Source organism: Pecten maximus, chromosome 12, assembly GCF_902652985.1.
Source record: "Pecten maximus chromosome 12, xPecMax1.1, whole genome shotgun sequence".
In the NCBI taxonomy this organism is placed as follows: Eukaryota; Metazoa; Mollusca; class Bivalvia; order Pectinida; family Pectinidae; genus Pecten; species Pecten maximus.
Window position 1 is genome coordinate 5,443,105 of NC_047026.1, and position 72,089 is coordinate 5,515,193.

Here is a 72,089-nt window from a genome sequence, read left to right on the forward strand (position 1 = left end):
AGCTGAGAACAAAAGGACGTAAACAAAGTTGTTGGAACAATATAAAACATAAAAATTTACTGGCATTCATTAGAATAAATATTGTAAATGTAATTAAATCATCTAAAAAAAATTGATCAGAATAAATATGGTACATGTCAGTAAATCATCGAGTGCCATTTATCAGAACAAATATGGTACATGTACATAAAAATTATCACAAAATCTAGTTGCATTTATCAGAATAAATATGGTACATGTCATTAAATCATCGAGTGACATTATCAGAATAAATATGGTACACATCACTAAATCATGTGACATTTATCAGAATAAATATGGTACATGTCATCAAATCTAGTGACATTTATCAGAATAAATACGGTACATGTCATAAAAATCACAATATTTGTTGTCAATTAAGTATTAATCATCATAGTAGCACCTGGTGATGATATAACTTCCGTATCACAGAACACGTATCCATTATCTTAATGATGGGTTCCCATGTATCTTAGACACAATAGTTAAGATGGAATGACTTCATCAAAGGCCGAAGTGATTGAAGGAAAATACTCATTATTCAATTCAGAGATGATCATTTCATCTTTTATTACCTGGCCCGCTTGTATAAAGAAATCTCAACTTGAGATTTTCTTAAGTTGAGATTTCCTTAACTGAGATTTCCACAAATATGGCTTGTATAAAAATTCCTCAAGTAACTCAAGGAAATCCTCAGCTGAGTAAAGCGGTCCACTTCACTTGACATTCCTCCAAGACTCACTCTGGGTAAAAACACACGATTTCTCCTTCTTTGTCGTCTTCTGTCTTCTGAGTCTCAGTCGACCTAAATTTGCCATATTTGAGGTTGCTCTGTAGCTACCTCAAATATTTGAGGAAAATCTCAAATTTATTTGAGGAAAACTGCATATTTTACTTTTGAACAAGTGAATTTGAGGAAAATCTCAGGATTTGAGGAAAAACTCAAAAGGAGGTGGTGCATAGGAGGGCTAAATCGGCCCACAGCGATTTTTTTCCCGGAAACATATTTTTGTCATAAGCATAATATCTCCGATTATGTGGGAGGAATTAATTTCCAATCCTCAACGTATATATTCTTTTTTTGGTGATTTCATTATTTCCCCATCATACTGTATAAGAAGCTAATGTTTTGACCACAAATTATTATAGAACACATTTTTATTTCCTATTTGTGAAACAAATTCACCCCATTTGTTTAAGGTTTAATTTTGTATATTAATCATCACGCTCCGTGACACTAAAATTAAATTTCAGCCTAATTTGATGTCTTCTTTGTGAAAATCATTGTTTTTAACTTTTCATTTAAAGTCTAATACCACAAAGTTATTGATTGAGTGCTATCAAAATTTCCGGTTAGAAATAATCTATGGATATTCATAAACATTTAATGAAACAAATTTATTTGGTGAATTACTGGATATGCCAAGATTTTATTATGTTAAATGCATACACCCTCAATTTTGGACAACATATCAAAGTACCGAAAGTACTGAAAAATAGAGGCAAATGCTAAAAATCCAACAAAAATAACAATGCAATCAGACTTTACTGCTTGTGTCAGGCAGGGTGCTCCTTTTTAACCCTTTGTTTTTTAATACAATTTACTTCATGACCTTTCTTTGTATGCAAAAATCTTTTGTTATCCAGTAATTTTTGATGATTTTTTTTGGTTGTGTATTAAGATTAATATGCAAACATGTTTTTTAAAAGCAAAATTTGATAGTACTCCAACGATTATTACATTTTATCTACTTTACAAATAAAAAAAAATTTCAAGAAGGTAAATCTTTAACTGATAATATTGTTAAAAAACCTGTAATTACACTTTCTATTATACAAATTCATACTAAACACACATTTTTATAAAATATAACATCACATGAGACTATCAATGCAATATGAAATTTATCAAGTACTTTTGTACGAGAAATATATTGAATTTAAAAGGGAGGGTACACATTTTTTTACAGAAATCATGTTAGGTGGCGCTGCGTATACAGCATTTGCCAATTATCGTTTTAGTGTCTAAAATGACACGTATTTGGTAAAAGTCTATCATAATATCATACATAAAATAAGATTCGGCCGTGGGCCACCATGCACCACCTCCTTTGAGGTAAGTTGAGGTTTAGGAAGGGTTTTGCAAGCCATTTTGAGGAATCTCAAGTAATTTGAGGAAATCAGCAGATTTGAGGAAATCTCAACACTTAGAAAAGTTTTATACAAGCGAGGCCTGGTACCTTTTATTTCGGAGAATCATTACTCGTTTATCACCACGTTTCCTTCAGTAATATACATAACAGGATTTCATGTGATCATTTAGACCCAGATGATCGGCTTTCAATATCTCGGGAAGATTATTTTTTGCGGGAAGAAATTTAATCCAAGGAAAAGTCTTCATTTTATCGCTTATACTGCATATTACTTAACAAACTTGGTATTCATGTAAACCTCATAACTAAGGCAATCTGGGAAAAATAGAAATTATCAAATATTTTCACAGGGAATGAAAACTGAGTGAAAATAGACAGGAACCCATCTTAAAGTTCTTACAGGTACAACAAATTGATCAAGGGCCTGTTCCTTTATGCGGACAAACCAGTTTGTCAGTTTTTAAATGTAATATTTCAAACATATATCTTGACGGACCTGCAAATGTTAATGCAGGCCTTGGGAGTCTTTTTCAAGGCTTGTCTGAAAACAATATAAAATCTCCAGGTCCGTCTTTATTTCATAAACGAACAACACTGGTCCAAGTGGTCTAACCGTTTGGACCGCAAACACGAAAATGGCCCTGATTAACATATTAATACACACAAATATGTAGCTGCCGTCATTTTGATTAATTTCAATACTTTGAGGTAGCCCAGACTTGAGTACCAGTATTAAAACTAGGATAGTATCATTTTTTCCAGTTTTAAATCTTCTGATTGCACCAAATATTTATGTCTCGCTAAAAATTCTTGCCTATTCAGTTCATCATTCTATTACACAACTTTCTCGGAGTTTCTGCAAAGTCACATGATCTAATCCCAGCATGCTCTGTAACACAATGTCGGTGTGTTGTCCTAGAGTGGGTGGAGCGGTGGCCTGGGGATGTGTAAACTGGCTGTACCGCACAGCAGGACCTGTGCAAGAAAGACAAACTTTGACTATCACAATTATTATATACTACAACACAATATCAGACTCAGTTTTACCATCAAAAAGGGACTGGTCAGTTTTATTTGACCCTACCTGTAATTTATACCTGACCTTACCTGTGAAATTCTACCTGAACTCGCCTGTCAATTTTTTTTTTATCTTACCTATTAGTTTTACAATATCTGTCAGTTCTGCTTGACCATATCTATATTTTTCATAATCTTACCTTTGAAATTTTAGCTGAATTTACCTGTAAGTTTTACGAGACCCTATCTGTAAATTTTACCTGATGTTACTTTTCAAATTGACCTTATACTTGCTAGTGCCAATGTGATCTTACCTGTGACATTATACCTGAATTTACCTGTGTAAAGTTTTTACTAGATCATATCTGTAAATCTTACCTGAATTTACCTGTAAGTTTCATTGGATCATATCTGTAAATTTTACCTGAATTTACTTTTCAAATTGACCTTAAACTTGCTAGTGCCAATATGGTCTTACCTGTGACATTTTACCTGCATTTACCTGTAAGTTTCATTAGATTATATCAGTAAATTTTACCTGAATTTACCTTAAGTTTTACGAGATATTATCTGTAAATTTTACCTGAATTTCCTTTCAAATTGACCTTATACTTGTTAGTGCCAATATGGTCTTACCGGGAAGTTGTATCTGACCAGCTATAGGATGTTCCAGTGTCTGGACCATCTGGTTGTGGAGAACCTATCAGATCAATGATGTACAGATTTAACCATTAATATATAACATTCTTACACAGGTACTGTTGAAATTCTAGTTTATATAATATTGTCCTGTTACCATTATAACAACATAAAATAACAAACATGCCTCTCTGTTTACAAGCAATGAGTTAAATATAAGACCCCAGGCCCAGATTCATGGCCTTCATCGGCTGTCAAACTTTTCTCAATGGAGTCATGGAACAAAGAGAAATAACTCTTCTAGACAAAGTTGATCCCTAGAAACATGCTGACCCCCATGGAAACAAAGGGAAATAACTCTTGTAGAAAAAATTGACCCCTAGCCTCTAATACACAAGTAGGACAAAGTTGACCCCTAGCCTTTAATACACATGTAGGACAAAGTTGACATCTAGCCTCTAATACACATGTAGGACAAAGTTGACCCCTAGCCTCTAATACACATGTAGGACAAAGTTGACATCTAGCCTCTATTACACAAGTAGGACAAAGTTGACACCTAGCCTTTAATACACATGTAGGACAAAGTTGACCCCTAGCCTCTAATACATATTTAGGACAAAGTTGACCCCAAGCCTCTAATACACATGAAGGACAAAGTTGACCCCTAGCCTCTAATACACATGTAGGACAAAGTTGACCTCTAGCCTCTAATACACATGTAGACAAAAGTTGACCCTAGCCTCTAATACATATGTAGGACAAAGTTGACCCCTAGCCTCTAATACACATGTAGGACAAAGTTGACCTCTAGCCTTTAATATACACATGTAGGACAAAGTTGACCCCTAGCCTCTAATACACATGTAGGACAAAGTTGACCCCTAGCCTTTAATACACATGTAGGACAAAGTTGACCCCTAGCCTCTAATACACATTTAGGACAAAGTTGACCCCTAGTCCCTAATACATATGTAGGACAAAGTTGACCCCTAGTCTCTAATACACATGAGGGATAAAGTTGACCCCTAGCCTCTAATACACATGAGGGATAAAGTTGACCCCTAGCCTCTAATACACATTTAGGACAAAGTTGACCTCTAGCCTTTAATACATATGTAGGACAAAGTTGACCCTAGCATCTAATACAGATGTAGGACAAAGTTGACCCCTAGCCTCTAATACACATTTAGGACAAAGTTGACCCCTAGCCTCTGATACACATTTAGGACAAAGTTGACCTCTAACCTCTAATACACATGTATAACAATAAATACCTGTGGATCGGAGAAGACTTTCTCCATATTGTTGATCGGCCCATATGGTAAACCTGACCCTTCAAACACAGCCAGCCAGTCTTCTGTGGTTTTACTCAGGAATCTAGTTGCCATAAATGAAAAAACAACATAGAAACATAGTTTATTACAGCCACTGTATCATTCCATTTTCCCTGTACTTCATCTTGCCGACCCTTACCAACCCTGATAACCCTTGCCATCTCTTACCAACACTTGCAAACCCTAACCAACCCTAGCTAAACCTTGCTATCTCTTGTCAACCATTGCAACCCTTGCCAGCCTTGGAGGGAATTTCTCAAATGTAAATCATAAGTAAAACATCTTTCTTTAAATCTTTTTTGAAATACAAATATTCCAGAAAAAAAAACAGCTTTGAATTACCTATATCCTATTTTTCATGTAATAATCTGCAATAGTAGATTTGAAACATAAATCTGTCTTTGATACAGATTGGGCAGTGGCAAATGGCAGCTCAAGTATATTGTTTAAAATGTTGATTTTTATATTACATATGAGACTCACTTGTCTGATAAGATTCCCAGCAGCTCATCTCTGTTCTCCACACGTTTCTGGTTACTGATGAATTTAGGGTCGTTGGACAAATGGTCTAGATCCAACATCTGGAAATAGGTCAAGTAAATTCTTCTACCAGGTTATGAAACTTGACCTTTTTATCAAATGAAAGTGACTTACAGAATTCAAATGAAAAAGGACAAGTTTAAGTTTCTATAAAAATCAGAGTACGATAATTTGCACATCTATGTAATTTGTGCAGGTATTTTTTGTGGCTGAAAAATTAACATGTAATACAAAGTAACAAGGGGTGGGCTTATTTCTGACCATGGTCCTCTCTCAGGTAATATACAATAATAAAGCTGGGCTTGTTTCTGATCATGGTCTTCTCTCAGGTAATATACAGTAATAAGGTCAGGCTTATTTCCGACCATGGTCTTCTCTCAGGTAATATACAGTAACAAGGATGGGCTTATTTCCGACCATGGTCCTCTCTCAGTTAATATACAGTAATAACTAACCAATAAGGCTGGGCTTATTTCTGATCATGGTCCTCTCTCAGTTAATATACAGTAACAAGGATGGGCTTATTTCTGACCATGGTCCTCTCTCAGGTAATATACAGTAACAAGGATGGCTTATTTCCGACCATGGTCCTCTCTCAGGTAATATACAGTAACAAGGATGGGCTTATTTCCGACCATGGTCCTCTCTCAGTTAATATACAGTAATAACTAACCAATAAGGCAGGGCTTATTTCTGATCATCGTTTTCTCTCAGGTAATATACAGTAATAAGGCTTGGCTTATTTCTGATCATGGTCCTCTCTCAGGTAATATACAGTAACAATGATGGGCTTATTTCCGACTATGGTCCTCTCTCAGGTAATATACAGTAACAAGGATGGGCTTATTTCCGACCATGGTCCTCTCTCAGGTAATATACAGTAACAAGGATGGGCTTATTTCCGACCATGGTCCTCTCTCAGGTAATACACAGTAATAAGGATGGGCTTATTTCCGACCATGGTCCCCTCTCAGGTAATATACAGTAATAAGAATTGGGCTTATTTCTGACCATGGTCCTCTCTCAGGTAATACACAGTAATAAGGGGATCTCTCTCAGCTTATTTCTGACCATGGTCCTCTCTCAGGTAATACACAGTAACTAGCTGTGGGATTATTTCTGATCATGGTCCTCTCTCAGGTAATATACAGTAATAAGGCTGGGCTTATTTCCGACCATGGTCCTCTCTCAGGTAATATACAGTAACAAGGATGGGCTTATTTCCGACCATGGTCCTCTCTCAGGTAATATACAGTAACAAGGATGGGCTTATTTCCGACCATGGTCCTCTCTCAGTTAATATACAGTAATAACTAACCAATAAGGCAGGGCTTATTTCTGATCATCGTTTTCTCTCAGGTAATATACAGTAATAAGGCTTGGCTTATTTCTGATCATGGTCCTCTCTCAGGTAATATACAGTAACAATGATGGGCTTATTTCCGACCATGGTCCTCTCTCAGGTAATATACAGTAACAAGGATGGGCTTATTTCCGACCATGGTCCTCTCTCAGGTAATATACAGTAACAAGGATGGGCTTATTTCCGACCATGGTCCTCTCTCAGGTAATACACAGTAATAAGGATGGGCTTATTTCCGACCATGGTCCCCTCTCAGGTAATATACAGTAATAAGAATTGGGCTTATTTCTGACCATGGTCCTCTCTCAGGTAATACACAGTAATAAGGGGATCTCTCTCAGCTTATTTCTGACCATGGTCCTCTCTCAGGTAATACACAGTAACTAGCTGTGGGATTATTTCTGATCATGGTCCTCTCTCAGGTAATATACAGTAATAAGGCTGGGCTTATTTCCGACCATGGTCCTCTCTCAGGTAATATACAGTAACAAGGATGGGCTTATTTCCGACCATGGTCCTCTCTCAGGTAATACACAGTAATAAGGATGGGCTTATTTCCGACCATGGTCCCCTCTCAGGTAATATACAGTAATAAGAATTGGGCTTATTTCTGACCATGGTCCTCTCTCAGGTAATACACAGTAATAAGGGGATCTCTCTCAGCTTATTTCTGACCATGGTCCTCTCTCAGGTAATACACAGTAACTAGCTGTGGGATTATTTCTGATCATGGTCCTCTCTCAGGTAATATACAGTAATAAGGCTGGGCTTATTTCCGACCATGGTCCTCTCTCAGGTAATATACAGTAATAAGGCTGGGCTTATTTCCGATCATGGTCCCCTCTCAGGTAATATACAGTAATAAGAATTGGGCTTATTTCTGACCATGGTCCTCTCTCAGGTAATACACAGTAATAAGGGGATCTCTCTCAGCTTATTTCTGACCATGGTCGTCTCTCAGGTAATATACAGTAATAAGGCTGGGCTTATTTCCGACCATGGTCCTCTCTCAGGTTATATACAGTAACAAGGATGGGCTTATTTCCGACCATGGTCCTCTTTCAGGTAATACACAGTAATAAGGATGACGTTATTTCCGACCATGGTCCCCTCTCAGGTAATATACAGTAATAAGAATCGGGCTTATTTCTGACCATGGTCCTCTCTCAGGTAATACACAGTAATAAAGGGATCTCTCTCAGCTTATTCCCGACCATGGTCCTCTCTCAGGTAATATACAGTAATAAGACTGGGCTTATTTCTGACCATGGTCCTATTGTTGAGAATACTTTATACATTACCTGACAGAGTGACGTAAACTGTTGGTTATTACAGCCTCCGACCATGATGTAGCTGTCTTTTGTCTGGAAGGCCTGTTGATAATGATACTGACAGTTAAATTTCCTATAAAAACAATTAACGCAAACCTGACCTATCAATATGTCAACTATAGAAATCCTAGAAATTTGCCATGTCTTTTAGCATGTGATGCTCCAGCATTCCTAGATATACTTGTTTTAGTGATAAAAATAAGAGATGAAATTAAATCAGGACATAGAATGCATATGTGATATTTGGTGTCTTAATGGATAAAAACAGGTAGGAACGACAGATTTCGTATCTCCAACTGATACAAGGGAGAACCAGTGTGGATCGATGAACAGATGAGAGTAAAATCAGAGGTACACTAGAATAATCACACACCTGAACAGGTGTAACAATAAACAGTCTGACCACACCTGGACAGGTGTTACAATAAACAGTTTAACCACACCTGGTACGGGACAATACTCTGATGTGCTGTGCCATATCGTTGTGCCTCTTGTCCAGCATTAAGGTAGTTGGAGCCCAGATTTACCAGGGATGCCACCTGCGGAGGTAAAAATAGGTCAGACAAGGTCACTGACTTAAAAGTGTGTTATTTCTTAATCAAATATAGGGTTTTTACGGTACATATTATTAAAGACTGACCACATGACTTTTCTTGCTAAACAGAATATGTATTAACCTGTAATAATCCCTGCACCCCTGTTTATTGAAATTAAAAAGAAATGCGAACAAATGCAGTTTTGATGCTCTTTAGTAAACCACTCTCCTGCTTGAATTGAGAGAAAATGTGTCAACCCCTGGGCTTATTGCAGGATAAATATGACATATGCAGTTAAATTTTGAAGTAGGCTTTAAACAATATCTACTGAGGTCAAACATCAGAGTTGTGGGTCAAACAAAAATAAAAAATATCCCAGACCTTACAATTCAGGAGATTAAGGCCGAATTTAAAAAAAAAAAGTATGTTTCAGGTTTCATCTCAGAAAAAATAGGGTACATAAGGTAGGGATTTCTTTTTTTATTATTATTTATTATATTTTTTACTAAAGTTATACAGAAGAGACATTCTGACATGAACAGTACTTCTTAGATAAATTTTAGGTCAGCACCAAAAACTTCGGGCAAGTAGAGAAACCTGAAACACAACATTTTGGCCTTAATGATCTAACATTTGGTTTATTTCGTTTAACGTCCTATTAACAGCAAGGGTCATTTAAAGACCTGTCTGGTTTTGGAGGTTACTGCCCCGAGTGTAGGAGAAAAGCCCCCCCCCCCCCCCCCCCGGAATTAGCCCCTAGGACAAAAGCCCCTCCGGACGAAAGCCCCCCCCGGACAGAAGCCCCTTCTTTATAAATTTAGCTGGTATACTTTATATAAATCTGTATTTTTGAAAAACAGAAACTATATATATATATTGTTGTTTTTATGTTTGTAGCATTATATGTCTGTGGTTAAACATCATAATTTATTTTTTCAAACTTTATATTATTAAGTAAGCTAAAAATTTCAGGAAAACTCTCCATGATGAACAAATTGTTACTGATTACACCTAATTTTTGACTTCCTTATATACTGCAAATATTGATAATCAAAGAAATGCCTACAAAAGCAATAAACATTTGATCCCTATTTGCAGTGTCTCAAATTATAATATAATAAGTACCTAACCAAACATGTTGCTCTGCGTTGTAATAAGAAAAGTTTAATTTTAGGAATGATTAAAATCAAAGAAACAATGAAGCCATTAATGATATATTTCTTTCCAGGAGAATACAACATCAATGAAAAACCTACAAAACACCTGTGTAACATCTCACTGATGACATATGTATATGTAGCAATTAAAAATCATAAAAAATAACTATCATTTTTTTTTATGAAGGGGCTTTTGCCGAAGCCAGGGATGACATATGTATATGTAGCAATTAAAAATCAATAAAAAAAATAAATATCATTTTTTTCTTTTGAAGGGGCTTTTGTCCACTTTTTGATTAGTGTGAATGAAGGGGCTTTTGTCCTAGGGGCTAATGTCTGGGGGGGGGCTTTTGTCCGTACATCAACTGCCCCACATAGGTTTCGAACTCGCAACCCAGAGGTGAAGGGCTAGTGATAAAGTGTCGGGACACCTTAAAAAAAAAGCTATTGTGACAATCTATGAACAAAGACAATGTAAGATTCTTTGGGGGTCAAAAGAACGTGACAAAGGTCAAATCACACAGCATTATCTACATCATAGTTATTGAACAAATAGCTCCTGTTAATCACTCACCTGTGTCGATACAAGGTCACAGTCGATGTGTTGACCTTGACCTGTACGTTGTCGCTGGAGGATGGCAGCCATGATGGCCCCGTGAGCATACAGCCCAGTAGATAGATCCGTCATAGCAACGCCAACTTTACATGGCTCTCCGTCCTGTCAAAGATGAGGCTGATATAATGGAAACTGATCATTTCTTATGAATATATTGGTCACTGCTGGGACTGTCACAGAAATCACTGTTTGATTAAAGACTATTTATGGTTTGCTATGATATTTATCACAATATATAGAGACATAAATAGCAACACATTATCCTATTTTTAACAATTCATTATTGTAATTCAGGAAACTTCTTCTATAGCTAAAGAAAATTAGATGAAATAATGTTTTAGCTGCTGTTTTTGAAATCACGGGAAAATCACAAAAAAAACCCTAAAATCAATTTAAAAATTTCGATTTTTTGGGAATTTTTATATGCATATAAGCGGGGGTTAGTGTGTTAGTTGATGCAAATACACTGGATTAAAATACAAAGATAAAGAAGAAAAGAATTGGGACCTGATAATATTATGCAAATAAGCGGTTTATTCAAATAAGCGATATGCAAATAAGTGGGCTCCTCTGTACTTTTATTTATTTTTTAGGCGACATAGCTAAACTTTTCAAAGAATGTGGCATTAAGGAATGACGTGCCCATCCATTCCAGATTTCTGAACTGAATTTCTATGTAAACAAATACAACTGTACTGGGAAACTTAGTCTAAAATGATCGTTACTCTTGGTCCTGTGATGTGAAGCAATCCGCCAAGTCCGGCCGCTATGATGTCATATCCTGCTCGCTGCTGATACGGCCCTGTCTGACCATACCCTGTAAAACAACCATAGCTAAGTATAGCTGACTTGATCACATCTATTTCACTCTAAGGCTATTTTTCTAAACATGTATTTATCTGCAAATAAGCCTGAAATCACAAAGAAGCCATTTTATTAAATTTTCAAGAACCACCAATCTTAAAATATTACCGTAGAAACTAGTCGTGTAATCTGTGCAGATTTTTTGTACTGAAATAAAGTTTGAAGTTGGGGGTGTGCAAATTATACAGGTAGAGATGTTTTCAATTTTTTTTTAAAGAAAATTCCCACTTGAAGATTAATAAACATACACACAGCAATTTATTCTTGTTAAATATGTCAGGTAATGAAGTGATGTATAGCTACCTACTATATGTGTTGATACTTGAGTTAATTAGAGTAAGCTAAAAGTGATTCATAAATAATCTTTAATTATAGTATTGGAGGGAGCTTATTTGAAGATGAATTCAGTATTTATCCACTGATAAATACTGAATTCATCCTCAAATAATGCTTGGTCTTTGAAGACCGGATTTACTACTCTACAACCGTCTAATCAGAAACCTGTCTAATCTGAATTGTGTATTTATCAGTGTGCTTGGTCTTTGACGACTGGATTTACTACTCTACAACTTTCTAATCTGACCCCTGTCTAATCTGAATCCTTTATATACTGGCTTTGATATTAATCCCAGAATTCCATCACTTATGATAAAGTATATCAACTCTAGTTGTCTTATAAAAAACCCTGGGAACCAGCATCTCCAGCAATAAGGCCAGTCGGGTGGCGTTGTGGTAACATATTTGCCCTACACCTAGACAGGCAGGTTCAATTCTCCAAATTTGATTACCACAAAAATGCTTTTTCATTGTCTTGTAATTGGCCCACACCATGGCCGGAGGTTACACATTTCAAGGGAACATGTTGGCCCAATGGGCTTATTACAGGATATTATAGTCATTAATCATATGATAATTGAAAAAGTCCTAAAAATGTATTCCATGAATGTGATTGGCATTAAGGATGGTATAATTCGGACATGACACAAATTCCCAATAAACAGTCCAAATATGTGTTTTACAAGTTTTCATAATACATATGGATGACGGATTGGGTGCCAAGTCCCTATGGTTCACTTGCACAGTTTATTCTAAAAGAATTTCGGGAGTAAATATGACTTTTGGACATCAGGCAGCACAGGATTTTGAGGCTTCATCAGTGCATATGTATGTTTTATACAGATATATATTTATAGACAGAACCTATTAAATGTAATAATGCAATGTCAAAACCCTGTGCGTAAATATGACTTTTGGACAGGGGTAGCACAGGAGTTTGAGGCTTCATCAAGACTTACATTCTTTTGTATGTAATTTCATACATATTCATATATATAGACAGAACTTATTAGGTGTATTGATGCAATGTCAAAACCCTGTGTGCAGAGTAAAAGTGTTGCAAATGAGAAACTGTGTTTTTTTATCAGAATAGTTGGGAGACTTACCCGATATAGAACAGTAGATAAGGCTGGGATTGGTGGCGGCCAGCTGACTGTATCCAAGACCCATTTTCTCCAGCTTTCCAGGAATGTAGTTCTCTACCATCACATCACACTGACTCACAAGCTAAACCAGAACAACAGCCAATCAAACTAAAACAAGCATGCTGGGTATTGCTAAAGCAATACTAGGTACTGCAAAGTGAAATACTGTACATGTATACTGGCCCCTGCTAAAAATAGTAAGTGACTTTGACCTTGACTTTGACCCAAAAACTTTTAACTTCAAACATGATCTAAAGCCACTCATACTGAAGTTACGTACCAATTTTCACTAATATACCTTGAAGCATGGCCGAGTAAAGTGCACAAAACTGAGTGGGCGTCGGACGGGCGGGGAGGAAACCTGTAGTCCCCTTGGTTTCACTGGTAGGGAACTAATATTTATTTTACCAGTACATGGCATCTGGATATCCTCCAGATATTACTACAGATCATCAGAAAAATACCAGAAAACTCTCTGAGACCAGGGTTCATAAATGTTACATACTGTAAATGTATACATTTTAGCAGTAATCTCGTTTTAGCGGTTTCGTGCTGGAAGTACATGTTTTCCGCTATTAAAATTATGATTGTGCTTATTGTAGTTTATCTACATTGGTTTCTATGGCAACCATTGTTTGAGTGCTTATTCATCATTCTATTTTAATTTGGTTTTGCGTTAAAATTGGAGTGTAACAAATTACGCATGTTTACGGTACCTTCTGGACAATTTCTTGACCATTCTTTTTCTTAAGGTCAACAGCAATACTCTGAAGGAAGAGAAAAACATGTTATAATGGTATAAACTGCTCCACAGCTTGGTACAACTTATAATCTACGACAAACTGAATGTGTCAAAACAAAATTATTTCAAATATGATAGAGCTTATGGATTATGGTGAAGATTTTATATATGAATATGCAACAAATGTTTTTTCTATGAATACCTAAAGAGAAAATAAAAAAAATTAACAAGCAAATGACCTTTCAATGCCTGATTTAACAGAAAAAACGGTGGAACTCCAGGGCTCAAAGTGGCGCCCATTTTAGTGGCCATGGCGCCTTAAATCTCCATTGGCGACCATTTATTGACCTAATGGCTATAAAGTGCCTGTATGGCCACTAAAAAGATTGTGTAAATTTGCCATTTGGTTAATATTTCAAAGGTTGCAGTCAATGCTGAAATGACGTTCACAATAAGATATAAAGAATTAAAAGATTTTTTTTTTAACAACTAGGCCAGGCCACTAACTTTTCCAATTGGAGCCTAGATTTTATGACTTTTGCCAAATAGGCCATTTGGTAGAAATATCAACTTTGAGCCCTGAACTCCCTACTTTAAAACAACAAAGAGCACAGCATAAATAATCACCTTTTTGTTCCTGTTGACAGACAAGAAATAGGCACTCTCTGACCCACAAAATGGTGGCCCCCAGGTCCTGGTATCATCTCCGACCCCTAAAAACATGTGAAGGTCATTCATCAATTACCGAAAAAATGTTAGTGAATGGAAAGGTAATAGTCATAAAATAAGTACAGTATTTATGATATATGTTTGATAGTACATGTATGTCATCAGTATATTTACATGCATATCAATTTTTGGTATCATGAAAAGCAATGATCCAAGGTTTGTTTATTGAGTGGTCGGGTGGCACAGTGGTAAAACACTTGGTGGCGGAGGTTCGATTCCCCGATCGGATGTGAAAAGGTATGGGGTCACCTGCCTGACCATGATGGTTTTCCCCAGGCACACCGGTTTCCTCCCACAATAAGACCCCTTGCGCGCTTCCGTCCGGGCCAACAAACGTGATTAATATAAGTTAATATAACTTGTTACGCAAATGTTGTAAAATAAATAAAGTTTACACCCGAGGTGTGTGGTTCAATACTCCCTACCCGTGTCGGCTTGTGTTTCTTTGGGGAGGCTGAGAAACGGGCCGGTCTGTGCTGTCATGATTTTGTCCTTGTGCAAGACACTTTACCTTAATATTCTGGATGGCATGCGACGGGCCTCTTGTATACTGAGTGAGATAGCTACGAACTACTACAAGGAGACCCACCTCAAAATGACCTTGGCTGTTTACTGGGAGATAAACCCAGCAAACAAACAAACAAATCATGAAAAACACCAATCACATAGTAGAAAGCTTTCAATTATTAACAAATACCATTAAACAACCCCTTAGAGCGAAAAATGAAAAAAAGTTTGTATTCTTGAATTCAGAGAGATACTTACCGGGCCTTTCTACTTTGATGACATCAGCCCCTAAATCAGCCAGAATCATTGTACAGTAGGGCCCTGCTAGTACCCTGAAACAGAGCAACTGTAGCATTGATCATTCGAATCGCAGCATATTTCTATTCATATGTTGGAATACAATTAGTCTTGTACCGTAAATTGAAAAGTCTGAAAAATCACATCTTGTATTTAGTCTCAGATCTCTCCATTAGGATCTGATTCACCATGCATCCTTGGACCCAGGTGAAAATCACACCATCGCTAATTGGATCCAGGTGAAAATAGCACTATCGCTAATTGGATCCAGGTGAAAATAGCACTATCGCTAATTGGATCCAGGTGAAAATCCCACTATCGCTAATTGGATCCAGGTGAAAATCCCACTATTGCTTAGCGACCCTGGGCCTAAAGGATGCTGAGTGACAATTCTAACAGAACATTTGAAGACGTGGTATGAGAGTAAATTCATAAAACAAGAGGCCCATGGGGCCTGTATCGCTCACCTGGTTGGATTTGACCAAATGTCAAAATAATGTTCATGTTCAATTTGTTCATACACATACTCTCTAAGGGACTGAAAGACCCTATGGATTATTTTTACAACCTAATTGTGTTTGAAGAAACTAAGTCCCTTAGGTTGGGAAAGACCCTTGGGCCTCTTAGACTCTGCCCCTCAGGCCCCTGAGCGTTCAGAGTAAAATTTATACAAACTCTGTTCCCCTCCCCCCAAAGATGTTCCTGACCAAATATGGTTCTAATTCATTCATAACTTTATGACTTGTAGCGATTTAAAGACTAATCTCTATTTCCCCTATTTGGCCCCGCCCCTCAGGCCCCTGGGGGTTCAGAGTAAAAATTTATACAAACTCTGTTCCCCTTTCTCCCAAGAATGTTCCTGACCAAATTTGGTTCTAATTCATTAATAACTTTATGACTAGTCGCGATTTAAAGGATTAACCCTATTTCCCCTATTGGGCCCCACCCCTAAGGCCCCTGGGGACCAGACCAACCGTTTATACAAAATTGGTTTCCATTCACCCAAGGATGTTTCAGACCAAATATGGATCAAATCCCTTTATTCCTACAGAAGAAGAAGGATTTCAAAGAATTTGCTATATTTCCCCTATTGGGCCCCTCCCCTAAGGCCCCTGGGAGGCCAGACCCACCGTTTATACAAAATTGGTTCCCCTTCACCCAAGGATGTTTCAGACCAAACATGGATCAAATCCCTTTATTCTTGCAGAAGAAGAAGGATTTTAAAGAATATGCTATATTCCCCTATTGGGCCCCACCCCTAAGGCCCCTGGGGGGCCAGACCCACCGTTTGTACAAAATTGGTTCCCCTTCACCCAAGGATGCTTCAAACCAAATATGAATCAAATCCCTTCATTTCTGAAGAAGAAGAAGGATTTTAAAGAATTTGCTATATTTCCGCTATCGGGCCCCGCCCCTAAGGCCCCTGGGGGGGCCAGACCCACTGTTTATACAAAATTGGTTCCCCTTCACCCGAGGATGTTTCAGACCAAATATGAATCAAATCCCTTCATTTCTACAGAAGAAGAAGGATTTTAAAGAATTTGCTATATTTCCCCTATTGGGCCCCGCCCCTAAGGCCCCTGGGGGGGCCAGACCCACCGTTTAAAAAAAATTGGTTCCCATTCACCCAAGGATGCTTCAGACCAAATATGAATCAAATCCCTTCATTTCTACAGAAGAAGAAGGATTTTAAAGAATATGCTATATTCCTCTATTGGGCCCCACCCCTAAGGCCCCTGGGGGGGCCAGACCCACCGTTTATACAAAATTGGTTCCCCTTCACCCAAGGATGCTTCAAACCAAATATGAATCAAATCCCTTCATTTCTAAAGAAGAAGAAGGATTTTAAAGAATTTGCTATATTTCCCCTATTTGGCCCTGCCCCTAAGGCCCCTGGGGGGCCAGACCCACTGTTTATACAAAATTGGTTCCCCTTCACCCAAGGATGTTTCAGACCAAATATGAATCAAATCCCTTCATTTCTACAGAAGAAGAAGGATTTAAAAAAAAATTGCTATATTTCCCCTATTGGGCCCCGCCCCTAAGGCCCCTGGGGGGCCAGACCCACCGTTTATACAAAATTGGTTCCCCTTCACCCAAGGATGCTTCAGACCAAATTTGGTCAAAATCCACTGAGCAGTTTAGGACTAGTAGCGATTTAAAGGAAAAGTTGACGGACGGACGACGGACGCTGCGCCATGCCATGCCTTCGGGCCAGGTGAGTTAAAAATGGGAGGTGATAAAATAAGTTGACAGAATAATCGAATCTTTCGCGACAGGGGGATCTTTGTTGAGTGTTTGGCAGCTTAAGAATCTTACCCCAAGTGTTGAGACCCCCCCCCCCCCCCCCGTCTCATTCCCAAGGGAGTGAATGATTATTTTTCTCTTGGCCCCTGTTTTCGAATAATTCGAACAGGTTCTTCAAATTGATTTAAGTTTGTTCGAACTAATTAAGGGTTTTCCATACTTTCGTATGTATCTAATATTGCTGATACATCAATGCAAGAGAGCATGCTGACATGGATATTCCTGTGCAGGGTAAGAGAATAGATATAGCATAGGCAACAGAAGTAGGTTATACAGATATTTCTAACCCTAACAATGCTGTAGATACATATAATAATGGTTTATGGTGGAGAGAACTTAATACCAATCATACCAAATCCCTGTGATTTTACACAGCATCCAATTATTATTTACAACAAAAAATACTGATCTTTTTATAGAACAGGAAATATACTCACCTAGCAATCAAAAAGTAATAGATCAAGAACTACGGTATAGTATCAGTAAATATATTCTGGGGGCAGATCAACCTCGCACCCCAGGGGCAGTTTCGTAACACCTTATTTACCCCGTAATTAGTAATCCATCGAGTTTCGAAATGAGACATGGGTTGCGACGATGGGGAGCAGATGTGCAGGTGTCATACCAAGGCAGAGACATATATATCTCTGACCAAGGTCACGAGTACCCCCCTTTAGACATTTCTGGATCTGCCTGTGTTCACAATAGTAAGAAGTTGATCAGCAATGTTGACAATTTTGTTACAATACCTAGGAACTTTTTTCTACCTTGAAAGGTCGAGAACTCGGATTCCATCCAGAGGCCCAACGCTAGAGTTTTGTTTTTTGACAGTATCTGAAACAGTAATTTAAATGTATTTTATGCTTACATCCTTAGTAGCACTGTTTCTTACTCAATTTTACATCTATATTTCTGCATACTGATCTCTTTATTTTGGGTATTATCAAACTTTAATGGGCAATGGTACAAGATAATGTTAGCAGTATTATTTAGTGAACTTTAAAGAAGTTACTAATTTTCCATTGCAATGATCAGATCCTGGATGAGCCTGGTTGATATATGCCTCTTAGTGTTAAATTGCATGGGAGTTATGTATGATCTGGTCAACGTTGGGAGCTGTGTATGATCTGGTTATTGTTGGGAGTTGTGTATGACCTGGTTATTGTTGGGAGTTGTGCATGATTTGGTTATTGTTTGGAGTTGTGTATGACCTGGTTATTGTTTGGAGTTGTGTATGATCGGGTTATTATTGGGAGTTGTGTATGATCTGGTTTATTATTGTTGGGAAGTTGTGTATGATCTGGTCAACGTTGGGAGTTATGTATGATCGGGTTATTGTTGGGAGTTGTGTATGATCCGGTTATCATTGGGAGTTGTGTATGACCTGGTTATTGTTTGGAGTTGTGTATGATCTGGTTATTGTTGGGAGTTGTGTATGATCGGGTTATTGTTGGGAGTTGTGTATGATCGGGTTATTGTTGGGAGTTGTGTATGATCTGGTCATTGTTGGGAGTTGTGTATGATCTGGTTATTGTTGGGAGTTGTGTATGATCTGGTTATTGTTGGGAGTTGTGTATGATCGGGTTATTGTTGGGAGTTGTGTATGATTGGGTTATTGTTGGGAGTTATGTATGATCTGGTCAACGTTGGGAGCTGTGTATGATCTGGTTATTGTTGGGAGTTGTGTATCATCGGGTTATTGCTGGGAGTTGTATATGATCTGGTTATTGTTGGGAGTTGTGTATGATCTGGTTATTGTTGGGAGTTGTGTATGATCTGGTTATTGTTGGGAGTTGTGTATGACCTGGTTATTGTTGGGAGTTGTGCATGATCTGGTTATTGTTGGGAGTTGTGTATGATCTGGTTATTGTTGGGAGTTGTGTATGACCTGGTTATTGTTGGGAGTTGTGTATGACCTGGTTATTGTTGGGAGTTGTGTATGATCTGGTTATTGTTGGGAGTTGTGTATGATCTGGTTGAGTTGTGTATGACCTGGTTATTGTTGGGAGTTGTGTATGATCTAGTCAACGTTGGGAGTTGTGTATGACCTGGTTATGGTTGGGAGTTGTGTATGATCTGGTTATTGTTGGGAGTTGTGTATGATCTGGTTATTTTTGGGAGTTGTGTATGACCTGGTTATTGTTGGGAGTTGTGTATCATCGGGTTATTGTTGGGAGTTGTATATGATCTGGTTATTGTTGGGAGTTGTGTATGATCAGGTTATTGTTGGGAGTTGTGTATGATCGGTTATTGTTGGCAGTTGTGTATGATCGGTTATTGTTCAGTTGGGAGTTGTGTATGATCGGGTTATTGTTGGGAGTTGTGTATGATCGATTATTTTTGGGAGTTGTGTATGATCGGTTATTGTTGGGAGTTGTGTATGATCGGGTTATTGTCGGGAGTTTAAGCTGGTTAACCAGCTCCATATGTTATCAGATATTACATCTTTAGAATTATATGTTAGTTTGAATGAGAGAAAGAGGACTGTTTATAATTCAGTTGGAACAGTAACATATCAAGGCTACAGGCAGAGGTCAAGGCTATTGGCATAGATCAAGGTTAGAGGCAGGGGTCAAGGCTATTGGCATAGATCAATGTTAGAGGCAGGGGTCAAGGCTATCTCCATAGATCAAGGCTAGAGGCAGGGGTCAAGGCTATCGCCATAGATCAAGGCTAGAGGCAGGGGTCAAGGCTATTGCTATAGATCAAGGCTATAGATCAAGGCTGGGATTTTTATCATGGTCAAATTTTTTCAAACTCAGTGGAAAACAGTTTATTTGTTTCTGCCAAGAATAAAAGGCAAACTTTTTTATAGTCAAAACATTTCAGCAACAATTTCTTTTTCATATCTGTTATATCAAAGTTTAATAACTTTAATATTTTTACTTCCATTTGAACTTTTAAATTGTTTTTTTTTTATTTTTCCAATGGTATTGTGAATATTTCATTCCTTTTGAAAATAAAGTGTAAATATATTCGTGATTTCATCATCCCTTGCTATTTATATCAGTTTATAAAATTTTATCATTCATCCTGTACAGCAGTCCATCTTTTAATTGATAAGAAGGATACAGATCTAATGTGCTGTATGTCAACTACCAGCAAAATATCTTGATTTCCCACTAAGTAAAGGGAGATAATTAAGTATTTTTGGTGTGATCAATAAGTTTGATTAAATCAGAGACATTTATATGTCTCTGGTTAAATAAAGCAATACTAGCAGTTATATATGCAGATTGAAACAAAGCAACAATTTAATACATCACAATCACTTTTATTATGCTATTGTAAGAATACATTTCACCAGAGACCTAAATTATGAAGAAATTCACAAATTACACATGTGTAGCAGGCCAGGTTTTAATTGTAAATACTGTACATAGTTGTACGGTTGCCTTCTAGCTTCCGGCTAGGGGGAATTTCCCTTTAGCTCAGTCGGTAGAGCGGCGGACCAGTAAGCCGAGGGTCGCGGGTTCGATCCCGGCTGGCTGCACACTACTATTCCTTGAACTTTTACATTGGTGCCGCAGACCACTCCAAGTGAAAGCAAGAGGCTTCCTTGGAGAGAGAACCTGGGTTGGTGTGTTCGGGGGCGATATTAAAAACAATTGTCCTAGTATTAATTTTGGAATTTTGGATTCTTTCAATCTGTTTAAAGCATCAAATCAAACTTTTTTTTGTAATGAGAAAGGAGCAAACTTTTTTTTGCTTTAGATCTAATTTACAAACAAACTTTTTTTCCGTCAAAACTGCAATCAAACTATTTTTTCTAAAAAAAATCCCAGCCGCCCCCCCCCCCCCCCCCCCCCCCCCCCCTTTTTTTTTTTAAAGTATAAATTATAACTGATAGACTGGAAGATAATTTAAAGTCATCATACTGGACTGGACATTCACATTCATGGAGACACAACGATGTTTAAAGTAGGTCTAACGTTCTCTTGAAAGGATGGTTTTTCATTTGTTTGCATTGAATAACTGAACTGTTACATAGTCTGATAGTTGCACTATGTTATATTTTTCATCCCTGTCAAAGTGTCAACAGTACTGTTAGAAGGTTGGGGAAAACGTCAACTTCGCGCGCAAGTTGGTGGTTTTCCCCAACCTGATAGAGAGGTAAATCTGAGGAAACGTGCTGTAATCTTGCATCATCATCGCACGATTTGAAATTTAACGTGTCAGCTTGATAGAAATACCATTCACATCTGGGGACTGTGTCGTAAAACTGCACAGAGGTATTCGTTGTGTAAGTTTGTTGCAAAAGCAAACTCTGCAAAGTCTCTTTATTACAGCTGACATTGTCGAAACTTTCCGTAGCGTAAACAAATGAGAGTAGGCTCCCTTTACCTTATTTTATAATCTTCTGAACGTTTGTTTGGGATATGACGGTTTATAAGAGAAAAGCGTCTTCGATACCAAGACGACATTATATCGAAAACATGGAAGCCGCACAAGCACGTGTTCAGGATGCTGTCACTGCCCACAGCGAAGAGCTGGAGAAAGGACAAATCAGGGGTATTGAGGTGTGTATCATTGAGTTTATCTTTCCCATTATTGTAGTTCGTATGTTGGGAGAATGTGACGATAATATTGTTAAAGACTATTTTAGTACGTGACCTCTACTGTGCTGTTGTATGCCACACCGGCAACTCAATTTTGCATAACACACGGGCATAAGAATTCGTTATTGGCATTTTGGCAATGGCTGTTGGCCCAATCTCGTTCGATCAACATTTGGTAAAAAATGACACCACTCTGTGACCCTACAGCATGAGCACAAAGACCTGGCAGTCACCTGGGCAATTTGACACATCCATCCAAATATGAAATTAATGACCTTGACCCAATTTAAGGTTACAGGTCAGGGTCAGATGTGTCAATATCCCCAAACGACTTAAATAACGTTAACTTGAGAAAACAAAAGACCATGGGTCATGATATTAGGCCTTTATATTAATAGTGTGGCGAAGTTTTATGATTTTTGTTTCTGATGAATGACCTTGGCCTATTTTAAGGTCAGTGGTGTTTTAAAATCTTAAAATGAGTTCTGTCAGAGTAATAAGAGGCTCATAATTAACCACAATATTGGTACAGTAGCATACTGGGATCAAGGGATTTGAAACCAATATCATAAAAAATATACACTTTTTAATGTTTTTTTTTATGTTGGTCTTTGTATATGTTTGATAATGTATTTTCCCATGAGAATCAATGACAACAGGAATGCTCCATTTTATTGAGAATTAGCCGAAAGTAGACATGGACATAATTACTCCTTGATCAATTACTCAAGTTAATATCCTGTAATTGAATCATTTGCTTGTAATTGATTACTATCATTTATTACACAGAATTATGTTTGGATTACATGATTTTTATCTTTCAAATTTAGCATGATCTTCACTTGTAAACAGATAGTATATAACAGAGTTTTGAATGAAGAATGATTACTTTAGTTAGATGGACTTTTCATTGGTCATCAAGTTTTCAGCTGTATTTAATACTTTCAGGTGGAAATGTACAAATGTGACCTAAAGTGTGTGGAGAATAAGTCATACACTGTGGAGGACAAGGATCGCTGTTTGGAACGCTGCTCCTCCAGAATGATGCAGATACAGAAATATGTGAACTCAGAAATGGAGAATTACCAGGTACTAAAAAAATGTGAAGTAAAGAAATAATTATGAATGCAGGACTACTATACCAGGTACTGTGTTCATCCCACAATAAGCCTGTAACTCATAATAAACCTACCCAAAAATTCTTATAACAGGGCTTTTTCATGCTGGTTTGGGATGGGGTCTTTTATCTCATTTTAGGAAGAAAATTTGTGAATTTAGAAAGATTTTTTCATTTAATTTCTGTTAATTTTGGTAATTTGGCTTCCATATAAAATAATTTCATTTGGGAATGGGGCCCATTAATGACCCCAAAAAACCCAAGAAAATACCCTTGTAAAATTTATTTTATTATCCTGGAAAACGTACAACCCCTTCTTTTAATCCGTAATAAGGGATGTAAAATGAGAGGGATAAGTCACTGTCTATCTCCTGTTTAAAGTGCTTCTGTCAATTTCATACACCATGATGGATTTTGATTTTTGAAATGTTTGTATGTAATCAATTCAAATCAAGAATTACGTACACTATCATGTACATGTATCTGCATTGTTGATACAAACTGTTTGAACACCATCTGATTGATTGAATCTGAGGTATTTTAAGTACCTGTTCTAATGTTCCGTTTATGTGTGGTCCCACTAGGCTTAGGCCAAACAAAAAAATCTGTGTTTAGGGTTCCTAACCAACACTACATTTTTACTGCCTACCCGTACTCAAATTTTTTTTAACTGAATACTGTCGGGTCCAAATTAAAACTGTTAGAGCTACCCGTAATCCAGCAAGAATTCTACCCAAACCCAGGAATTCCCCATAAGGTGAATAAAAAATTCAATTGTATGGATGTTACCACTTTCAGTTAATAAAACCTGGGGTCCTAGTTTGGGATAGATGTTTTACAATTTAAGAATAGCCCAAAGGAGGAAATGTTTGGAAAAAACACATTAACATGGTTTAGCTCTCAATGGCACGATTAACGTCTGATTTGGCTAAAAATATGTTGTAATTGACTAATTCCAAATAATATACATTTTGTACCGCAAATAAAATCTGAAAAATTAAAATATATTAACTTTCCTTACTACCAACCCTACCAAATTCTCAACTTGTAACCCTAAACACGTATATATTTTTTTACATGCCTTATTATCAATTTCTGAATTTATTTAAACAACATCACTTCTAAAATGCCATTTTCAATTTTAGCATTTTCATGTAGATATACCAAACTTCAGATTTTGTTATTACTATTTCTCAGAATATAAAAACTTTTTTTTTGTTTTTTTTTTTGCATGCTTTTTTTTATGGATTATCAGAATTATTGCTGCGAAAGAAAACAAACAATTTTTTGTTGTTGTTTTCATGAAGTGCTGAGCTCAGACAGTCGCATATCTAATCACATAACAATTGCTTTCAAATTTTCTAGAACCGGTTACAGCGTTGTGCTATGGATTGTCAGGACAAAGCTCGGGACCAGATGACCTCCAAAAAGGGAGATGTGGACAAGATTCGGGGAGAAATGGAGACATGCATGATAAAGTGTGCCGACTCACATGTTGAATTAGCTGGAACCATGTTTAAACGCATGTCTAAGTCTATAGCAAGCAACAAGTACTCTTAATTAATCAATTAATTAATTAATTAATGTGTGGTAGTTAGGACAGATCAAATATGGAAGTGTAAAATAAGGTACATCATGTTTATAATCATGTTAATGTTATCATGGGAGAAATTATCAGTTGTCAGTATGGAAGAGAATGGGGCAAAATATTCTTGTGTGTGTGCTGGGGTTAATCTTGGATTTGAACCCATTTTGAAATTTAGGGGAAATGAAGGGCAGCAGTGTCTTGAATTATTCTTTAAACTTTAATATTTTTCAGTTATTCTTTGCTGTAATTCTTTCATATTTCATCAAAATTTGGGAGATTTCCCCTGTTTTGGAGAATTTTCCTGTTTTATGGGATTTTTCCTTGATGGAGAATTTGTTTTTATTAAAAAAAAATCAGTGGGGAATACTACCTAATTTCAGTAGTAAAATCAGTCTAGATTAACCTCTGGTGCGATTAAATAAGGAATATCATGTGTTCAACAGAAATTTCTTTTTAGACTGAATTAGTGGGATGTAGAATATGAAAGATACATACCTTGAAATGTTATGTTTATTCCCGAAAAAATGTGTAGCCACTAGATCTAAATGACTCGGAAATAAAGAAATTCTAATCCTGGCAGGTACTGCTACAAAAAGCTGGCTGATTATGTGTAACTGTGTGAATGTGGCTCTTAGTTGACAAACCTGGTGTCCTCTTGTTCTGTTGATATTTCACTGGAATATAGTCCTAATTCAGAATCATTTGATTATCTTTAAATTTTAAATGAAAGGAGGTATACATTGTATAAACATTCTCCTGACATCCCACCTTTTTTACAATATTGATGACATTTGGAGTTTAGTGTATACTTATAATGGCCGCGGACTAACCTCTGATAGCTCCAATACCCTGTTTTACTCGAACTATAAATGTATTCCCAAGCAGTTAGAGTTAGTGGGGGTTAGATGTACTGTACTAGCATTATCAACAGGTCATATTGGAAGTTAATTAGTACAAGGAAATTTGCATATTTAATCATATTTTATTTTTGGCACAAATCACCAAATGGTACAAAAATAATTATTTTCAATTCACTTAAATGAATCAAATATCAGTGAACAGTAGATGAATACTGTTGTTGTCCATGCAGTGGTCCTGTAAAATGAAGTTTTCAAAGTGTCTCATTCAAACGCGATGTTACCATATGTGATCCTAATAATGGGACACAAAATTACCATATCCCAAAATTACCAAATGATTTTGGACTATTTATATAGAATTACATATTGTATCAATGATGTAAATATATACGTATTTTGATGAAATATAAAATTACAATGTGTATTATATAAAATATTGTTTTGTTTCTTGTTTTCCATGTCACTTAATGACATTTTATCATAGATGTTACAATATATTTGAACAGGTTTTTAAGGGAGTCTTTAATTTTCATACTTCTGTGACCTATGACAGATGTATAATATTGTGGCATACCTTTTTAACCTATTGTCTTGTGATGGTGAGCTATTCATACTGCCTGTTGTCCATGGTCCGTTGTCCGTTTGAGAAAAAATATTATTTTCACTATTTCTTATAGAAGGATATTTTTCAAACTTCACATTTAGGTTGGCCTTGGTGGCCTACTGCCCATATGGGGAATGGCAGACATTCATCCATCGTGAATTTTTTCTGTTGAAGTTTGTGATCACTATTTTTCTCCAGTACTTGGGCGATATTTCTGAAACTCAATATATATAGGATCCCCTTGGTTTCTGTGCAACAAATCTGTAACTTCATCAATTTTTCTCATGGAGTTACCATAATTTCTACCCTTGGGGCTCTTACACCAAGATATTGACCTTTGATATTCCCGCACACCAAAGTGAGGGAGGAGATGCAGCATTTCGCCCATACGTAGCACATACGAGTGCGTTTGTTCACCTTTCGTCACACTAGCGATGTTTTTTAAACACGTATTAATCAAACACTATAATAGTTAAGTTTGAGAATACCTAAAGACAGTTGCATCTAGTTATTTCAGGTTACAAAGGTAAAAATCTTTGTCGGTGCTCGAAACGAGTTTGTGTTTCAGGGCCAAGGTCAGAGATATAAGGTCACTGCGACTACAGCAAATTCATCTTTAATCAGCCTTCTGAGAAAACTTCGTAGAATGGTTAGGTAGATTACCTTGGAAAGAGTTCATGTTTCAGGGTGCCAAGAACAAGGGCAAGGGTCACAATTACATTTATATATAGCTTTCTACAAAACCTCTTGGGGGGGGGGGGGGGGGGGGGGGGGGAGAGATTTCTTGCTGAATGGTCCGGCCACATTCCTAAATTCTTTGTCTAGTGATCCTAGTACATTTTGCACATATTGATTTTAGAATATGCCATGTAGCATTTAAATGGTATTGGCTAAATTGTATGTCAAAATGCAAACAGCGATTCATTGTCTATGGTAATGCAAGTATAGCAAGGATTGCCTATATGTCCATATACAATGTATAACATAATGCAGATAATTTATACCAGTCAGGACAGCAATCCATAGCTAGTACTCATCAACCATCTTATATCGACCTGGACTTCAACGAGACTAGTTTTGCCTTGCAGTCTATATATTGCTTTACAGACCATGGTCTTTCATCTTGACAAATTCAAAAGAGCAAGTCATGAAGACCATTGATTGGCTGGCTGCAAGTCACAAGAACTTTTGACCGGTAAGATTGGCAACTGCCACAAGATGTGCTCTGTTAATTCCCATTTGTCAGGTTCATCCGTCTTTGAACAATTTCTGTAGCATAAATATTATGAATCAATTTTCCTCAAATTCAGAACCTAGGGTCGTCTCCCTTCCACTTTTTGCTAGAAATCAACAAAAACAACTATGAACACTGTAGAAGCTTTTATTTTGTAACTCTGAAGATTCTGCAAAATATTATCGTAATACTCTCTCTTACCTTAAAAATTTCACAATCTTTTTTTAACAGAATTAAAAGCTTAAGCTTCAGTTATACATAATTACTAGTAGGAAATGTAGGACTCTTACAAAAAATGTATCTCCAGATAAAAAGCCTAGCCTCAATACTATACTGAAAAATTTACACTTTATAACATATTATGGTCTACAGTTTCAACAAAACTTTCAATAAATACTTTATATAGAACGTACAAAAAAAACCTAATAATTACATAACTTTGGAATTTTGGAGTTATCCTTCCCAAAGCATTTTCAACAATCTTGGCACATGCAAATTTTAACTTAAATGAAAGATATGTGATAATGCAATATTAAAATACATACTGAATGTGGACAATCATTTTTACATCCCCTAGAATCTGGATGTTCACATCTTAAACTCAACTCGGAACTTCTGCAATATATATAGTGAAAAATGGAACAAGTTGGAATTTAGGGTCTCAATTCAAGTTTACACAGGTTTAATTTCAGTCTACAGGTTTCGTAAATTAAAATTCAGTTTTAGAAAGATTTCACTATACTGAACTATGGTATGCATTCAAGATGTAAATAATATTCATTCAGGGGGGGATTTAAGTACATAAATATATATATAGATAGTTTTAAAACAATTTCTCCTTTGCACGCACAGATACACAAATGATCAGTTTTAAAATGATCCATCCAAAAACATTCTACATCGCGATATATCGTAAACATTTAACATAGAATACACCAAACATCCATATTGTTAACTTTCAATACAACTAAAATTAATATGAGCATTTTTCAGTAATTTCTGATCACAAGTACTGTATATTTGATATACAACAGGTTTTAATAATTTGCCTTATCCTATCTGAAGTATTTTAATATTTTTATTTGGACACATCAATATATTTATTATTTGTGTTGCCATGCATGGATACCATCAATATGCACCATTTTGTTTTCACATTTAATTTTGGCAAGTGATTACAATGGAAGCTAGCTACCTTACAATCATGCAGGTTACATATCTCAACACAAATAAACCTATTGAAATTCTGTAAATCAATTTAATTGAATAATGAATGTAGTTATGGACAAATTCTAGACCATTTTGATGTTTATTTATAAAGTATATATAAAATGCAATTCATCATCGTTCTTTTTGTGCATTTTTATACAAGCATTTTTTCATTTATTTATATTTTGTTATATTATTATTGGAATTCTAGAACATTTGTTTAAAAATTTAATTCATCACATTCCTATTTGTGCATGGCTATACAAGCATTTTAGTTTGTCAATTTTTAAAAATTCAGATTTTTTTTCAGTTTTTTTTGTTTTTTTTTTCAATACTCGAGATATTTTCAATATCAGATATTTTTACTGATTCTTCAGTATTTAATTTTACCATTTTATTTTTAATGGGAATATTTGTAGAGTAACAGAATAGGCATGCTAATGTTATTCTGGCCTGTTAATTGTAGAATTGGGTAGCAAATTTTATTGAGCATCAGCTGACCAATGTGAATTATGATCCCCTTCCAAGGTTTTGAGGGGGAAAAAATCAATTGAAATTTGTCTTTGTGCGAAAATCTTACTAAAATGCTAAGTTTTGATATTGATGAATTTTCAACAATCTTATTTAAAATGTTAAGTTGTGATATTGATAAATTTTCAACAATCTTATTTAAAATGTTAAAATTTTTGTATTGATGAATGTTCAACAAATGTCCCCTGGATTTTTTAGGTCAATATAAGAAAAGAAATAATGTAAAATACAACACAAAGGAAAAAAGTATTAAAGACTCTCATAGGCATCACATTAGCATCGTTACTTATAAATATTTATAACCTTACAAAAACAGCTATTTATAACCTTACAAAAACAGCTATTTATAACCTTACAGAAACAGCTATTTATAACCTTAAAAAAAACAGCTAAAGCAGAACAAGCAAAAATACTAAAATCTTGTTTATATTAAAGAAGCTAAAGGAACAAAATTAAGTTAAAACATCATTAAAAATTCATAACTTAAACTTCATAAACTTAAAAATGCTTTACAACGTAAAATTCGACTTCTATCGGGGATATTTTTGATGTTCATAAAAAAATACATTTTCTACACATAAAAACAATTTAGACAAATATTCTTAAAACACGTGGTGTATCTATACAAAAAAAAATATTTCTTAGCTTTCAGTAGAATTTTTTGGGAGCGATTTTAAAGTGGCTTAACTATTTAAGGAATCCGCTCATGATACGAGAAATAAATGTCAATTCAACGTTGTCCATAGTTTAAACTGGTCCGCCTGACCAGAAAAGTTCCACAAACATCTATAAAATGTCCTTTCGTCGAACACCACAACTACTGCGTCTGGTGAGAAATGTCCTGGACATGGACCCTAGCCCCTGGTCAGCGAAAGGGCAGTGTCGGAGGGTGTGGGCGGTATCTCCTGTGGCCATACACCGCGGACACTCGTATTTTCTCAAAATTGGACAGATGACCTTGCCGTGAGGGTCCTTGAGAACATGGGTGGTGTAGAACTCTCGGGTCTCTCCGTTACGTTTACACAACACACAAAACATGTCGCGTTTTACAACTCGGGGCATGCATGTCGGTCTGAATTCCAGGAAACATCCCTGGGCTGGTTCTTCATCAGCTGGGTCGGCCACCTGTTGGTTCATTTCCTGCATCAATTTCGCGAGTCTGTCGGCGCCGGTCGGGTTTGAAGACTGGACACCCGACAATGATCCTCGAGGCGAGCATCCCTCGTTTCTCCTCTGAATCAACGACGTTGAAGTGTGACCATAATTGTCCCACGAAAACTCTGACATAGACGACGACCGGGAATTGTTGCTATGGCTATGGAAAACATCTTCCTCTCCAGACACGTGATCTCCCGCAACGTCAGACTGTGACCGATGATCTTCCTCGTCATGGTGGAAGTCGCTACGGAAACAATCGTCACTGGTCCGGCTACATTCCATAGACAAGAAATCGTCATTAGACAGTCTGGTCAGGCCACTTGTATAGCCATTGAGGTTGTTGACCATCTGGCATTGAATACGGTTCCAGCTGTCCGGCGCCGAAAATCTTGGCGTCTCGGAACTGTCACTTGAAGATTCGATAATGTCGTTTTCATCCAAAACTTCATTTTGGTTTTGTAGAAGTTTGCTCAAACCCAAGTAATCTTCGAAAGGACTGTAGCTGTCCATTATTTTGTAGTGCCGTTTCTAAGTTTGGTAGTATTGTTACACAGGAGTACCGTTATAACGGTAAGGGCCGCCCTTATATATGTGGTCACATCCCATTTATCACTAGGGGAGATAAGGGTATGTCTTTGGAATATTTATCAAGTATACATATCAATTTTTAATTTTTAAAATAGTGTTTAAATTTATTAAAGGAATTAGATATTTTTTAAATAATTCATAAAATATGAAAGTCTTTAAATAAGAACACATTATGTAGAATTACATACCTATGTCTCGCTTGTATGAAATGGGACGTCCCAATCCCCCCCATCTTGTGGGCCCTCCGGGTCAAGCATCTCCAGAAATTGACAATACACGTGCTGTCATCGTCAAAGCGTGGCCATCGTTTGATGTGCATGATCGGCTGCTATAGATCAACAAGGGGTTACGGTTCGTTTCACAAGATCAGAGAACCCGTTATTTGTACCGTTATTCTGGCCCCCATCAAACTAACGGTCGCCACAGGGGTTGGGAGCAAATCTGGCGACTTTCAATATTTTGTCTCTGACAGGTATTTTAAACACATGTTCGGAAATATTATTTTATCGAAAGAGTTCTATTTTTTAAAAACAAAAAATCATCGCAGAAATATTACCAAAAAGTATTTGACTGTAAATTGGAGAATTATAAGTTGTAGATGAGTACAGCTATATTGAATCAGAGACTTGTATATCACATATACTTGCGATATACAAGTCTCTGATTGAATGCAAAGTAAAAAAAACAAAGCATGTTTATTAATTAATCAATAATTTATTTGGCATATTACGGGGAGTCCGGGGGTATTCCCCCGAGAAAAATTTTAGCAGGTAAATGCAAAATCCTGCATTCTAGTATATTTCACGATAGATTCATACCCTTATTTTGACACCCCACGCCCCCCCCCCCTTTAAATCCGTCAGTGTTTGCTACATTGATACAATAAAATATGTATAAAAGACTCACCATTTTATAGAAAATGTCGCCTTTAGGTAGTGAGCGGTGCCGTGAGCCTGTGACCGTGTGTTTCTTTGATTTCGTTGACAACTATGAGGTTGAATGGGTATTTTACATTGCGGATTATTTTACCCGCAAAATAACGTTAATTAATCTTCGGTGAAAAAACCGTAACTCTCCGGAAACATCGCGTACGTATTGATTCACCTTAACTCCCAGAGTAACTAACACACACAATAAAGCGTATTTTTTCTGCAAAATAAATAAATAGATGTAAATAAATAAATCAGAGTCCTATGAATTATAAGATATCCAGCATTTTTATACAGTCATATGTTCTGAAAAACCAAAGTAAGGGAACATCTTCATGGGTCAAAGCAAATAATTAGTGAATTGATGGACAGAAAGTAAAAATGTATACCTATTGTCTGTTAGCAAGCAGGGACCTGAGAAATTGTATATAGGTCCTAATAAACTGTAGCCTAGTTATACGGATAATATACAGGTTGGTACCGCGGCTGTTAGTGGTATTGTGGATTTTCGTCCAAGTTTCCACAACGATACACGTTAAACATGGCCCTGTACCAGACATGGTGTCAGGGCCAGAAGAAACTCGGGCTAGTTAGACATTAGGACGTACAGATAACTGGTGCCAGAGACATCTATCATCAAAATGTCTGACGTAAGTTGTAGGGATAAGAGGAAACACGGTTATATATACTTCAAACCACTTCTGAAAGTCTGAAAACGAATCCTTATATGTGACTATTTATTGTCCCTACGCAGACCCATCTCATGTCGTATCATTTGTAACGAACCCCTGTGTTAAATAGAGCAATAATACTGGCTGGTCAGGTGCAAGGCTAGGCCAAAATGATTCACTTTATAAATGTAATTTCTTTATTTCGCAGCAAAATGTACAATATTAGCCTTTCCGCTCCTCTAAACAACATGTGAGAATTCTCGTAGCAGTGGTAGTTAGGGAACGACATATTTCGCCCCACTTGTTGTTTCTGTGAAATAACGATAATATTTGTTCTGTTGAGCCGCGGGGCGATGATGATGATGATGATGATGATGACGATGATGATGACGATGGTTATTGAACAATAAGAGTAGGTAATGTACCAAACACATATGTCTATATCATTTGTATCATTTGTAAGTAGTAATTTATCGATGCCCAATACGTTACAAATCTGAATTGTATTGAATTATTTGATATATATAATATGCGAGAAGACGCTAGGGCGGAGATTAAAACAAAAAAGCGATTATTTCAAAAATAAAAAGGAATGAAAAATTCCATAATCCTGTAAATGTTTAGTGGTTACGGTCCACCATGCAGGGTGTTTGGGTGTGTGTGTGTGTGTGTTTTATTTCATCAATAGAAATATGATCATTTTTTTGTAAAAAGAAAGTTTGTAATGAGTAAAATCGTAAAACATTTCTTCAAGTTTCATATTATGACAAATACTAGACTATGAAAGAATGAAACCATGCCCTTACCATCGTAAACTAAATACTTTTGTAATTTCTTCTATCACGTAAAGGGGGACATTTCTACACGTTACCCTTTTCTTGGTGACACAGTCGACATTCCTCCTGAACATCTCTTACAAGCCGCTGTACGTAAACATAGGTTCATCATCATCATCATCATCATCATCATCATCGTTAAAACTATCACCATAGTCATCTATCCAAAAATCATCATCATCATCATCATCATCATCATTCTAATCATTCATCAGAAGTCTCCGACTTAACCGATTAAAATCACATCTCTCATTTCATTTCATTTTCTGTAACAAATGTAATGCGATATATTCTAGAGACTTAATGTATTACACAACCTATTTCTTAATCATTATTTGCGTCTCGATAGCATGTCAATTTGGTATTCATGTTGTCATGTCAGGCATAGATCCATGATAAATACTTGTACTTACATAGGACGAGATCGTGGTAGGGTTATACACATTGGTGTTAAGAATATATTAAGATTTCTTCAATACAAAAAAAATAATTTTTAAAGCTATATTATTGACATGAGACAATATAACATAACGTTATTATATATCAGCGACGTATGGTCAATTGAATTATATTACTGATAAATTTGACAGGATTTCGAGACAATTTAGTGGCCCTTTATCAAGACACAAACACTTTGTCACATAACATTGTAAATCAAAGACCAAGATCACAAAACACCAACCTGATAATAAGTCTAGACTTTAAATTCAATTCTTTATCAACCAGAGTATACATCTCATCAACATCATGCAATTACAAGCGGCAAATGTCAAAAGAGCTTCTTTAACATAGTTATGCTCTCCGAGTATATTGTCTCTGGCACGAATTTATGTTTTTTGTGTGTTTTGTCTGATGATGTCAATGTTATGTAAAATTTGTATATTACAATGTATGTACATGTATATGATACTGATGAGTCGGAAGACTCAAAGTCAATAAAGAACTTGAACTTGAACATAGAATATAAATCAAATCTGCTCAGGTAGAGCAATGCACTGGCGTATGACATTAAGCGTGCAATATAGCATATTTATTATACCTGATGTAAGATTCTCGCCTTATTATTGGTCAATTCCTAATCACATGACATGAAACAATATGCAGTGTCAGAAACAGCGGTCAACATTGCCGTGGGATATTGCAATGTTCCCCGCTCCGCCCGAAAACGCACGATTGTTTCTTATGGAGGATTGTTTCCTCTCGAGAACATTATCTTCCCTCGCCTATCGGCTCGAGAAGATAATGTTCCCTCGGAGAAAAACAATCCTCCATATTTTATTATGCCGTGGGATATTGCAATGTTCCCCGCTCCGCCCGAAAACGCACTGTACCAGATAAAACAGATTTTTTCACTAGAAAATTTTTCTATTCGGTATAATAAAATAAATGGTGCCCTTGTCTGAGGGGAATATGGAGGATTGTTTCCCCTCGAGAACATTATCTTCCCTCGCCTATCGGCTCGGGAAGATAATGTTCCCTCGGGGAAACAATCCTCCATATTCCCCTCAGACAAGGGCACTATTTATATAATATCGATATATGATTCAATAAGGTAAATGAATTATTCATCTTCTACGTCATTTTTACAGAAAGGAAAAAATCCTAAATAGTGAGGATTTTTTTATATGCCTATAATCTACACCTGGGAAGTAAATGTTAATCAAAATCGGCAATAGGTGAACGAACGTATGGTCAGTCTCTTAGAAATGTATATACATGTACGTTTCTGACATTTGAGCAGGGGACCAATACTTCCAAATTGTAAAACGCTATTTTTTTTATGTTTGGACCAGTGAAATGAATGAAGTTGTTAATTATATTTGACCAGTATAAGAACTATCTACCAACTTAATGTATACAAATATCTGGCAGTAAATGATGTAATGTAACAAACAGTTTATTAGCTATAGTCCCAGAAAACTAAATATTCTTCACTGCCGACTAAGAAATTGGGCAAGTTTATTGAATTACGATTTTTTGAGAGCTAATGTCGTAGATTCGTTTGATTGTCAATGCGGGCATCCCTGTGAAGACTGCTTTCAAATATGTTCTTTGTAAGGATGATCCTTTCTCCAGCTAAACTGCACAACATTTCTGACATACAGTCAAACTTCGATGTTTCGAAGTTCAAGGGACTAACAGAAAAACTTCGAAACAGCGGGATTTCGAATTATTCATGGTTGACAATAGATCGATGTTTTCTTGATAATGACCATATCTGTTAACGTTATATGTCTTCGGTGTCTTCGTGTTGATCGTCGCCTGTCAGGCTCACATCGAAATGTTTTGTTAATTTACCCCAAACCAGAGACTTGTATATCAAGCCATGAAAAAAGTTCGAAACATCGAAAACTTCGATTTATAAAAATTCGAATCATACATAGGTTCGTTAGAAGCGTTATATAGTGAGGTAATTCGGGACCAAGCAAAAAGTTCGATACAGCGAGAAATTCGAATCAACGAAGCTCGAATCATCGAGGTTTTACTGTATTTCAATATACACCCGTTATAGTCCCTTAGGAATTGGATCACAGGGTTAGAGAATTCTCGACACACCAATTTCCCTCCAACGGCCCACCAACAGGTTTATATGATAGAACTGTGGATACTCTGTCAATACTCGACAAAACTCCTGCTGAGCAAATTAACCTCAAATTTTCTAAAAAGGTCCTATGAATTGGGAAATATTCAAGCAACATAGCTTTTAGGGCAGAATTAGGTCAATATCAAGTGGATTGTTTTATAAATAAACACTTTATTTATATAGGATATCACAAAGTGACACAAATATATGTCAAAGTTGTACCGAGAGAAATATATATGGTTTACATATATAGATCAAATTAAAAGAAGTATTAATATTCCATACAATTCTAAACATGAATATTTTTACTCTAAAAATGAACTCAAAATAAAGTGTTTAATTAAAACTTTGATTCATGAGAAATTTGAAAAATATTTCGCTAATCAAATGCATAGCGCTGATAAAAATGGCAAACTTGTTTTATACAGTAACATTAAGAATCCTATTTATCATTGCTAACTTTTGAACACGTACAGCAACCATATTTTAGAGATTTTGACTGGTAGATATAAAAAGATCCCTCGACAAACTCGATTATGTAAAAGTTGTGACACACTTCAAGATGAGGTTCACTTTATTTTCCACTGCATTTACAACTCTTCTCATAGAAAATAGTTTTTTGAAAAAATATAAATTAAATACAAGTCTCCCCGATAAACGAAATTTATATAGTCTATGTGCTATTGTCATCGAACAAACCACGTACAGCTTTTACGCGATATTAGCCCCTTTAATTAAAAGTCTTTTGATCTGAGGAAAGTATATGTTCAATCCTTAAAATGTAAAATTCAATTTCTACTAAGGAATTCATGTGGTCTTTATGCTTTTCAATAACTTCTCAAAACCATATTTATAAATTATTATCTGAATAATCTCTAAAAACTGAACTTAACTTGTACTAATATTATACAGAGTAAGCCCGGTTCCTCTTTGTTGTGTAGATTTTAATTTAGTCGTTGCTAAAATTAGCTGTCCGTCAGTCCACTATGCATGAGGTCTTTGATTTAAATCACGATAAAATATAAGAATAGAAGCGGGCTCTTTGCTAACACATTTTTGCGCTCTTCATTGACGTCATCAAATCAGCTTGATCTTCGGAAAGCTTGAATTGGTCGAACATATTAAGCGTGAAAGTAACACTGACTTCCCAGTGACAGCATTTGTAAATATTTGGAAAATAGAAGATGGTACCGAAATGTCGATTTAAAAATCCCTGACGGCGCCTTGACCCTTTAGAAAACAGAGTTTCCTTTTCATAATGTCGGACTCCGAAGATGAATCCCCCGACAAACAATTGAAAATTGTCATTATGGGTGATGGATCTTCCGGAAAGGTAATGCCATGTGACATCTCTAAGCAACTGGGTCAGTAAATCCAGCCACATTAGCTTCATTGTAGACTTGTCATGTCATATGTACTGTACTTGATACGACCAAAAGATTTTAAGATGGTTAAAAGATAAATGACAAAATGTTCAATTTACATACAGAAGATAAGACACATATACACATGCATAGTGCACATGTCGCGGACATTACAATAAGACTAGCAACGTTAACGGTTGTAGTGGAAAACCATTCTAACTTGTGATTAGGTTTAATAATGCTTTTCTGCAACAACAGTACCTACAGAAAGACCTGCGACCAACAGGGAAACCACATACACCTGTCTAACAAACCGATGACTTACAAATGCCAGCAATTCCAGTGATGTATGAATGTTATTAATTTATCTTCCCTGTCAAGAATACCGTACCAGCATTAACATGTAGAGAGAAAATCGAGTGACAGGTTAGCTGAGGTTGCCTTGACAACTCCGCCGGGTTGGAATTTCCATTTAGTCTTGCTGGAGAGCCCTGTGAAGGCAGGATATTTTAAACTGTTTTCATCGGCCCTCAAGGAATGGTGGTATGAGGGAGTGTCCTCATAGCTGGCAGTGGTGAATGTGAAGAGAATCCTATATAGATAGCAATTTGTGTAAAAAATTGTCCTCAGATGTCCCAGAAAAATAAACTTTATATTGAAATATAGGGCTCTATAATAAGTTTGATACCTCAGCAGATGGTGGATTTTTAATTGTACTGGTAGCTCAGGGTTTTTTTAAGGACTTTCTGGGGCCGTTAATGGGCCCCATTCCCCAATGTATTTATTTCATTTTAAAGCCAAATTCCCAAAATTTGCAGTTTACTCCAGAAAAAATATTTCCCAATTCACAAATTTTCTTCAAAAAAATGGGACGAAAAGGACCCTTCCAAAACCAGTGAGAAAAAGCCCTGTAGCTAATTATATATCAGTGATAATTAAAAATATTGATATTATGATAGGTAGCCTGAACATATCTACAGTTGTTGAATTGTAACTGCATGTACAGGGTGTACTTATTGAAAGTGTTATATTAATTATACAAAATTGGTCATGGCCATTGGGAATTAGTGACAGGGTGATATTTATCAAATAACCATGGCAGATAGCTATATGGGGTTGCTATTAGTATAGATGTAGTAGTAGTGGAAAAATGCACGGCCAGACCGGGGTTTGAACCCAGGACCTCCGAACACTAGCTACCTGGTTGCCGATGATCGACCCGGTCCAGTTCCGCTACATTCTTCCCTCCCTTTTAAAGTCTTCGACCCGAATAGCTAGACAGGGTTGCTATATCTGTAGATATTTTAAGGTGATATGTTAAAAAATTCTGTTATAACTTTTCAGGTTATTTTAGACTTTTATTCTACTTGCCTTTTGTCTTCCATCAACCATTGTGCGACTTATGTCTTGTCTTGTCTGTTGTGCATACATGAACAATTTACATTTTCAACTTCTTCATTTTGATTGAATTTTGCAAAAATCTTTCATGGCTCAGGGTCAAACAAACTAGTGAATAATATGGTCTCCACACCCCAGAGGCGGGGAGGTGAGGCAAAAATGGGTCATATTAACTGAAATTTCAAAAATCTTCTTCTCAAGAACAAGATATGATGGAATCAAATACTATTCATAGATGGAATGGTATTAAGCATCTTATGCTTAATACCAAGATTTTGAATTTTATGACACTGGGATCTCACATTTCCCCCTTGGCATGGGGAGAGGGTAAACTTTACTATAGTTTATATAGGGATATCACAATTTTAAGCATCATTTATTTATTGGATTGCCATTAGAAATGATTCAAACATATATTTTATTTATCAACATGGGTGTGTCTGTAGTTGTATCATTTCATCATTAGGAAGGTATGTAATAGCAGTTGCATTTATAAATATGTATTGTAGTCGGCCTACAGAAAATTAAAACAAAATACAAACATGACCTATTCATATATAATTATTGCAACATGAATACACAAATGCAATTTCATATTAAAGCAGAACAATAAATGTCCTATAGAGGTTAATTTCTGATTAAAGGCTATGTTATTTCATTGACAAATTTAATTACAATCAAAATTTTAACTCATTTATATGAAATTATTGATGCAAAATCTCCTAATACAGGCTACTGGAGTTTATGAGGTACAGGGCTTTTTCTTGAAGGCTTTTTTGGGCCGTTAATGGGCCCCATTCTCAATTGAAATTATTTCAGATTAAAGCCAAATTCCCAAAATTTTCAGCTTACTCCTGAAAAAATCTTTCCCAATTCACCAATTTTCTTCCCAAAATGAGACCAAAACACCCCATCTCAAACCAGTGAGAAAAAGCTCTGAGGTAATTAATCTATAAACATGCAGTTAAAACAGACCACAGGTAAAATCCAGTATCTAATTAGTCCAGGTATGAGAGGCTAAATACAGTACTAACTGGCTGTAAATGGACCCCTGGGGGGATGATTTCTAAAGAAAGAGGGTGACAACTGCCAGGTACCTGTATGGGGTGTAATATGTCCACTAGAGGTATCAGGTAGTTACTCTTGTCCACTAGGGAACATGCAAATATGACACAGCAAAACTAATTAAATTACTAATTAATGGCAAGTGAATACAACCAGTATCAATGTACCTTAGATGACCTCTTCCATAACACAGATGAGAGTCTTCGGATAGCTACTCGTTTATATTACCACCTATATAGCTACACAACTGTGTCTATTGTATATATTGGCTAAGAAATCATTCAAAATCCTCTATATATCTGTTCTTTCTGTACTTTACCATGGCCATACTACAGGTAATCGGTACACACATTTACCTCCCATCTTGAAAGTTAACATGTATTAATTTCATGCAGTGTTTTATTTGTCCATATGTTCATATAGTTACTCGTATAAGTTTGACACTTTTGAGAGTTTTATATATTAACAGTTACCAGTTTTGAATAACAAACTTAACTTAATTATATTACAGAGACCTATAGGAGAGCTCCCTGGTTATAATCCTGAGGAATGATACATGATGTCTACCATATTCTTAGAACTTAATTAATTAATTACACATGTAGTTTGTTAATTTTGTGTCATTTCAGACGTCTATAGCTACCAGGTATTCACAGGAACAATTTGGAAGGCAGTATAAACAGACTATTGGACTAGATTTCTTCTTGAAAAGAATAATTTTGCCAGGTAAAATATAGCACATTTTTCAACAAATGAATAATTCATTATATGACTTGGCTTAAAGCTGACAATACAAGTTAAAAAGCTTTTGTTTTGAAATTAAGAAAAAAAATTGAATGGTTTGGAGATGTTCCCTGTGATAAATATATATCTTCCAGTCATCGTTTCCAAGGAAATGGCGGACATTTTAGTTGAAGTCTGCTTGGATATGTGACTGGGGATCTTGCCTTAAGCACAATAAAAGATTTCTTCTTGAAAAAAATAATTTTGCCAGGTGAATTATGCCAAAAGTGACTTCAAATTGGGAATTTTTCAGTTGTAAATTGGGAATTTTCACATTTCTTTTTTTAGGGGAATGGATCCTTTTAAGGGACCCCTGTTTCTATTGTAGGAACATTTTGTGAGGGGTGTTTGCTTATAAAAGCGCAAACTGGAATGGTTTTAAAAATAGAACTAAGAACAATAATTTTCAAACATTAATTGATAAGTATTTGTTTTTGCTCTAGGTAATGTTCATGTGGCACTACAGGTTTGGGACATCGGTGGACAGACATTGGGCGGAAAGATGTTAGAAAACTATGTATATGGTTCCAACGTAAGTATCATAATCAAAGCTGTTAGAGAAGGGATGTTGACTCATCATGATACTTAGATAGGAAAAAGTGCCAGGCTTGTAATTTCATTAATATTTTATAAATGCTGAAAGGGTTAACGTTCTCTTGAAAAATAATTTCAGGATGTATTGGAAATTGATTAATATGATATATCATGCAGATATGAAAAATAACAACAAAAATAAAAAATCATCTAATTTATGAATATACATAACACATGTTTTGTATTCATCCTCAAATAAGCCCCCTCCCCTATAACAGAAGTTTAGTATTAATGTTCGGGGAGGGCTTTTTTAATACCACTTTACGGTATATTACTACATGTATTTTGAAATTGATGATTATGCAAAAAATAAAGAAGGGGGGTTATTTGAGGGCAGGGTCTGATGTTTAAATGATACATTTATATTTTGTATTCTGATATATTATAGATAAGTTCTAATATATTTTGTATGATTTTATTACAGGGGATCCTCTTGGTCTATGATATAACGAAACTATGCAAGCTTTGAGAATGTGGAAGATTGGTATAGTTCTGTGAAAAAGGTTTTTGGTAGAGAAACAAAAATACCGCATATGGCTTTAGTAGGTAATAAAGGTAAGTGTATTTATAACAAGCTCGTGTGTTAAGTTGTCACCCAAAACAGAAAACAGGTGTGAATCAACGTTTATGAGAAAATAGTAAATGCTGAATATATTGATCACATGAACAATAATTTTGTATTATTACCAGGAAAATTGTTATGAGGACAAAGTGAGCTTTCCCTGTTTATGTCGGAGAATGAGGTAGTCTTTACTGACAGTGGTAACTTCAATATGTTCATATTTTTAGCCCAACATCATCAGATTGTGGGCTATTTATGTCATCCTATGTTCGGTGTCCGTACATAAACAGTCTTTGTAATTTCTTTTTCTTGAAAGGAATTTCTCAGTCTTCACATGTAGGTTCCTCTTGGTCTTTAGTTACACCCATTCAATTTTGAGTCTGAAAGGAAAAACAAAATGGCTGACAGGCAGCCATCTTTGATTTTGACAGTTTGCTATCGCTATTACTTGAGAAGTACTGGAGGGATATTTCTCAAATTTCACTTGAAGGTTTTCCTTGGTCTCTAGTTGGGCCCATTCAATTTTTGGTCTGATTTGAAATACAAAATGGCTGACAGGCAGCCATCTTGGAGTTGGACAGCTGAAATTTGTTATTGATATATTTCAGAAAGTTCTTAAGAACTTTCTTGGAATTATGTTGATTCCTCATGTTATCAAATGATTAAGTGGAAGAGGGGAAAGAAGCAAAGAGAAGAGAAAAGTAGAGAAAAGATCAGAAAGCACCAATAAAGGTCATTCAGTGGTTGGAGCGAGATTTTTCCGGGATTTCTTATTAAAACGTGGTTTTAGGACACACCTTTACATAATAAGTTTCTATTGGGAAGGTTAAGTTGTTGAAAGGAATCAACATTGTTGAAGTAATTTCATTTTCTTTTTGGCTCACATACTATTGTCTTTCATTTAAATGTTTCTTATGGAATAATTTGATATGAAAATGAAATTTTTATATCCCAGTCAAAATTTGGGGGGCGTAGTATGGTTTAGTGTCTGCATCTGTCTCGATCTGTCTGTCTTTCTTTCTTTCTTTCTTTCTTTCTTTTTCTTTCTTTCTTTCTTTCTTTATTTCTTCAGTGGCCTACAGTTCAGATCATGTGTAATTGTCCTAGGTTTTGGCATGGATGTTCATATGGGGTTTAATTAGGACAATATGGATTAAATTTTCGGAAAATAAGTCCAAATTTTGTAATATTTGGATGTGTTCTGGATAATATGGATTAATTTCTGGTAATGATTTCTATCTTTTGATTTTTTTTTATCTATTTAGGACTTAACTATTTTATTATGTTTTAGTCCAAGAATACAACTATTTTATTATGTTTTAGTCCAAGAATACAACTATTTTATTATGTTTTAGTCCAAGAATACCACATGATATACTCATCATTTGATAGAGTTAGGCAAAGCATATTATGTATCTTTTTGCGACGCTCTTGTTTTTATTGGTTGGTAAGACATTGAATTCTTTTACCCTAGTTGATCTTGAACACATGCGGACAGTGAAAATGGATAAGCACCAAAAGTTTGCCCAAGAGAAGGGCATGTCCAGCCATTTTGTTTCTGCCAAAACAGGCGACTCGGTAAGTTTATACAGCCTCAATTAAAAGATCTCAGTTTACTACAGTGGACCCTCCATAATCCGGACACCTTCGTTTCCAGCCCAAATTGTCCGGAAAACTTGTAATCCGGACTGCCGAATTTTGTCGACTTTGTAAATAAAATTGTCACTAAAAAGTTATTTCCCTTGATTATATACAATAAATAATTTGGGATATTTTCATGAATATCAATATTTATATATATTAGATTAAAGTAATATTTGGCCAGTATAAAGAGATACTGAATTGATATCCATATTACTAGCACAGAGTACCAGATAACCACTTCATAATGAAAAAAAATGAAATTATCATGATGCAAATAATTGACTGAATATTATTGAGACAATATATGATCAGTTTCTTACTGATATGACGTATGACAAACACCTACCTCTTACAGGCTCTGCATGAAGAAACTCAGTATAGTGACACAGGTTGCATAATACAGACTGTTGACAATATTGACAGTTATTGCCCTTTGTTCACCCTGAATATTACATTAACTAGGGCGTATATTGTATTTTGTGTTGTAAGTACAGAGTATATATTGGGATACCAATGTTACATACAGAAATTAAGTTATAAGGATAACCTCCCTATCTCACCCCAAAAGGGGTGAAAGATTCTATTAATCTCACCCTAGGGAAAAGACAAGCTACATGTGGTCTTTTCACGTTCTCAACAATTGCATTGGCCAGTATAAAGAGATACTGAATTTACAGTACAGTACAATGTCATCATGTCGACAATTCAATTACGTCACGTCAACATTTCCTTGCATTGATATAACGTCAATATTAGATACAAAAGAGAGTAAACAGGGTAAGAGAAAAATAATCATTCACCCCCATGGAAGTGAGACAGGGGAATCTCAACCCTCGGGGTAAGATAATTAAGTTGCCAAACACTCAGCAAGCATGATGTTTGGAAACTTAAGAATCTTCCCCTCGGGTCGAGATTCCCCCAAGGGGGTAAAGGATTCTAATAATCTTCCAATCTTGAAACCTGAATACACCTGTCCATGGTGAACAAAATTCATATGTGGGCTCGGAGAAATTAAAAGAATCTTTTGTATTCTTATAAGAAAAGTATAATTTACCTAATACAAGTTCTTTTGATCTCATGGTACAAACAATGTCTTTCAGGTGTCCCTTTGTTTTCAACGTGTGGCAGCAGAAATTCTTGGTATCAAGCTGACTAAGCCCGAGGTTGAGACACACCAGCGGGTGATAAAAGCTGAGATTATACATAGCAATGAGGCAGCTGCCAAACCCGTCCTGACATCCACGAAGAGTTCTTTCTGTTCTTTACAATAACTCCAGATGTTATTCTATAAAGTTTTAAAGATGGACATTTCCACTTAAGTGCTGAGCAGCAAAACTTGTCATAGATATGCCATGGAAAATGAGTTCCTTTGACTATTGGATACAAATAGAAATGAGGAACTCTCCAGTCATGAAGATAGGAAGAGTACGAAATGAGCATGTGACACATTTAATCAACGAGTTTATCCCATGCACAACACACATACGAATGCCTGTTGTTCGAAGATCTGATATGGTTTTAGAATTATTAGTGTATGAAATATTAAGTTAATAATGTGTTCGTTTTGAAGCCTCTCGAAGAATTATCGGAAATTTTGATATGGGAATAATCAGTGTGAAATATTAATTTATTCATTTCATCGTGAATTTTTTTTTTTTTTTTATATAATTGGTTTTACCAGTAATAAACTCAGGTTGTGTTTTTGACAAATGAACTGAAATGCTCTGTACCAGACGGTATAGATAACCTTGTGACATCATTTGCTATTGAAACGGGCAATAGATGAATAAAATGTTGGAAAAGCATGTTCTAATACTGTATTCGACCTAATGAGATTAGAACATGTTGGAAAAGCATGTTCTAATACTGTATTCGACCTAATGAGCGCACTGTAAGTTAAAAAAAAAACAAAAAATGGGTGTGTCAGATAATAAAACAACGAAAGCAGAAAAAAATTCTGTATGAAATTTGGATTGATTTTTTTTTTTTTTTTTTTTTACATAATTTTATCTAGTCTTTGGTTAAAATACTGAATATTATATTGGCAGATCATCAGTTGTGTAAGAAACTTTCTTATATATTCTTATGGGTGCACACATCTTCCTTTACGGAAAAAGCTTGGGTGCACACATCTTCCTTTACGGAAAAAGCTCGGCGTGCACTTATTGGGAAAGGTACACGTATATTATTGGGTCGAATACAGTCTATATGATTGGAAGTATGTAATTTTGTTGTTGTGAATATGGAGTTATCATGAATTGTTATTGGTTTTTGTTTTGTGACCACTGGCCTTTGATTTAAGCAACGTCTTTTTTTAAATGTACTGCAAATACAGAATTTTACAGAATTTTTAAGGCAAATATTAAATACACGTATATGAATTTAAGATGTCACTGGCCTTAAGGTCACTAATTCCACATTACAGTGACACTCATGTAAGATCAGGTGCGACAACAAATGTGACACAAGTGTAAGATTCTATTTCTCACATAACTCAATTTTATGAGAAAATAAGCAAAAACTCTCAAATTTAATCTATAAGACTGCTTGTTAAGTATAACTCAAATGTGTACCTTTCCACCACTAACACAATTATGGCATTTTGTCGGACGTCATCACAACGCACTTATTTATGACATCACAAAAATGGTCATTTTAATGTTTGTGAATGTTTGGCTAGATTGCCTCATTTGTAGATTTAAATCATAAGACAAACCCATGTATGCCTTCTCCTGAACATTTTATTATCGATTCCTTCTCCAGCCATTTGCATACTCTGAAATCATTTTTTAGGTGAAACAGTTTTCTCAAACAAATTAAACAATGATTTACATGTACTTGTACTGGTAATATTCCAAATTGTACAAACAATATGACTAATTCAATTTAAATGAATAGGTTTTGAAGAAAATATTCCCATTCAAGTTGATTCCAACATTAATTAGCTGTGAGTTTAATGGTTTGGTTAAATGTACAGACTTTGAGGCTTTCTGGTATAATTCAAAGTGGACAGTTTTACATACTAACTACAAACTTCCAGTTGAGCATGCAATGATTGGGGAAACTGTGCACTGCGATAACTCACGAGTCAGGGGGAATTCCACTCAAATCACACCAGAGTACATAAACGCTACAAATTGCCTCTTCACAAGAGGACTGTCTTTCAATGGGGATGAATGTCTGTGGATTAGAAAAGTAACTGTTCCATTTTATTGCCGTTACTCCTCACTATAATTGGTTCGACCAGGCTAAAAGTACTCTACATACTCTCCTAGTCAAAATGACATTTTCTAAATATTTCACAGCTTTTGTATAAATACATTTATTTACCTTGTCTTGATTACCTGTACATTCAGTTCAAAATGACCTGAGTACAAGGTACAAATGTAATGAGAACGTGAGCTCTATTGAGTGTGAGTAATGATAAATGTTGTGTCCAGTTTCATCATGTGGTAGAAAATGAACTTTGATACATGTATATTTTCAGGGATACCCGACCTCCATTTTAATAGAAGTTAGAACACTTGAAAAGCAAAGAGAAGTCTAGTGAATCAAGCAATTGATTGAATATCAATGTTTTATTTTCTGTCAGTTAAAACTCAGATCTAATGTTATCCAAGTCTGGTTTGTTTCTGCAAAGCTGTGCTAATCATTACACAGTAATTAACCCTTTTCTAGTTAAGAAATTTATCTTGTTTTATTACCTTGATATAAAATCAAAAATTGATGATATAATTTTTTAGGCGTATCTGATTGTTGTGTTATTGAATGAGAAGCTGCACATATCCAAACCTTTGTTTAAAATGTGGCTTGTTTTTCTGTTATTTGTTGTAGAGTACGTGAGTAAGAGTTGTTACTTTTATGTGCATGAATTTGCATATTAATGACATGATGTGCATAAATTTGCATATTAATTATGCTATGTGCATAAATTTGCATGTTTATGATGCTATTTGCATATTTATAATTTGACCAGTTAATATACAGTTTTGTGTAATTCATGAAGGAGTCATAGAATTTTTATTTGTATTGTAACGCATATATTCATAATTATTATTTTCTTGAAAAAAAAGAATTTTACACTTGTGGTGATGTGTCCATGCACGGTTGCTTTCTAGATCTGGTTTGTCACTTTTCAAGTTCCTGTAAATTGAAGGTCAAAGCATTATGAGGGTAACGTTTTGTGTTGCCACCCATTTTTTTCATTTAAAAAAAAAAAATTTCAATCATCACAATATACCTATGTTCCTGTCATCATTTATGAATAAAGAAAGAAATAAGATTTTTGTCTCTTGCTAAAATAAGTCTAGCAGCTATTTGTACTGTCTTGCTATATTGAGACAAGTAATGAAAGGAATGCATTGGGTAATTTTTAACATTCTTTGTACAAGGGGAGATAAATCTTGCAATGTAATTCCATTTTTTTTTTTCCACCTTTTTTTTCTGTTAGATATATGGGGTGGGTTAGACTGGTCATATTTCTAGAATTTTAACAATTAAAGACTAAACTTAATTTTGGTCGGTATTTTGAATTTGTCTGATTCTAGGTTTCTAAGTTTAAAACTAAGGAGAGATAACCAGGTATACACATACGATTTGGCAAGAAAAGTTCTGTGTAGGAATAGGCTTTCAAAAATAAATTTTTTATGACATCATGATATTTTCATCAAGCTGATTGCACAAAGGTTTAAACCTCAAGTTGAAATTGTATAACATTGACCATTTTGTCAGAATGCTTCTGTAAAGGTACCTTCCTTAGAAAAGACCACACATCTGTCGATGATAGTAAATATTTAATTTTGTTGTTATCTTGTTGATGGTGAGACTCGCCTCTTTAAAATCTGAGAAATGTTTACTCTCCTCCTTCTTACTGATATGAGAGAATAGAGATTTTTCGTGCACATTTTGTTTTCTTAAATACTTTTCCTTATAGTCAACTGCTTTCTGCTATTAACAACAAAAACATATATAGAATGTGATTTTTTATAGTCAGTCATTATACATCTAAGTTATCAAAGTATATTTCCTGTAGTATACCGGTACATGTTGTATTTGATATGGGGAAATTCAACCAGGTACTCCAGATAGAATTTACTACAAAAAACTTTAGCAAAAATATAACTTATAAAATATGGTCCTAGGAAAGGAGGAATATTTGTATACATTTGTGTTGGCAAGATTTGATTTTATCTCTGTGCCCCTTGAAGTCTCCTGTCGCCTGGTGTTAAATTAATTGATGTTTCAATAGGCCACAACTTTATTGATGATTTTCTGAAGACTTAATACCCTGTTGTCTTCCCTTCTGGGGGGGGGGGGGGGGGGGAGTGGTTAAGGTGTCCTGATACTTTATCACTAGCCCTCCACCTCTGGGTTGTGAGTTCGAAACCTATGTGGGGCAGTTGCCAGGATCTCTAAGTTCTAAGGGATATCTCGCTATTTGGTGATTTTACACGTTATTTTTCATGATATGATAGTTATCACAATCAGCCTGTGTATAGAAGTAGATATTGAAATTTTAGGTATCAAAATAAAATATCAGAATTCAATATAAGCTGTAACTATATGTCAGTTAGTGGGTAAATAAAGAAAAACAACCATATTTAGCAAAATCAAAAATGTTATCACAAGAAAATTACAAACATTTATTATCATGATTAAAAGTGTTGTGATGTAATTAATTACAAATATAATTATTTTACCGTAATTAAAAAATGTTGTGAGGAGATGACATGCATGTTGACTGTAATTAATATCATAATTATGATTATAAAACACAATTATTATTTAAGCTACCGTATTTCAATATTTTATGCTCAATTAATTTCTGAATGATGTATAATTCGGGAAGGTTCACAGTTGAAATGATTGAGGATGTTCCGAGATTTGTCTTTTGATAAATGATTCGAGAATTACCTGACTTGTGCAGTGCAATTTATCTGAGTTTGTGAGCTTTTGTAAGTTGACTTGTTGCACAGTTAAATATCACCTCCGAAACTGACTTAATGCAGCTGTCTCAAAAGTCATCAGTTGTAAACGCTGGTTTTGTTGTACTTAAAGCATGTCAGCAGAGAACTATGTCACAACAGTGCTAATGTTATTATTTAAAAATAGGTTCAATTTTTGTTCCCTGTAAAAGTGTTGTATTGTCTAAAGTATGAGCCATTTGTAAAGTTTCGAAGTAAAAAGATTTTTTTTTCTTTGATTGATGTGTGTCCCGCATGAAACTGCCTACTTTGTATGTCAATTCAGGAAAACACCATATTTGGGAGAAAACATCATATTTGGGAGAAAACACCATATTTGGGAGAAAACACCATATTTGGAAGTAAACAGACAATCATGTGACAAACATTATACCCAAACACATCATGTATTTTTTCTGATCCAACCAATCACACGATGATGTATACAACGTACAAGGTGTTACTGTGTTCAATATTCACGATCACATGCTTTATGCATTTTGGGGAGAAATCGTCTGCAGGACAGTTTCAATTGAGAGATCCAACATCAATATGACATCTGTTACATATAGGTATATCTGCATGTGTACTAAGCTGTCTTTCACTGTTCAAGTAAACTCTTTAAAAATTTTCACAACTAAGACAACAATTTACATAAATCTCACAAAACTAAGTTAACAATTTGTATAAGTCTCCAAGTGTCATCCCATTATAGTGAATTTTGTCATTGCGATGATGTAATTATGAATTGACAGCACGCGACTATATTTCATTTTTGGTTTGATCAGGAAAATGCCTTTTGCTTCCGTTTACATCCAAATATAGTGTTTTCTTGACCCGACACACAAGTAGGCATATGTTTGGCGGGTACTTGTTAAATCTGAGATAAAGTCTGTCCATTTTATTGTTTATATTACAAGTTACTTTATAAATTTGGTATTAAAGCAAAGCTCATAACTTAGACAATCCAGGAAAAAATAGAAATTTTTAAATATTTTCACGGGGACAAAAAGTAAACATTAATATAAAGCCATCTTTAAATTTTGAGAAAAAAAGTTGTTTCCAAGGAGAACTTTGTTTGTCCTTGGAATGAGTCCTGTCAATATGCGATATTAGATATTAATATGAGGTATTTGCGATATTATTACTGTGTTTGTATGTTGTAGAGTTCTCTAACAAAGGTAGAAATACAAATTCTAGATGTAGTTGTTGGGTATCATTGAAATAAGGAATGATAACTTTTTTAGCCCACCATCATCAGATGGTGGGCTATTCAAATCGCCCTGCGTCCGTGGTCCGTCGTCCGTCCGTCCGTCCGTCCCTCCCTCCGTCCGTCCGTCCGTCCGTAAACAATTCTTGTTATCGCTAATCCTCCGAAAGTACTGAAGGGATCTTTCTCAAATTTCATATGTAGGTTCCCCTTGGTGCCTAGTTATGCATATTGCATTTTGGGACCGATCGGAAAACAACATGGCCGACAGGCAGCCATCTTGGATTTTGACCATTGAAGTTTGTTATCGCTATTTCTGAGAAAGTACTGAAGGGATATTTCTCAAATTTCATATGTGGGTTTCCCTTGGTGCCTAGTTATGCATATTGCATTTTGGGACCGATCGGAAAACAACATGGCCGACAGGCAGCCATCTTGGATTTTGACCATTGAAGTTTGTTATCGCTATTTCTGAGAAAGTACTGAAGGGATCTTTCTCAAATATCACATGTTGGTTTCCCTTGGTGCCTAGTTATGCATATTGCATTTTGGGATCGATCGGAAAACAACATGGCCGACAGGCGGCCATCTTGGATTTTGACCATTGAAGTTTGTTATCGCTATTTCTGAGAAAGTACTGAAGGGATCTTTCTCAAATTTCATATGTGGGTTTCCCTTGGTGCCTAGTTATGCATATTGCATTTTGGGATTGATCAGAAAACAACATGGCCGACAGGCAGCCATCTTGGATTTTGACCATTGAAGTTTGTTATCACTATTTCTGAGAAAGTACTGAAGGGATCTTTCTCAAATTTCATATGTAGGTTCCCCTTGGTGCCTAGTTATGCATATTGCATTTTGGGACCGATCGGAAAACAACATGGCCGACAGGCAGCCATCTTGGATTTTGACCATTGAAGTTTGTTATCGCTATTTCTGAGAAAGTACTGAAGGGATTTTTCTCAAATTTCATATGTAGGTTCCCCTTGGTGCCTAGTTATGCATATTGCATTTTGAGACCAATCAGAAAACAACATGGCCGACAGGCAGCCATCTTGGATTTTGACAATTGAAGTTTGTTATCGCTATTTCTGAAAAAGTACTGAAGGGATCATTCTCAAATTTCATATATAGGTTTCCCTTCGTGCCTAGTTATGCATATTGCATTTTGAGACCAATCAGAAAACAACATGGCCGACAGGCAGTCATCTTGGATTTTGACAATTGAAGTTTGTTATCGCTAATTCTCAGAAAGCACTGAAGGGATCTTCCTGAAATTTCATATGTAGGTTCCCCTTCGTGCCTAGTTATGCATATTGCATTTTGAGACCAATCGGAAAACAACATGGCCGACAGGCAGCCATCTTGGATTTTGACAATTGAAGTTTGTTATCGCTATTTCTGAGAAAGTACTGAAGGAATCTTTCTCAAATTCCATATATAGGTTCCCCTTGGTGCCTAAATCTTAAATTTTATATATAGGTTTCCCTTGTTTGAAAAGTACTAGAGGTTTCTTCTGAATTTACACAGATTAGTAAGACTTAGAAGAAGAGAAAAGTAGAGAAAAAGATCAATCTGACATGGAACCTATGAAGAACATTCAATGGTGGGCGCCAAGATCCCTCTGGGATCTCTTGTTATTTTAACTAAACAGAAATCAAAGACAACAGTTGAGAATTCCAGAAGGAATGCTTTTGGAACAAAACTAATAATCAATATGTATATATATACTAGTATGTATGTATAACACATGTACAGTTGTGCGAGTTACAAACGTTCCACACTGGTATTGGGTAAACACTTACACCTTCCTCCCATAACACACGATTCCCTTGCATAATTTGTGAAATAAATTATTTTTGTCACTCTCTCCCTGTTATTAGTTTATGTATTTCCTTTTATTCTGTCGGTTACAAAGGAACGAATTACCGTATTTATGCAAATAAACCCCTGCCAACAAACACACCCATTTCTTAATGTTTGAAGATTCATCACTGTAAAAAATATTAAGCTAACAAGTATTGCAGCACTGTTGGCCATGGCAGCCATCTTGGATTTCGGACCGAGCCAAAAAAACTTGGTCAGGACCATCTCTGGATCATTTCAGGTAAACAAGAGCTGAATCCCATTGGTGGAACTAGAGAAGAAGTTTGAAATAGGTGTTGTTCAGGGTTACATGATTGCGCAATCATTTACATGATTGCGCAATCATGTTACAAAATGGCCACTTCATGCCATGTCAAAAGTTTTTACGAGGCTGAAAAATAACAACACGTTGTTGACGCTTCTTCCTTAACATCCTCACCAATTTCCGAATCAATGGCACCAGTGGAACTGGAGAAGAAGTTTAAAATATGTTTTTCAAGCTGGTGGCCATCTTGGATTTCAAACAGATTAGAAAAAAAAACACTTGGTCAGGACCATCTCAGGATCATTCCAAGCAAGTGTCAGCTCAATCCCACCAGTGGAACTTGAGAAATTTGAAATATGAAAAGTTTATGTACGGCAGATAAGTCCTCCCAAAAGTTAATACCAAACTTGGAAGGGAGGGGCTCATTTCAGGACGAATATGGTACAAATGAGTGTGAAGGAGTCCAGTAAATCGTTGTGGTGCTTACCATGTCCGCCTGAACATTTGTGTTTCAATGTTTTACTTTATCAAGCATATTGAAGTCCAGCTAGTTCATAGAGGTCAGTTGTAAAAAAAATTTAAACATATATTCTGAAGTGAAGTTCTGAGTGAAATAGGAAAGAAATGTAGCCCACGGTCATTAATCATGATCACTCTTACATGGTAGGTTCAGAGGTATTTTACCGATATCTGAACCAAGATTATTTAGTTGTACTTGAAGTTGATATGCAAGTAAATTAAGATAAAGACCATGAGAACAACGGTCTATTTATAGATATTTGGAAATGGAGTCGTTTGTGAAATGATATTTCTTTTATGTCCCTCTCTGTCAAATCATATTGTCCCTTTCCGATATACAAGAATCTTTCTCAATATCACATGTATGTTCCCCTTCGTCCCTAGCTGTGCAAATGAAGGTTCTCTCATGGAAGGGATATAAACCATATCTTTCCACAAATATGGCCCTGTCCACAGATTAGCAGCTCTCCTCAAACTTATAACCCTGGAATGTTACATTAGGGTGGGGGCTTATTTGAGCTAGGCCAAATATGGCAAGAAACTAAGTCATCTACTCGGTTAAGGCCATGAGATTTCTTTGAAGTGACACTGGTATCGGATCAGATTTGCAGGTCCTGACAAAATGGACTGGGTTAATTTAACATAATTATAGCCATACAAACTTATTCATTTGCTCTTCTGTTAATTATTTACAATTCTACCATGTTTGCTATGTAACGCCAGTTTTGATTGGTTTAAAACCATGTATTATTTTCCAATAACCCACGCTCGTGCCAATAATACACGGTAGTGAGTCACGGCTGTTACAATTTTATATATCTAATATTCACACATTTTTAAAAGGTTACTATAGCCGAGTGGGCCAATGGGTTAGTCTTTCAAGAAATTTTTATCACGCACGATGCGAGTTCGAATCCTACGCCCCCCCCCCCCCTTTTATTTTTTTTTATCCTTTTTTTTTCAAAATCAATGCCATATGATAGATGCTCTTGATCGTAGTACTGTATTGCCTGTATATTTCATCAACAATTAATGCAATACTCCAGAAATAAATTACAAGGTTTTCTCTGGGTTTCTTTGCTTTTTTTCTATTAGAAAGAGGTCGATCTCAGAACTAAACAGTACATGGTAGAATAGAAATAATCAACTTTGCCTCGTGTATTGTTGCAGGATATACAACTCGGACTCGGATATTTTGCAATTTAATTAATAACTCAGGCCTGCAGGCCTTCGTTATTAATTAAAATTGCAAAATATCCGAGTCCGAGTTGTATATCCTGCAACAATACACGAATCATCGTTAATTATTTCTTAAGTAACTAGAAATCAGTTGGTCAAAAATTCTTAAATAAAGACACAACATTGTATAAAATGCTTGCTAAATAAATTTTATTTTCTGATCAACAATCGAGTGAGGGCGTTATAACAGTCCCCATGTGATGTCTGTTAAGCACAGGCCTTAGCAACAAGTTCAAGTTCTTTATTCCATAAGTTTTCAGGCTTATCGGATAAAGTACGATTACCAAATCACTTCATAACAGGAAACAGCTAGAAATGAAAACATCAATGATAAGCCAGCAAGCTAGACTCTGAATTGATTAGAGTGAACCGCATACCAGAGCTAAAATAATATGAAGGCGAATCAACAAGATTTCTTAAACATCTCGGACATATCTAAAAATTTGAACATAAAAACTTCCAATATGGACAAGATTACACCGATCATTCAAAATAAATGATGTATCTTGAGACAAGCTCTGTTAGGGTATAAGGCCTGGGGTCCACACACATCAATGAGTTAATATAACACAGAACTCAGACAAAGGCTTAATTAACATATCACAGGTTCAACCAATCAAAATGAGGCATGTAGATGTACTCACTCTCACATGACTTCACAAGTAATTACAGGAGTTACTTCCCTTTGATATTTGTACATGTGGCTTGGAATGTTTACCATTGAGAGATTTACGGGATAAATCCAAGTCAAAATGGACGAAGGGCCACCAAATAAGTGTCTTCCTAGTGAACGTTCTGACCACACAAATATTACCGGGGAAACAATTAAAAATTAACAATGGCTCAGGGGCCTGAAATTCTCTCTTTCAACAATATATAGTGAGCTACCAGCATATATATAAGTATTCTGTTAAACATGTTTATAACTAAATTGACCATCACAAAAAGTATCAAAGCTGTAGTAAAAGGTGGAGACTTTAGACATAGTAGAATATAGGTATTGACAAAAAACACTGTAAACCTACATTTTTGCAGTAATCTTAATTTTACAATTTTCACATTTGAAGCATTTCTCTTATTACCTAATTGCCTAATTATGGTAGCATGTCTCCATGTGACATTGCTTTTAATCATTAACTTGTCAATCTGATCAAAACATACTAATTAAACTTAGGCCTATCAATAATAAGATCAGAAACAACTCAAGTTTTTGTTTAAGAAAAAAAAAATTATATTCTGTGAATCTCCATTAAAATCAAAATTTAGCACTCACAGATTTTCAATTGAACACACTATGTTACCTAACATTACATAGTTTTGGAAGAGTCTGGATGAACAATATTGCAACAAACATGTTTTACAATAGACTTAATAATAGCTTGGCAGATAATACAGATTGGACATCTCCATAAGCTTTCATGACAAATGTAAAATGCACCAGTGGTTCAGGCTTATCAAAGGGAGGTAATTACGTTTTCAATAATTTGTTTAGATTAGTTCTTCAGATATTTTGAAAACAAAATCTCTGAATATCAAAAGATGTACAATGATACCAACCTCTGAACCATTAATTTTGTATTATTTCTCCCCCAGAAACAATTATACCGATACCTGTAGTATTAATTTTATACATTGTTGTGCGATTTTTCTACATTTAAAATGTACAGAAAACCATTTCTAACTCTTTCAACCAAACTAATCTAATCCAATCTGGTTACCAATGGTTACTTCAGGTGTTAGATAATAAAATACACATGTTGATATAATTTAAATTAAAAGTGATTTGGCCTGATTGATGAAATTATCAATACTATTTCCAAATATGCATTTCATATTAGACTAAAACTTTCTAAATAGGCACAGGTGCTGGAATTGGCATTTTCCTCCAACCTAGATTTTTTTTAATCAATATTCAGTTAATTTCCCAATTTTTTTTTAGTGGGAAAGAGGATCAGGATATTTAATCTAAGCCTATAACAATGCTACTTTCCTCTGTGATCTGTCAGTTTGATCTTTTAAAGACTTTTAATTTGAGTGAACAATATGCTTACCACTATGGTATATAAGCAGCTGTTATGATTGTAAAAGACTTGCTCAAGTCACAATATTTGTTAAGTTGGGAAGGAAATACTCAATTCCAACACCTGTGTAGATATAATTTCCTTAAGTCACTGGATTATTCCAAGATTCAGTAACACAAGAAAATCACATGTGACATATGCATGAGAAGAAGAAAATGATGAATTCATTCATTAGTTTGAAGCTACCAAATTATCTCCCCTTTATCAATCGAACCTAATGAGATAATGCCTAAATGACATGAACTCGGTTGTATACCAAAATTTCTTTCATATAAGTATTATGAATAATTTGAATTAATTTCTTATTAAGTCAATTTAGATGTCTTAACTTTTCAAAGATATTGTTACTGTTCCTGATAAAGGGAGACAACCCAGCAGACCTAGTGGTACTCGGCTCCTATCTACAATGAGACATGATTTCCCTATACCTACCAGGTAAGTAATGTGAATGCCCAATATAATGATGTAGCTAAAACTACTGAATTATAATCCGGAATAATACATAATGCACCAAAAAAGACTAGCAAAGTACGTTTTAAAGAGAAACAGAATCTCTGCGAAAGAAACAGGATACAGGGTATCTTGTTCTATACAGTAAAAAATAGTAAAATGTTCCTCACTTCATTTGCTCTCTTATTTAATGCCAACATGTTCCTACACCCTCTCTTAACAATTCATGTCTCTGCCAAATCTTTCTATCACCAGTCAGTCCCAACTATATAAGAAGTTTCATTATGACAAATATACAGTCCGAACAACTATGATAAGTATCTTAGCAGTATGTGTCTGTGATCGCTTTAGATCTTGTCACAGCTGTCTCTCAATATAACACCGGGAAGTACCTTTGATTTCATTACAGACATGCATCTCTCCCACACATTATTTCAAAGAAATAATCCCCAAAATAAATCAAAACTTTTTATATCTGAACACCTAGTTTATAAACAGTTACAGGTTCTGAAGCCTGAATACATTTTATCATCAACAGATAATTTATTTTTCATGCTTTATCTTTTCTTACAGTAAACTTCACAAAAATCAATAAAATATATTTTTATGAATGGCAAGCCTAGACTTAATTAAGAATGTATAATTATACCAAATCTAGTACAAATTAAAGACACATACTACATTAGAAGTTTTCAAGGGAAGTAACTTTACTACAAAATCGCAAGTATAGGACCATACATCCTTAATTTCAAAGGGAAAACCTTTGGTGTGATTTTATTTTTGTATATGAAAATTTCATGTACATGTACTTGCACATACTGAATATGATTTCATTTCCTACCCCCCCCCCTAAATTATAGCTCAATTCCAGATGAAATATTGCTCAAGAGACATATTCACACACTCTTCAAATAAATGTTACTTCAAAATTTTGTATAACCAATGAAAACATCACTGTCATAACCACAATTTTTTTTCCATTGTAAAAGAAATATCATAAATGAAATTCATTAATTCTACAAAATTTTACAAGTTCTAAATACGATTGGCTGAACATAGGTTAACCTTTCATAACATTCATTAAGAAAACAACTTTTGGCAAAAAAAACATTACAACGGAAGAACATTGAATGTGGATGATGTTACTAAAACAGTTCTGTTACCATGGTTACCATGTAGTGCACAAGTTTGAAACAGCAGCCGTGTTTGATGTATGACGACATTTGTTTAAACCATAAACCACAAACACAAATGCTTCTCAGTTTAAAACAGCAGCAATGTTGAGGTCAAACAACACAGACACAAATAGTTCTTGATTTTAAACAGCAGCGATTTTTCTACACGGAGACCTGTCTGATCGGAACTACACAGACGCGAACAATTCTTGGTTTAAGACAGCAGTGATGTTTTACGTACATATTTAAACATTACATAGAACATGTCAGGAGAACAGGAGTTCCTATATACCTTATACACTTTTAACTTTGGGATCAAGAAAACAGATAGAGTTATCGTGCCTGAAGATATGTCTTAAGATAAAAATATTGTTTTACACAAGGAATTTTTATAAATACGTGTACATTGTATCATGTTTTTGTGTTTGAGCAAAGTTATCATTACATAATTATAAAATAATGCATGTTCATACAAATGCCATTAATTTAGTAATATTCCTCTAGATCTGCTGTTATTAGTGTATCTATACTAGATATTCATTACATCAATATCAATTTCCAAGTAACAAGTTGTTAACAGAACTGAAAGTTTAACCTTTGATAAATTATCCTAAGGAGATTTAGTAATCTTGCTTGGTAGACAACAATCTTCACATTACATTGTATGTAAGGTAAATTATGGCAAATATTTTCACTGAATATGCATGAAAGGTAAATTATCTCAAATCAGTTATCCAGCAATGTATCTATTAGAACTATAGTGTAAATTGTGGTAATTTTCATTTATTTGTTAAAACATGCTTTTAAAGTGAACTAGAACTGTAGCCAGGATGGCTGACTAATACCCCCGCAAATTGCACGAGTCAATGGTGAATTGGAACTGTTAATTAGAGGCTAACTAAGATAACCCAGTAATATAGTGACCAGTTGCCATAGCAACCATAATTTTGAAGAAAAAAAAAGAAAGTGGCATGCACATCTACACATGGTCCTCTATATTTGTGTGAAGTTTCATTGAAATTGGCCATTTAGTTTAGGAGGAGTTGTCCGGACAAACTTAAAGTTATGGTTCTTATCAGAAAACCTGTTTATAGTGACCAGTTGCCATAGCAACCATAATTTTGAAAGAAAAGAAAGTGGTATGCACATCTATACATGGTCCTCTATATTTGTGTGAAGTTTAATTGAAATTGGCCATTTAGTTTAGGAGGAGTTGTTGGGACAAACTTAAAGTTATGGTTCTTATCAGTAAAACCTGTTTATAGTGACCAGTTGCCATAGCAACCGTAATTTTGTGAAAAATAAAGTGGCATGCACATCTACACATGGTCCTCTATATTTGTGTGAAGTTTCATTGAAATTGGCCATTTAGTTTAGGAGGAGTTGTCCGGACAAACTTAAAGTTATGGTTCTTATCGGAAAACATGTTTATAGTGACCAGTTGCCATAGCAACCATAATTTTGAGAAAAATAAAGAGGCATGCACATCTACACATGGTCCTCTATATTTGTGTGAAGTTTCATTGAAATTGGCCATTTAGTTTAGGAGGAGTTGTCCGGACAAACTTAAAGTTATGGTTCTTATCAGAAAACCTGTTTATAGTGACCAGTTGCCATAGCAACCATAATTTTGAGAAAAATAAAGTGGCATGCACATCTACACATGATCATTAATATTTGTGTGAAGTTTCATCGGGCCGTGAAGTTTCATCGGAATTGGCCTATCGGTTTAGGAGGAGTTGTCCGGACAAAATGCATCTACAGACGGACGGACGGACGGACGGACAGACAACCTGATTCCAGTATACCCCCCCTAACTTCGTTGCGGGGGTATAAATATGGAAAAATTAGCCCACAGTGTACTTACAGGGTGTCGGTCCATTGTGTACTTACAGGTTGTCGGTCCGTAGTGTACTTACAGGTTGTCGGTCCGTAGTGTACTTACAGGGTGTCGGTCCGTAGTGTACTTACAGGGTGTCAGTCCCTAGTGTACTTACAGGGTATCGGTCCGTAGTGTACTTACAGGGTATCGGTCTGTAGTGTACTTACAGGGTGCCGGTCCGTAGTGTACTTACAGGTAGTCAGTCCAGCGTGTTGATATGGTTAATTATGGGACTATAATTAGCTTGTTGTTGGGTAAAAAATGACAAGAATTTAAAGAATACAAAACACATACTCCTGGATATATAGACAATAGCTGTAGACTAGTGATAGCAATCAAATGAGGAGGCACGTAACAATCAGTATTTACATATAATTATATACATATATATTTTACTATTTACACTATATACACAATGTACATATCAACATGTTCCGACAAGGACACTCAACATAAATAATAGATATCTAATTCAAAATGTACATGAAGATATTTTATGCTTCGAAAACTGGCTACCTTTACTATGACTTTTCCCTTCATTTCTATTTATTAAAACTTAAAAGATTGATGTGTTCTTGGAGATTTCTGCATAAAATTATGTACCATAATGATATCAAACATTACTATTGCCAAGTAAATTTTACCTTCCCGGGTACCTATTGTTCTATCCATATCGTGATTCCAACATTGAATCATGATGTACAGGGCCTGAAATTTAATCCTAACATTTATTTAAAAAAAAAAAATTTAATGGTATAAGAGGCGTACATATTTGTGCCGATATACCAGTTCAATGACCACATAGCTGTTCTTTTAAAAAGCCATTCTGAAATCAAATTACTTCTGGGTTTTTTTTCTAGTTTTTTTTTTTTTTTTTTTGTGAAAATATGAAGTACAAGAGGTTTAAGCCATATATTGCAGCACTGGGAACTTACCAACTAGAAAATGTTATTACTTCCACAAAAAGAAATGTAAGATAACATAAAGTATCAACACATTAAAACAAAGACTGAAGCAATTGTTTTTTGTCTTGTATCAGAAATAACTTCTGTATTATTTCTAGGTCCGATAACAACTATGCTGAAAAAACATTTAGTAACATTCATTCTAAAATATTTTCATCAATTCTGTAAAACTAAATTTGACCAAATGAAAAAAGTCAGTACTCTTTCAGTCTTTGGTTTTTAGAGGTTTTCTACATTTTCATATTTTTACAAACAAAATTAAAACGTGCATATCAAATTAAAAACACCTTTAAAGCTATACAAATGTAAAAAAAACACAAAATGTTAACCCTTGAAAAAGTGTAGTTGACCAGTAATAAAAAATAGCCGTATGTGTTGTCATGTTGATGTTGATCACCGAGTCGGTCCTGACGAAACATGATGACTGTACACGAAGTTCTCTGTGGGGTTCTTCCGCCAGCACAAAACATACGATGCACACTAACCTTAAAGCAATTTGTAGAAGTTCGATCTCCTGACAAATTTCACCGAACACCATTTTTCTCTATTTAACTTTTTTGTAGAAGTCTTTCTCCTGACAAAACTAAGCACAAAACACAAACTTAAGGGTTTGCAAAAAAAAAAAAAGTTGTAGAAGTCTTTCTTCTGACAAATTCTCAAAAACTGTTATGCAAACACAGCTTTACATCAACCAAATCACACAAGAAGCAGCGAGGCAGCTGTGAGCAAACATCGGATTTTTCATCCTCTTGATGGTTAAATCATTTCCAACTTTGTAGAAGTCCTTCTCCTCACGAAATTGAAAGATTGTGATGATATTTTCAGTATATGGAAATACCATTGTTGACAAACATTTTGTAGAAGTCTTTCTTCTCACAAATAAATACATGCAAATAAGAATCAAAGTCTAACCTATAAAGACTGAACCAGTAAAATAAGAGAAAAATTTGTGGACAAAATCGTTTAACATAAATTTTAAATCTTTTATCTAGGAAGTTGCTAATTTATAATTAAGTTGTTCAAAATTTACTTCATTAAAAAAAAAAAGAAAATAAAAATAAAAAATTACAATGGGAATAACATAATCATTTTTCCAATAAATACTGAAGTATTATCACAATTTTAGATATCCGAGGTCAGTCTTTATAGTAAAAGTTTGAGAAGGTCTCTTGCATCCCAGTAGATTTATTTATCAAATTTTGTAATTAAAGAAAACTTAATTACAAATTTAATTACGAATTTATTCGTGAAATTAAAACAAACACCCTAAAATTCATCTGTTCTAGCCACCCTTTAAATCTTGCATGGCTGGCCAGTTATCATAGCCATTTAATTACAAATCAAAACTGGGTGAACACATTTTGTCAGTGAGCCATTAGCACCAAAATTGTTCAGATTCATATACCATTCAGGGCATCCAGTGACCCTTGAGAGTATCATTTGACCCCCAAAAATCAGATTTGACTCTTGAAGGAACATGTCTCTTTGAATATGCTTTTTTGACCCTTCATATTTTTTAGAAAGGTTGATTCGACTTCTGAAAATGCTAAAAATCAAGGGTCAACTGGATGCCCTGTCATTCAAAAGTGAAAAGGTACATAAGATGTTATAGAACAGTATCTATAGCTCACTATTCAAAGAATACTGATAAAATGCAGAACAATTTGAGACAATTATATTTGTTATAATTTTACAGCCTCCTTGTTGAACATTTAAACAATCTCTGTGTTATGCACTACTCACTTTCTTTCAGCACAAACATTTTTTTGAATGTTTACTTGCAATAACAAAATCAACCTGACCAAATTGTACTATTCTTTGAATATGCAAACAAAAAAATCCAATTTCAAAGTTAAATTAAATCTATTAATTTTTATGGAAATATTAATAAAAACTAATTTGATAAATCAAATACATGTATAATGAAGAATTCTTCCTAATACAAAATTTTCTATTTCTAATCATTTTTCTATTTTGAATTGCTTTCCATTATATTTATAATATAAATATCTTTTTGATTTTCATTTTTCATTGTCACATTGTACATGCAATAACACTGAACTAACTCTAAATCCCCCCGACGTATAATTTTTGCCTTTTTTCAGCTGGCAAGATCTAGAAAATGTTCTTCTAAGTAAAAAAAAGACAAATTTAAACATGGCAATATTTGCTTTAAAAGGCCAGAGATTGAACATTTGGCTTAAAGCAAATATTATATGCAGTGAAACTTTTCCCTTTGTTTCAACAGCGAGCTTGGTGTACAGAAAAGATGTCAGGGATACGACTTCATTAGGTACATCCTCAGTGGGCGGGGGTCGAGGAGGGGCTGTAGGGGGTTGGGGAGGGGCTGTAAGGGGTTGGGGAGGGGTTACAATGTAACAAGGCTAGGGATTGTGGGCCGGTTTGTGGATGTGAAGAGGGTCTTCAGATGTCACCGTTACTGCTTGCACAGTCAGACCCTTCACATTCCCGTACTTGTCTTCAGCGTCCTGTTTCTTTGAAAGACTGTATTTGAATGTTTCGTACACGCCCCATGAGATTGCAGTAGCAGGCATTTGAAAGACAACTCTCGCCTGTAGTCCTCTAAAGAAGCCCTTTACTCCTTGGAATTCATAAACTGTCCTAAACGCGGCTGCCATGCCATTTATGTAGGAAACTTGTTTGCGGGCACAACACTCTTGTGTGTTGAGCAGGGTTTTACAAACATCCAACGGCATGGTAACTGCTGCTGATGTAGCCCCTGCCAGGCCTCCAGATATCACATGACTTAAGGGGTTATACTCTCTATTGTGGTTTAAAATATCTTGCATTTTCTCATACACGATAAAGTGTACAATTTGAAAAGGAAGGTTCATAGTGAGCTGTGTTGTGTAACTTCTATAGAAGGCTCTGACTCCTTCTTTGGTGTACACATCCACGGTACAGTGAGCACACGACTTGTACGGGCTCCCGTAGACCTGCATCCTCTGTTTTATCACTATATACCCGGTCAATCACAGGTCAAATGTCATCCAGACCAGCCAGAGCATAACAGTCAATATCATTGATGTCATCAAGGTTAGCACCATAGAGGTCATCGAGTGCAGTACCACCAAGGTCAGCATCATAGAGGTCATCGAGTGCAGTACCACCAAGGTCAGCATCATAGAGGTCATTGAGTGCAGTATCACCAAGGTCAGAATCAGCAAGTAGAAAACAGAAAAATACAAAATAAGTATTTTGGAATTTGCAGATTACTACATACACAATTAGATGTTTTTGAAGTTCACATTAAAAGTACTTTTTTCTATTAAACGAAACTTTGAATAACACCAGATCAGGATTTCATGGCTTAACACCATACATGAACATTGACAAAATCAGTAAGAATTAAGTCTACATAACCTTGACATTTCCACTTTTGAGAATGAAGCAAAATTTTATGTATATAATATAAGTTTGAAGTCCCCCCCCTCCAAATGTTCATATTTCCATATTAATCAATGACGTTTCGTTTTAAGATGAGCTGTGATACTTGAACGATATACACATCCTGATATGAAAGTGTATACTCTTATGCAACACTTAAGTATTACATGTCTGTGGCAAATTTGCCTGCCAAATACGATGATCATAAGCAGAAAGCGATGTACTGTACATATGCAGTACTTCCATGAGTACCATACTTATCCTGCCATAAGCCCTGTGATTTGTTTGTTTTGTGAGTCTATTGTCCCGTAAACAGCTAGAGTCATTTGAGGCTGGGATTCCTTGTAGTAGCTGGTGGCTACTTCACTGACCAACATACAGGAGACTCGTCAGAAGCCATCCAGAGCAATTAGGGTCAAGTATCTTGGCAAAGGACACAACCACAACAGCACTGACCGGTCCGTTTCTCAGCCTCCCAAGAAACAAAAACCGGCACAGGTAGGGAGTATCAAACCACGCACCTCAGATCTTCACCTGAGGTTGTATGGTCGGTGCTCTATCCTGCCATAAGCCTGCTGTGAGGGGGCCAACATGTAATCTCTGACTTAATGTAGGAGTGAGCTTATTACAGGAATGTGGTATTGAATTTGGTGTCATTTCTTCTGAACTGCAATAAAGTTGATGAATTACCATTGAGGGCTTTATTGCTTGATAAATATGGTATATAGTATCTTGAAACACTGCAGTACAGTGCGCAACAATCCTGCTGTATTTGACGTAAGATATATGTAATGGAATCAGGACTTTAAATAATTTTACATGAATATTTTATCTCTAATGGTTGCTTCCTCTTTTCCTCCATAAAATGTCATTATCATTTTAGCAAGTTATTGTTACATCAATTGAAAACTCTGCAATAGGTAAATGAAGAAAAATCAAGTCATTAAGTATCAAAACAGGGAATTAAATTAAGTACCACAAGTAGCTTATTACGTCAAATACAGCTATCAACTTACCTGCTTACCCCATCTGTGTAAGTTGTTTTCAGTCTGGGTACAGACCTTATATGTAATTTTGATAAATATTCCTCAATCTTTATCTATATATACAGCCTTTACAGAATTTAGATTTCACATCCAAATGCTGGATTACCTTAACCGATCACTTCCTCTGTACAATTTGTCTGCCATAAACTTTTAACTTACAACTTCACTATCACCTTTTGACCAATGGAAACCACTGCCTTTTTTTACGTAAAATAAATGAATAATCATAAATTCCTCCATGGCAAAGACTAGTCTGGTCCTTTGGACTGTCTTTTGTTGTTTTTTTCATAAACCCATATGTATAGGTACAAAATATGTTTTTCATAAAATTCAAACCAACATTTATGATGATGTCGATACTGCAGTGATTTTTCAGACTATTTTGTGAAAAAAATATTTCCTGCAAATTGGGAAATTTTAACGCGGAAACTGAAACGTATACATAAAAGCTATTAAACAAACACATTGGGTATATTTTGATCACTTTAATTTGTTTGATTTCTTTTTCCTTTTTTCATCATAATATTGCAGCCATTTTTTTGCATTTCACGATCATCCAAGCACTTTAAAGTGACATCTAACATAATGGGGAAAAATACCAGTCAGGATCAAAATATCCAGAATCAAAATCGGCAATTTGTTGGTAATTTCAGCAGGGCAACTGGATTTTTTTAAAAAGAAATCTCTTTGGGAATGGGATCAGTATCCGACCCCATATATATATATATATCCTGAAAAATCTGTACCGATACTTTTTCAGGACGTTGGCTCTTTTCCCGAAGATTGTACTGATACTTATTACATAGGAATACAGAATACGTAAATATGTACATGTATATGTACATATTGTATTTCACTGTTACCAACACTTACTCCATACATAGATACATGACAAATTACATGTATTTTGACAAGTTTTCCTCATATTTTCACTTCTCTCATAAACGTTGGATTAATCGTACACTTAATCTCAAGTAAGACAGGACAGGGAATACAAGTCAGATGTAATATTCGCGGTCTCAACACAAAAATAAAAACCCCAGCGAATTGTTTAAATACAAATTGAAATGTATTACTGCATAATGTCTACTATGTTTCAATGAAATTTATTACTTGCAAACTACGTCTAACTGGGACAACTGCAAAACATTATCCCATAAAATTTAATAACCACAAACTTATTCCGACTGGAACAACAGCAAAATATTCGCCAATGAAATTTAATACTCGTGAATTGGTTGACTGCGACAACCACAAAAGTTTCGGCCATTTGTTCCGATGAAGACACGCCTAAGTGTTGAAACTAGTCAACTATTTGATTAAAGCTGATCGACCCAGCACGACGTTGTTATGCCTTTTGGTCTCTTTGACCACTCAACTTTACGGCCTGACACTTGTATTCCTTGTGGAATCTGTCGACTGGGGTAACACATAACCATACAGAACTTTTTACACAGACATTGGATCTCCCACTACCTGTATTAGCCCAAGAAATTTACAACTATACAAAAGTTGACATGACTGCATAATTGATAAATTCTTAGTGTGCATTCTTTACTTAAACTCTGAATGGAGCCTAAATTACACAGTGTACCCACTGAAAATATCTGTTGTGTCACTAGAATTATCTACTTATGATGTCATCCACAATGTTTAATACATTTATATTTAAACTCTATGCTGACAGTTAGTAAGTAGCACACAAGACGACAATTCATTCCTTACGGTATTTTGAAGTGTAAAAACATATCAATAATTTAAGGTATTGATATTTATCTTAAAAATCGAAATAGACCAAAATTTATAAAAGATAATTTGAATCGTGAAATACATAAAACTTATGGGGGGAGGGGGATGTAACAAGTTTTTTAAGACACTAGAATTTAAATCATACCGTCTATTGGGGTCATCACAGCATCATGGGCTAACGTAGCAACACCGCCCGCTATGCCTGAAGATAAAATGAGAATCAAGGAATTAGTATAAGCTTTTAGCTTGTTTTCCAATCCTATATATGTATATATAATTTGTATTGTGATGTTGTGATATATGTATATATAATTTGTATTGTGATGTTGTGTGTAAGTATTTGAATATTAATAGTATTTGAATATTAATAAAATATTGTTTATATTAAACTAAAAGAAAATCAAGAAACATGATATAAATACACTGAAACAAAAGTTTGAAGGATTTTTTGAAGTCAGCTAATATAAGAACATCATCAAATTTGAAGTATTGACTTGAGGAGTTTATTTACTATTATTTGCAGGATTATCAGAATGTAATCTAGTCCCACAGGAAACACCACTCCTGGACCTGAACATCTGTGTCCTTCAATATCATTGATTAAATCCTATGTACATATATCCTAGTAACACTCCAGTAGGTAATTCATTTCATCCTCCTGTGTATCTCTCATAATACAAAATTACTTCTTTCCTTAACATGTACAATAAAACCTGCTAACTTGATCTCCATCGGTCCACGTCAATAGTTTGAGAAATACAGAAACATCCAAGTAAGCCGAGTTTGGTCCTAGATCATTAGGTACTTATCACATGTTTACAACAAACGTAACCTTAATGTAAAATTACACCATTTTCTTACAGTACTATAAAGTAGAAATGTTTGTGATATGGAAATTTTCGCTTATTTTGTGACCATTAAATTTCTGCAAAATTATCCACATGCAAACATAACATGTGAAATATTGGCATACAAATATTTCCATCAAATAAACTAAATACCATAAAATAATCAGTCCCTGATTGCATCCAGAAGACCATTGAGAATATTTTTAACTCCCCAAAGTAAGATTTGACTTCTGTGATTGAATGGGCATGTCTAGATATATGTTACGACCCTTAAATTTTTCGAGAAATGGTGATTTGTAATTTTGTGTTACTGATAAACCTGCCTGTTGCATTGTGGTACTAATTTGCATAGAAACTTGGTCCGTCAGACCCAGTTATTATTTTTGGGAATTTCCTGTATACTTTCATAAATACACATTTTCCTTCAGTTTTTGACTCACAATAATTTGTTAGGTATACATTAAGTCTGAAAACAGTAAGGAGGTCAAAATATAAACATTTATACATATTTCTTTAGGAGTGTAGGGTTTTAAAATTATAAACTCGACTATAACAGTAGATACCTTGGTAAAAAATAATCTCAAACTTACCATGAGCAAAGTGGTTTCCTTTTTGGCCATTTGCCAGTGCTTTTTTTGTCTTCTCATAGCAAGTGAAGTAAAGAGCATGTGCAGGCCCTGCCCCGCCGACAACAACCTGTATCCCCCGTACAGTATTCCGCATACCTTCAAACTTCACAATCTTGTGAAAGGCATCGCGGATGCTACGGTAATCCGCCTTTGGATCAGGAACAAGTGATTGCATCCGTGTCTGAAATTTTTGAATATATGTTAATGATCACACCATTCTATTACGTAATAAATACTGTCAAGTCTACATTTTTACTCTATTCTTCAAACAGCATTTAGCTCACCCAGTCCGAAGGACTGGGGAGCTTATCCTTGGGCGCCGCATCTGTCAAATTTTCATTTGAAATGCTACTAGACATGAACGAATAAAAGGATTTAAATCATTTTGACCAAAGTTTGAAGCATCCTTGGGGAAAGATGAACAAATTTTGAATAAATGGTGACTCTGGTCCCCGGGGCCAGAGGGAGAGGGTCCAACAGTCCTTTAAATTGCTATTTATAATTAAGTCATGAACCACTGACATGAACAGATTTTGATTAAAAGTCAGAAGCATCATCGGGAAAGGAAATACATTTTCATATGTATATGGTGGCAATGGTCCCCATGAGGCCAAAGGGAAAGTGCCAAAAAGGAAGAAAAGAGGTAATTTCACTAAATGGTAACTATTCAGATGAGCATTTTTTTAATGCAGACCTCCTGAGCCGCTTCTTGAAAAAGTTATAGCATAACATATATATATAGAACCTATAGAAATACTGCGTAAAACAAAATCTATAACATACACAATAAGGAAACTGTTGCCTCGGTTGAACTTTCACCTGTACATGCATGTGTTGCTATATACGTAAGCATGACGATATTAATACCTGGTACATATACGTATACATGTTAAATATATATCAATGTATATACCATACTTAAAGCCTACAGATGAGAAACTGACATTACTGTCATTGATTTGATCTGATGAGAAACTGATATTACTGTCATTGATTTGATCTGATGTGAAACTGATATTACTGTTATTGATTTGATCTGATGAGAAACCGACATAACTGTTATTGATTTGATCTGTGAAGGACAACTTGTGTTCATTATATATATTATATAAAATATAGATATTTTACCTCAAATTTCAAAAACATAAGTCAGAGCTACTCTCTGCTGGTCAAAAATACTTCGAAAGGTCTAATAAAATTTGTGTAGGGTTTTTCGCCCTATTGCAACATAATGCGTTAAATATTTCAGCAATGGCAAAAGGAGTGGTTTTTTGGTGATCACAGCTACCTAAAATACCTTCTAGACATTTTAAGATTGAAGATAGTTTAGACCTTTGTTACCTATATATGTATATAATGTATGTATATTGATAATATATTCATAAAGTCAGAATTTCAGAAACCCTATAACACTGACATCGGCCTTTGGCCAGCTCTCAAAGTTGACCTTTTTGACTTCAACAGAATACAAGTTCAAAGTAAAAATATGCGAATTGCTGCAGCAGGTATGTATATACATTTTTGTACAGCTATTTGATAAATAAAACACCAGATGTTTTTATGATATTATTATACACTGGTTTTATTCCTAAAACCGCAATTTTACTATCAAAATATGCAGGGAAAAACTTTTTGTTTCCAACAATTTGCAGGGCTTTTTAATTTCTTAAAGCTATTTTTAGCAAAAAATGGGCTCAATCACAGTCATGAGGAGATTGCATATTGTAACCCCTGGAGTATCAAGGATGCATAGAAGTTGGAATGGAGTAAATAAATCTATGAACTGAAGACAACTTCAGACAGACTTAACATCAAAATTTAACAACCATATATATACATCTGTATTTGTTTAAAAAAACATGCCCTGTAGCTATAGGCTGACTGTACATAGGTGTAATAGACCTGTTAAACATGGAATCAACCTCCTGTGGATAGGTCGGAAACAGTTTAAGTAAAATTATATTTTTTAAAGTTTAATTTTAGTTACCGATCGTGATACAGCATTTCTGATTAATCATGCAGTCAAGAATTGTCCGAAAGGTCACCAACTTTGTGTAACAGCTGTTGAATCTCATGAAGTATTACTAATCAAAGAAATCACGATATACATACCTACCTAGTTATATACAATGTCAGTACTCATTTATATAACCAGTATTATAGGATAAATGTTAAATATTCCCTTACTGAAAATATAATAAATTCTGAATAAAAACACACATTAAATGGAAATTATAATAATTGTATTAAGTCTGTTAGCCAAAACATACATAAAATTGTTTTTAGGGATTTGTACAAGTTTGTTCTCAGCTTTTTCCAAGTAAGAAAATCTTAACGAGTCCTGTTGCATCATTTTAATTATAGCAGTTTACTGAGGGTTTTTGAGGCTATAATATATAATGGGCCTTTGTTAAAGCCAAGTATTGTCCCCATTCCCAATTCAAATTATTTCATATCAAGGCGAAATTCCCAAACTATGCAGTTTATTCCTGAATATTTCAAATTCTGTAGCAATTACAAATTTTCTTCACAAATGAAATAAAAAGGCTCCATATCTAAAACGAGTGAACAAACAAAAGCCCTGGATAGGTCATAGTGGTGTTGGTTGACATCTTAAATTTATTTGCAGCAGAGATAAGGGCAAATTTCCTGGAAAGTGTGTCATATTGCCACAAAATTAAGCAAATGAAATATGAGATTCAGGGAGGGGGGGGGCAGTAAGTAAAATCTCACAATCATCGATCGCTGTGTACTTTACTAAAGGTATGATAGGAAGCATATCCCTAAGAACCATGAAATTCAAGTGTATCTTGTAATATTTATCTACCTGGTTTCAAGATAGCTAGCTGTAGCTAAAGAAATAGAAAAGAGTAACAACTCTTAAGCCTGGTTTCCCAGCAGTATATTCTAGAACGGCTTAAAGCTGGTTGTCACCATGTTTTAGGCAGAGAAGGCTGTCATCGATGCCCGGCATAATAAAAGCATGACGTAAAACTGAACTAAAAGTTAGAATTGACGATGTCATTGTGTAATATATAAAGTATATGATTCATCTTTATAGAAATTTTGTTGATGTGAGTTCCAATGTCAAACCAAAGAAAAGTAAATTAATTAGTCTCTTTTTGACAAATTTATCTTTAAAAACTCCATATTTAATTTAGCTAATTTTTCTTTTGGACTAATTAGATTTTCAAATTATAAATAATGAAGAAATTTTGCTGATTATTAATGTATACATTACTTATGATTGGTTTTTATTTATTACATAATGTGCTGTTT

General features: G+C 35.2%; 5 protein-coding genes across 5 annotated transcripts in view; 2 read left to right on the forward strand and 3 right to left on the reverse strand.

Annotated features, from left to right (window-relative positions):
* Positions 1–2,091: 2,091 nt before the first annotated feature.
* Positions 2,092–21,936, reverse strand: LOC117339526 (succinate--hydroxymethylglutarate CoA-transferase-like). The gene is made up of 14 exons (XM_033901179.1): positions 21,831–21,936; positions 18,405–18,471; positions 15,292–15,365; positions 14,425–14,510; positions 13,772–13,822; positions 13,017–13,137; positions 11,436–11,527; positions 10,669–10,812; positions 8,845–8,940; positions 8,372–8,443; positions 5,651–5,748; positions 5,108–5,210; positions 3,828–3,891; positions 2,092–3,149 (listed from the first exon to the last, which is right to left on the reverse strand). The coding sequence occupies exons 1-14, from the start codon at positions 21,931–21,933 to the stop codon at positions 3,001–3,003; spliced, it is 1,320 nt and encodes a 439-aa protein (XP_033757070.1). The 5' UTR covers positions 21,934–21,936; the 3' UTR covers positions 2,092–3,000.
* Positions 21,937–22,030: 94 nt separating this feature from the next.
* LOC117339527 (protein FAM136A-like) lies at positions 22,031–25,866 on the forward strand. Its single transcript, XM_033901180.1, has 3 exons — positions 22,031–22,157; positions 23,145–23,285; positions 24,679–25,866. The coding sequence occupies exons 1-3, from the start codon at positions 22,074–22,076 to the stop codon at positions 24,871–24,873; spliced, it is 420 nt and encodes a 139-aa protein (XP_033757071.1). The 5' UTR covers positions 22,031–22,073; the 3' UTR covers positions 24,874–25,866.
* Positions 25,867–30,069: 4,203 nt separating this feature from the next.
* Positions 30,070–31,036, reverse strand: LOC117339689. The gene has a single exon (XM_033901405.1). The coding sequence runs from the start codon at positions 31,005–31,007 to the stop codon at positions 30,126–30,128; it is 882 nt and encodes a 293-aa protein (XP_033757296.1). The 5' UTR covers positions 31,008–31,036; the 3' UTR covers positions 30,070–30,125.
* A 6,214-nt stretch (positions 31,037–37,250) lies between these two features.
* On the forward strand, positions 37,251–47,797 carry LOC117339116 (ras-related protein Rab-28-like). The gene is given in 7 exon segments (XM_033900522.1): positions 37,251–37,438; positions 40,562–40,658; positions 41,159–41,247; positions 41,734–41,760; positions 41,762–41,864; positions 43,346–43,449; positions 44,616–47,797. Coding segments are annotated over 7 exon segments (666 nt in total). The 5' UTR covers positions 37,251–37,363; the 3' UTR covers positions 44,787–47,797.
* A 13,228-nt stretch (positions 47,798–61,025) lies between these two features.
* LOC117339594 (mitoferrin-1-like) overlaps positions 61,026–72,089 on the reverse strand; it is a 12,677-nt gene continuing 1,613 nt past the window's right edge. The window contains exons 2-4 of the mRNA XM_033901281.1: positions 68,772–68,991; positions 67,479–67,535; positions 61,026–64,107 (exon numbers count right to left, since the gene is read on the reverse strand). Of these exons, the coding sequence (XP_033757172.1) occupies positions 63,515–64,107; positions 67,479–67,535; positions 68,772–68,991 (870 nt within the window). The 3' untranslated portion in view covers positions 61,026–63,514. The remainder of the gene's footprint in view (positions 64,108–67,478; positions 67,536–68,771; positions 68,992–72,089) is intronic.

Bases quoted from the DNA above. Each gene is read 5' to 3' on its own strand.
- LOC117339527 (XM_033901180.1), top strand. From the start codon at position 22,074: ATGGAAGCCGCACAAGCACGTGTTCAGGATGCTGTCACTGCCCACAGC. The intron at 22,158-23,144 runs GTGTGTATCATT...TAATACTTTCAG, and splicing joins GACAAATCAGGGGTATTGAG to GTGGAAATGTACAAATGTGA. The intron at 23,286-24,678 runs GTACTAAAAAAA...CAAATTTTCTAG, and splicing joins CAGAAATGGAGAATTACCAG to AACCGGTTACAGCGTTGTGC.
- LOC117339689 (XM_033901405.1), bottom strand. From the start codon at position 31,007: ATGGACAGCTACAGTCCTTTCGAAGATTACTTGGGTTTGAGCAAACTT.
- LOC117339526 (XM_033901179.1), bottom strand. From the start codon at position 21,933: ATGTCAGCTGTAATAAAGAGACTTTGCAGAGTTTGCTTTTGCAACAAA. The intron at 13,823-14,424 runs GTGATTATTTAT...CTCTTCCTTCAG, and splicing joins CTGTCAACAGGAACAAAAAG to AGTATTGCTGTTGACCTTAA. The intron at 13,138-13,771 runs GTACCGTAAACA...GTTCTGGTTTAG, and splicing joins GTCAAGAAATTGTCCAGAAG to CTTGTGAGTCAGTGTGATGT.